The sequence below is a fragment of the Pogoniulus pusillus genome, chromosome 14, assembly GCF_015220805.1.
Source record: "Pogoniulus pusillus isolate bPogPus1 chromosome 14, bPogPus1.pri, whole genome shotgun sequence".
Taxonomy (NCBI): domain Eukaryota; kingdom Metazoa; phylum Chordata; class Aves; order Piciformes; family Lybiidae; genus Pogoniulus; species Pogoniulus pusillus.
The window spans coordinates 26022905-26092666 of NC_087277.1; the positions used below are offsets into that span (position 1 = coordinate 26022905).

Here is a 69762-nt window from a genome sequence, read left to right on the forward strand (position 1 = left end):
GGGTTACTGAGTGCAGTCAAGACACCAGGAACATTTTGTAGTGGGAAGAAAATCACAGAAATCACAGAATGCCAGAGGTTGGAAGGCACCTCCAAAGATCATTGGGTCCAATCCTCCTGCCAGAGCAGGGTCACCCAGGGGAGGTCACACAGGAACACATGCAGGTTGGCTTTGAAAGGCTCCAGAGAAGAACACACCTCAGCATATCCAGCCAGCCTATTCCAGTGCTCCATCACCCTCACAGTAAAGAAATTTCTCCTCATGCTAAGTTGGAACTTTCTGTGTTCTAGCCTATATCCATTATTCCTTGTCCTATTACCAGGTGACACTGCAAAGAGCCTGTCTCCTTCCTGTGGACAGCCAATCCTCAGATATTTGTAGACACTGATAAGATCCTTTCTCATCTTTCTCCAGACTAAACAGCCCCAGGTCTCTCAGTCTTTCTTCATGGAAGAGATATTCAAGTCCCTTAATCATCCTCATAGCACTTCATTGAGGTCTCTCCAGTAGATCCCTGTTCTTCTTGAACTGAGAAGCCCAAAACTCAACACTCCAGGTGTGGTCTTGCCAGGGCAGAATGGAGGAGAAGAACCTCCCTAGACCTGCTAAACACACTTAGCTCTCAATTCTCACATGAAAAGGTAATTCTAAATTGGATTGAAGACTAAAGGAATCAACAGTGCTTGGTTTTAACTTCAAAGTTAATTTCTATTTGAGGGAAGAAATTTGCAACACATAAATAAGGAGCATCATTAATCTGTGCCTGTATTCCTAAACAAAGTCATGTCACAAAGCCATCTTGAAAAGCAGTAACTTTAGCACCATAGCTCTGTGGTAAAGGGTTGGACTTGATGATCTGTGAGGTCTTTTCCAACCCTGATGATACTGTGATACTGTGATACAGGAAGGTTTTAGTCATAGAATCACAGAATGGTTCAGGTTAGCAGGGCCCTTAAAAGACCATTTAGTTCCAATGCCCTGCCATGGGTAGGGACACCACCCATGGTGCAGGCTGCTCAAGGCCTCATGCAACCTGTCCTTCAACACCTCTGGGGAAGGGGCATCCACAACCTCCCTGAGCAACCTGTTCCAGCATCTCACCACCCTCATGGGAAAGAATAACAAAAACTAAGAATTCTTCTCTTGTTCTCTTGCTCAGTTGTTCCAAGTAAACTGACACCATACAGACTGTGCTGTGGTTGACTCTAATAGCTGTTACTCTCCTAAATTAGACTGCAACACTTGAGACTTAACAAGATAAATAAAACTAGGAGCACAGCACGTGGACTGAGAAGTTCACTTCCCTGCCCCATTCAGCTCCTTGTCCACCTTATCGTGTAAAGCAACAGATTTAGGCTGGCATCGCAAAATGCCTTCCCCTGGGAGAGGTAAACCAAGGATGAGTGCAAAGGCAGAGAGTCCCTGCTGCAGCTGAACAGTGCCAAAACACAGACAGCAGCAACTCATTCATCACAGTTAGTACCAGTAGTGCCTTATTTCATAGAATCAGCCAGGTTGGAAGAGACCTCCAAGCTCATCCAGTCCAACCTAGCACCCAGCCCTAGCCAGTCAACCAGACCATGGCACTAAGTGCCTCAGCCAGGCTTTGCTTCAACACTTCCAGGGACGGTGACTCCACCACCTCCCTGGGCAGCCCATTCCAATGCCAATCACTCTCTCTGCCAACAACTTCCTCCTAACATCCAACCTATGCCTCCCCTGGCACAACTTGAGACTGTGTCCCCTTGCTGCTTGCCCCCACCTGGCTACAGCCTCCCTTCAGCTCTGCAACCTTTATTCGAGACGCATTGCACTCAGGGAAATACAAGATACCAAATCAAATGGGAGTTTGCTGATACTGTATCTGCAGTTCACTCTGAAACACCAGGAGAAAAAAAAAAACAAACCACAAAACCTCCCCCTGCCCCCCCTGCCCCCAGAAAGACCCCTTCCATATGGTTCTTCTTGTGACTAAGTGCTTCTTTTTCCTCTCTCCAAAGACATTCTGAGGGTTGACTTACTTGCCTTCGCTCTATCACACGCCATCTGCAAACCAGCAACGAAGTGGCCACTCCATTTCTTGCAGAGAAAACATGCTCTGACAAAAGAGAACAATTTACTTCCTGTGTTGTGTGTTTAAGCTTTGCAAGGCATTATCTTACCACTTTCTTCTGCTGATGAAAGCTAAAGGAGTTTTTAAAATGTACTTCATTTCACCTATTTACATCCCATGTAAAACTGTGAGTTTGAAAATACTTCTCCGCTCTCATGTTCAATGCAGCAGCTGAATGCAGTGGCACAGTGAAACTTCATGGTGAATCCTTTCCTCTCTCCAACCTCCAGACCAGAAAGGGATTTCCTGTTTTGCAGAGCAGAGCTGTGATCCTTTCAGATGCACCAACTGCTTCGTGGTGGAGAGCATCAGGTATCTCTTCAGCAGCTTGTGCCTCCTCAGATGATGTAAAAGAACAAGCCAGCAGGATTTTGCCCACTGGTTACTGATAGAGAAGAACCTGGAAGCTTTTTTTCTGCCAAAATCAGCAGTTCAGAGAAAAAATTGAAGCATCAAACACAGGACTAGCTTATAAGATAAAAGGCACATCATGGAACAGCTGGAGCATTCAAAATCTCCTCTTCAAGACTGCGCAGCAACACTGCCCTTTCTCAGTGTTTGGCTGCCTGAGAAGGGCACAACTCACTGTAGGGCACATATAACTCTAAGGAGCACAGACATCTGCACAGTTTAAACCCATAAAAGTCTCCAGAACCACAAAAACTCTGGACTTTTACAGATGCAGTTTCACAATGTATGACCCAAATACACCAGCAACGCGCTCAGCACAGCCATGAATGTGCTGCTTCAGCACACAAGTGCTTGCTCTGAGGAGCCACAAATCAACAGCAACACAGGTTTAAAAATTTTCCATGTTGAAATTTATTCAGAGCTCAGGGGTTAAGCGTGGCAAGGTTCCAATTGTCCAATAAAAGCATACCCAGCTCACTGTCGGAGGGGATCGCACAGACTCCCTCTGCCGCCCTCCTCTCCCCAGTCCGGTGGGTTTGCAAAGAGCCTGCTCCAGGGCACCACTGCACTTGCTGAGCCACTCCAGGATACACCCAGGTGAAAGGAAAACCAACTAAACCAGCTGCTTTACCTCACTGCTGGAGCACAGAGTCAGAAAATGCACAGTATTGGAACAGGAGATTGATTTGGAAAGCTTAGAAGGGTGGGAAGGAAGGAAGAAAGGAAAAGCAATGTTTTTTAAACAATTGACCTTTTATTTTAACTTGCATTTTAAACTACTTTTAAACTTCAATCCATTGACCTCATCACTACCAAAAACTTCAGAATCACTTACAGTTGGAGCTAAAACTCAGACAGCAGAGACTAAAATACCCAGGTCAGTATTCCTGGACTTGTTGGGGCAGCCCTGCTGGCTCTAAGCACAGCATGGCAGGGTGTCCCTGCTTGCCTGTAGCTTCTCAGGGCTCAGCAGTGAGTTACTCACAGCACTGACCCCAGGGCTCCAACAACTCCCTGCAATGTAGAGTAGCTCCATCATGCCAAAGCAGCCTAGTGCTAAACTTGTGCCCAAGCAGGTGTTGTGTTAATGCCAGTTCAGCTATCACCAAGCTGACACGTGGCAACCTGTCCCTCCAACATCACTCAAGGCCAGAGTGATGTTTCACATCAGATCAGCCCCCCTCCACGGGCAGCCTGTGCTGCTTACTGGCTTTGTGCAGAGGAACCTTTCCTAAGCTGCCTTTCTGTTGGCAAATGGCTGTAGGGGAGAGTTGCAGCCTTCTATCTTCACCTTGAGAGGTTCTGCCATCCATCAGTAGGATGTCTCCATGAAAGACCACCACCACTTCTTGATGCAAATAAAGCTGAAGCAATGGCAGCTGATGGAACACCAACTACATTGCTCTGGCACAACTGTTGTATGAGAAATGACATTTATTCTCATTTACTGGTGATTTTGGCAGCAGGGCTCTTCAGGCTGCAGCTGAACAACCCCCAAACTTTTGTGTCTCAAGTCTGAATTCTTCCTTTTATGGAAACTTGTTTGGAACCAAGAACTGGTAGAACAGGCACCCACCAGCAGCAACACCCAAGGGATGTTGTGTTGTGCTCTAGTATGATGGCAGTGGCTTGCCAATCCTTGTCCCCTAAACTATTTGTAAAAACATTGGAAATACCTAAGAAATTTATAAAACAGCTCCTTAAACATCCGCTTAATGCCCTTTCCTTCAGACAGAAAAGATCTCCATGGTTCTGAGTCTTTTCCAGTGGGTCCAAAGGAGAGGTGGAGGAAGAGGTGAAAGACAGGAGCACAGCCATCGTTTCAGCTGCTATGGTACAGCGCTGATGGCTGCTTCTTTAGAGATCAAACACAGCCTTTACAGAACAGTGGAGAGAAACCAGAACTGAAAGCAGGTAAAATATGCATCAATCAAGTGACAAGACATTAAGAACAGCCTTCTATGTTCTACAGACACACAGAGCTTCTAACAGTACTTTTTCCCCTTAAAAGCCACTGTCAGCAGGAGCACAGTCTTACTGCACAGATGAGTGACTGCAGCATTTGGAGTTACCAAGGGGGAAAACTTAGGTTATAAAACAAAAATATATCAAGTACCTTTTTACACAGCTCTATACTATGGTTTAAATAAAAAGCCTTAAGCCTTCTCTTAAATCATAGAATGGTTTGGGTTGGAAGGGACCTTAAGGATCATCTAGTTCTAACCCCCTGCCATAGGCAGGGACACCTCCCACTAGACCAGGTTACTCAAGTCCCCAGCACAACCCAAATGGAGTATTGCTATCAGAATACAAACCTCAAGGAGGACACTTCTCACCTCGTTAGTGCGGCTATGCTAAAGAACAGTTACCTTACAAAGGAGATTAAGTTCAGATGTTTAGAAACATGAACAGTAAGAGGTTAGAAACTCTAAACAGCTACTAGTATTTCACTACAGTTAACCTTGGAGAAAGCATTCAACTCAACTCCAGAGTCTGCTATGGTCATGGTACCAGAAGGAAGTTCTACCACACCTAAAGGATACGGCATAGCCATCTACTAATTGGCAGATTTGTTTATTTGTCTCAGTTTGTGAAAAGGTCCTTAATTTGTGTCAGAAGCAAAACAAACTCCAGCTGAAGGATTGCTATCTGCAGCAGGGGTGAGAGCAGCTGCCCCACCACTGAACTTCAACAGTTCTCAACAGCACACACACAACATGCTATCTGAAAAAGGTTACTCACTGAAATACATGTATTAAATACTGAAAAAAAAGTTACATTTTTTGTTGGTTTTTTTTTGTTTGGGTTTTTTTTTTTTAGTTATAATTTATTTTATTTAACAATCTAAGAAGTTTGCAGCCATCAGAAGTTCCAGTGCAATTTCAGGTGCAATGGGGAATTCAGGAATCTCCGTAGAGCTGTTGGTGTAGCGAACCTTGTAGGTGAAATACATGCAGACTTTGGATAGGACATGGGATGGGATCTCTCTGAAATTCACCTCATTTGTTTCGTTTTCTGCAAACTGTCCTGGAGAAAAACAGAAGCAACCAAAAGTCAGCATCAAAACTTGTTGCAAAATGGAATGCTTGACCTTCCTGATGCAACGCGCTGCACATGGACTTGCCCCGTCCTGTATTGCTGGGCACTAGGTGCTGTGGTGGAAAGCAGGATGTGCTACATCTGTAATCCTCAAGGATGCTAAGAACCCCTGCACTACAAAACATTAGCTTTGGCCACAGCCTATTCACAATGTTCCGAACAACAACGCCAGAAATTTAGGGCTAATTCTGATGCTTGCTCTCCAACTGTGTAGTGTGCTCTGCTCTAAGAGTCATAGTAACCACGTTAAAAAGAGCAGAGGTATCCACTGACATTCCCATCTGTCTGAGGCAGGAAGATCCTGTGCTTTACAGGTGTTCCCTGTCTGCACACACATGCTCACCAGTGGCCCTTGCTGTGAACCCACTAGCTTTGAATTTCTGTGTCAGGAAGTTTTGCTAATTTACTAAGCTGTGAGAAGAGGCAGGCAGGAGTGGCAGGGGAACTCCATTTGTCCTGGAGGAAAGGTTCTCCATAGCACCACTTCAGCCCTGGCAGATACTGAAGAATGCCTTGCTGATCTTAAAGGTCTTTTCCAGTCTAAACAATTCTATGATTCCAAAAATAACCAGCTGCCACCTCCCTATGGCAGACTGATGTCTAGCCACTTCCCAAGCAAATGACAGTGACCACCCTAACCCCTCTTGTCACTTTTCAATTCTGAGCATGCAGTAGCTCAGTTGGTTTGGATTGCCTGGTTGTGTTCCCTCCCAAGCCTATGCACACCATTCACTGGGTGGAGGAAAGAGTAGCAGACATGGCAAGCCCTGACACTGTGTCTGCACAGTGCACGTTCAGCAATGGCTGAAACATGGCATGTGATCAGCACTGGTTTGGTCACAAATGAGAGAATCACAGAATGATTTGGACTGGAAGGGACCTTAATGATCACTTAGTTCTATACCCCTGCCATGGGCAGGGAAACCTCCCAATAGCTCAGGTTGCTCAAGGCCCCACCTAACCTGACTTGGAACACTTAAAGGCTTGGAGCCTCCACTTCTCTGAGCAACCTGTTCCAGTGCCTCACCACCCATGCAGGGAAAAACTTCTTCCTAATGTCCAATCTAAATGGAATTTCTTCCAGTCTGAAGGCATCACCCCTTGTCCTGTCACTCCATGCCTCTGTAAAAAGTTCCCACCCAGATCTCCTGCAGCTCCCTTCCAATAGATGAAACAACTAGCTAAACAACTGCCTGCTGATGGGCAGTAGCAATGACACAGTAAGGTCATGGACTGTCCAAAAGCAGACCAGTTCAGTTCCATGGCTGGTGGCACAGAGGTGGATAGCATCACTGGAAAGGGGAACTGAGCAGGAGCTGGAAATTTACCATTCATTCCAATTTTCACACTTCGCAGTATATAAATTCAAACTGTCCAAAATTGAAAGCCAAGGACATGATGGTATTGCACCTCTGATACCTACCTGGCCCACTCAGCATGGCTTTTATTGTTCCTGATGTTAATGCATGCTCTCTTTTTACAATGAACTCATGGCCATCAGAGGAGATCAGCTTCACGTACATCGCATCTGGGCCCTCACACCCACCATATGTCTTCTCCTCTCCATCTGGAATGGAAATCAGATTGACAATTTCAGAACACTATGACTGATGGACATCACTAAGAAGACAAACTGCAGGCTCTTCTATGACTGTTTACAGAGCAAAGAACCCAACACAACCAGGAATGGATAGGATCATTATGTAGCTGCAGCTGACTTCTCAGAGCCACTCAGCAGTCTGGTTTAAAGCAGGAATTTTTGCCACAGAGACATTGTGGGCTTTTTTTTACTAACATCTCTCTCCTTTCCTCATCACCACATTTTGACATCATTTCTAAACTCTATGAAGAGATGAAAATTCCCTTTAGAATTTCTCAAGGGAATTGACTGCATCACTGCTTCCCTCCTATGGCTGCTGCCATTGTTTTCTGAGTAGTGCAGCCTCAAAGCTGCCTCGATAGTTCTCTAACATTTACAAACATAGTACTGCTTTGTGCAGCACAGCTAAAAACAGCAGCAGGCAGCACTCCTGTGCTCAATAAATGACATAAAAGAAGAAGATTCCACCTCTCCCATTGCCCAGCCAGACTCAGAGCTACAACACAACCTAGTTGCACACCTGGGTGCGAACTTTTAGTGGAAAACCGAGGAAGAGCTAAACACTAAACCCCAAAATCTTAGGGGCTTCTCCTCATGGCAGTTTTGATGGTACTTATTCTTGTTTGCCTTCTGCCTCACTATCACTATATACCCACTCTACCTTCTCTCTCTAGAAGCCTTTATCTCCCTTCCCTTTTCACTCAGTAATTTATTCTCTGCTAGCAGAGCTCTCTTTACAAGCTCCAAACATGGCTATTGCCACCACTGTGCTGTCCACTCTGTGCCATCTTAAAAGCTTCCCCATCTTGCACCTCTTTTGTCTCCTCACACTAGGAATTTAAGGCCTGCTTTCATACAGGCTGCTTTCTAAGTGACTAAGATAGCAAGAATTCCTACAATTCCATTAAAGCAATACAGGAATTTGACATTGCACAGCAAATTTAATCTTCAGAACAGTCTTGATCTTGACAGAAAGTTAAAAAAATTAAGTCTTGGATGCTCTTTCAGCTTGGAAGGCATACCAGAAGATCTGTACACTTCTAGAACAGCAATATATTGACAGGATTTAATGATCATATGCTGGAAGATGAACCAGATATTGACTACACACATGACATGTGATTGTTAGCATTGTTTCTTTTCTGGCAAAACAAGGACATGATATTACTGACTAAATTCCTTCCATTGGATCCAGTGTTACAGCAATGTAACATTCACCCAATCAAGCTGTTGGTGAATTTGAAGTTAAAAATCAAATTACCACCCAGTTACTGCCAGATTTCACAGAGCACTGCCAGTGCCAAACATGCTAAAACACATTCAGAGCCTGATTGCTTGCATTGCACTTGCAGAGGCAGATATGGCAGTTTCACATAGTCACACAATGGAATTCACCAGGAAACACTCCTCAGTAGGATCCCTGAGCTAGAATTTGACAGGTCGACCTCATTTTACAAACAAACATTTAAACCAGCACACAGCAATGCTTTCTTGTGCACTATCCACATGTTGAGTGCTATAAAATTATCCTGGTTTAGCACATGCTGGCACTGTACATAAGAAGTAAGTGAAATGTATTGTTAGATGCACTCTGAATAAGCCCTGCCAAGAATTTCACTCGAAGAAACCCTCCCAAAAATATTTGTAGGGGGCCTCATTAGCTTTTGAGGCTAACATAAAGTGACAAGGTCAAAATTTTAAGTCTTAAAGTCCACTTCCTTTACCAATGCAGGAAAGAAAATGCTTCACATAAACATGACTCCTCTAAGATGATGAACTTACCCATTCTCTTCTTATAAAAATAAAAATCTTTCTTTTAAACAGCAGCTTCTGCAATTGGAGCGTCTGAAAAAAACAGAAGGGGAAACGTTTTCAGTCAGCAGCACAATTTCTGAGGTCACCTTTAGTTGTTATCTGTGTTACCTGAAAGAGTCTTGAGAAAAGTCTATGCTGGTACACAGCATGCAGGCTTGATCAGCATTAGATTCTGAGACCCAGCTTTGCTGTCCAGAGATCCTTACCACATTGGAGAACCTCTACATTTTAGCTTGCTTTGAAAATAAGCTGTTTCTCCAAGCTTTTGGAGAAGTCTCCAAGTAAAACCAGAGTCACTGGAAGAGTCTTATGACTTCTACCACTGCAGACACCATTCATGCCATGGTACTGAGGAGGTAAAGAAACCAAGTTTTGCCACACTGCAAAAAGCACTAAAGAGTCTGACCAGCTTGTCTTCAAAAAAACCCCAACAAAACAGCAGTCGGGGAAGAGTTTGCATGTTGGGAACAAGGAGTGCTTGTCCCATCATTCAGAGGGACCCTGACAAGCTGGAGAAAGAGGATAACAACCAACTATGAAGCTCAGAGGGAAACAAAACCTTGGGAAGAGTTACCCCAGGCACCAGCACTGGTTAGAGACTGACCATCTAGAAAGCAGCTTTGCAGAAGGAGACCTGAGGTTGCTGGTAGCCACCAGCACGCTGGGCTGGATCAGGAGAAGCATTGCCAGCAGTTTGAGGCAAGTGATCCTGCCCCTCTGTTTAGCACTAGTAGAACACATCTGGAGAGCTGGGTCCAGCTCTGGACTCCCCAGAACATACCAGTCCTGCAAAGGGCCACAAATGACCAAGGGAGTGCAGCAGCTGCCCTATGAGAAGCTGAGAGAACTGGGATTGTTTAGGCTGAAGAAGGCTTAGGGATCAGTCCGATCAGTGTGCACTAAATATCTGGTCTCCATTTTGTCTTTCCTGTAAGAGACTGAGGCTTCCTGACACAGCCACCAATCTCACCTAGATAATCTACTTCAGACATTTCAGGCAGGTATTCCCATAGTAAGGAACCAGGAGCTTCCACTGCTTAGAAACAGACACCCAGCTTGCTGCACACCTATTTCATCACATGACTGAATCCAAAGAGAGAGACAGACGCACTTGTTTACAACACATATCTGCTGTGTCCAGATACAACAGCCATTCCTTTATGCTGAACTGCATCTCTGCTGCATAAAACTTTGGAAGAGAAATTCCACCCACCTACTGGCTTAAAATCTCTTTCACAACAGCTCCTCTCCAAACATTAACCCAACACAAATCAATCAGCTACTGCTGTGCGCCCACAGGTTCCCCAGGATGGCACAAGAAGTTCTGGGTCATTTCCCAGCCAGTATCCAGGGTCAGGGGCAGCACAGGCTGGGAAGAATTTTGACAAAACAGCACCAGCAGAGGGATAAACTAGGACTACTCACCAGACAGGGACCCCGGAGCAGGAGCTGTGACAAAACAGAACAAGAGACCACTGCCCTCACCCCTCCCTCCCGTGTTTCTGGTAGATGCTTAGCAAAAACGTGTCAGCAAGTTGAGGAGGGAGCTGCAAGGTTTCACAGAGATCTCTTCAGAAAATCCAGCTCTTTGCTGCTGGTGACAGCATAGATGCAATACAGTCTGAGCATCTCCTGATGCTCCCAAGAGGACAGGCTGGTACCCTTACTAACTCAAACCACACAGCATAGCCAGCAGCTGCTGTCTGTGGAGTGTTGAGCAAAAAACATCTTCCCCTAAGTTTGCCTTTCAAAATTATCCTGACTTTACATAAACAAAGTATTTTCCTTCCCTGCTGCCATGAAGAACACCTTCACATGTACTCTTTCAGGTGAAGAGTTCCTCAATACAAGGCACTTTCAGGAATGCCCCCTAGGAGTTAAACTGTGTACCCTCTTTTAGAGACACCTTGGCACCAAGTGTTAAAGGCCTTCCTCATTTTAAGTAATTCCAGGAATTCATCCAAGGAAATGGCAATTGAGTGCTGGAATAGTTATGGCACAAAGCTGATGGGATCTTCACAGCAACAGGTTTTGTAAATAGAAATCCAGCAGCTCATTGGAGGATATCTGTAGCTCAGGAACGGAAGGAATACCTCCTAACATCTGAAAGGGCCTCCAGGAGAGCTGGAGAGAGACTTTTGGCAAAGGCATGGATCGACAGGATAATGGGCAATGTCTTCAGACTGGAAGAGCTCCATTTATATTGGACACTATAAAGAAATTCTTTCCAGTCAGGGTGGTGAGGCACTGGAACAGGTTGCCCAGAGAAGCTGTGGAAGCTCCAAGCCTGGAAGTGCTCAGAGCCAGGATGAACAGTGCCTTGATGAGCCTTCTTTGGTAGAAGGTGTTCCAGCAGGGAGGTGGAACTAAGTGAACTGTAAGGAACTTTCCAACCCAAACCATTTGATGACTTAAATTTGTATAGGAGCATCACTTGTGCAACCTCTTTGTCCAACCACAAAACTTCCCTACATCCCAAAAGAGCCATAAACCCACTTATGATTTATAAATAATAATATCCAATCTCCACAAGTGACAGAAGTGCTAGTGATTGACAGAAGTGTGCCTTGGTTTCCAACTAAAAAACAATGCCACTAAGTAGAGGAAGAAAGACAGGGTGGTAAGTGGGAAGGCAAATGCATCAACACCTTGTTGGGGCAAAACATGTAAGGAGGCCCAAGAGAATCACATAAGAGTTTAGCTGGAAAATATCTCTAAGATCATTGAGGTCAACCACTCATGAAGTTCAATAAGGACAAGTGCAGAGTCCTACATTTGGAGGGAAATAACACCAGGCACCAGTACAGACTAAGGGTCATCCTGCTGGAAAGCAGCTCCGTGGAGGAAGACCTTTCATGCAGTCAAAGCACAGCCACTCTGTGGTCAGCTATCAACTGACACAGCTCTGCAGGGGCAACACTAGAAAAGTGGGGGAGGGTGAAAGAGTTAAAGGCATAGATGAAGGATTTCTTTGCAACAGAGGTAGGGAAATACAAACAGATTATTGCAGATGAGCAACAAATTTTCTGGAACACCACAGATAATTCTGAATTCCATGTTTGAGAAAAAGAAGTTCTTATTACAAAAACTACAGAAAGGAGCTACTGATAGGACCAAAGAGCCTGTTGCATGCAGTAAAAATGAGTCTTGCTTACTCAGCTTACCAAAATACAACTGGAATGAAGATAAATATTACAATTCATTACAAGGGTAAACATCAAAGAGGGAGAAGTATGCCAACATTATTCCTCTAAGTCCAACAGAGGAACATAAACTAAAAAAAGAATCAACTTTACAGAGCTATTCCATAATCCATGTTAGGTTCTGGATATAGAACAGAACTAACCCTCTGCTGCCAAAACAAGTCATAGAAAGGCTGCCTGCTTTTAAGGAAAGCACAGCCTGCAGTCCTCAGCATGGAAGCAAGGGACCCAGTTTGGTTTCATTCCGTTTCCATTCTGGTGTAACAATGTGTCATTAAACCATGGGAATAAAAAAAGCCAGGAAGAGAACTGTGAACATGATCAGCAGTACAGATTTACTGCTGACAACACATGGACAGCAAACAGCACAAGAAATATCAGGGAGTTACTGCACCAGGGAAGAAAAGAACACCAAGAAACCTGAAGACCCTAAAAAAGCAATAATATCCATAAGCACCTAGTGGTTCCTCATCTAAATCTCCAAGTATTCAGTGTGTGATGGAACTCTGTGAAGATCTGAGCACACTGCAGTTTAAAGTTACTTTGTAAAAAACATCTCTTCCCCAATGATGACATTCAAGGTACCAGAGACATCATTAACAGTAATAAACTGCTGATGGGCAAACCACTCCATCAGGAACAGAATTACATTCTCTCTCCTTGGGCACAAGCCACAGCCTCTTTTGTTAGTCAGCTTTCTTCAGTTCACAGAAAACTAAGTGGGAAGAGCAGAAGGAATACACTGTAAAAGTGACAAAGCAAGAATGCAACATTTGGTTTTTTTAATTTTGTGATAGAAAACTTAAGAGTCACAGAGTCCTTTTAGTTGGAAAAGCCCTTTCAGATCATCCAATCCAAACATTCTGTAACTCTGCCAAGGCTGGTGCTAAACCATGTCCCTCAACACCACATCTCCGTCTCTTCGAAACACCTCCTGGGATAGTGATTCCACCACCTCCCTTGGCAGCCTGTTCCTGTGGTCAAGAAGCCTTTAAGGGAAGATGTTTCTTCTCATAGCCAACCTAAACCTCCCCTGGTGCAACTTGAAGCAATCTTGATTTGTTATTTAATACCTCTCAAACCCAGAAACAAAAGAAATTCCTTTTCAATGTGCATTAGAGAGAGCAAGGGTGGAGAAATGCCTGCCACACATTGTTGCTTGTGTGGATAGCAAAAAGAGTGTGGAAGGAAATCTTCTGCACAGAGAAGTATTTTTGAATTGACATCTGAATGCCCTTATGCATTAAATAGGTTAGAAACAAGGAAAGTCAAGTCAAAGAATTATGGAATGGTTTGGGTTGGAGGGTACCTTGAGGATCATTTAGCTAGCTGCTCCAAGACTACACCAACCACAGAAACACAGAATATTTTGGACCTTTAAAGCTCATCTAAATCCACGCAGTAGTAGGGAAGTGAACAATCCAAATTTTCTGAACTCTCAACTACTTGCCTCTTTTGTCATGTATTTCTGACTGTTTCAGCCTCCTGTAAAGCACTGTGGACTTTTGTTGAAGTACGTTCCTGATTCCATTTCCCTTTCAAGAAGCTTATGTAGCATTACCAATCAGGTGGCTCATCTCTCTGCCTTTAATCTCCAAAAAGCAGATATATTTGGTATTATTGTTCTCCTGCCTCGACTCCTTAACAACAACAACAAAAAAAAGATGAGCAAAGCCTGCTTTTGTTAAGAAAGATTACATAAAAAGGACATGCCACTTTTTAATCACTGAGGGAGAATAAAATACAACTAAGCCCAGCAGATTTGGCACAGAAACTTTCCAAGCAGTCTGAAAACGAAGTTCTTGCTGCAGAAACGATCAAAATCTTGATAGAGGACTGAAAATGTTCACAAGTTGTGAGGATGTTTATGCCTATAAGGTAGATTATAGCTAAACTCCATGAGGCAAGTGGTCTTGTTGGTGTACTTCAGCCTCTGATTCTCCTCCTTACAGGTTTTTGAAGCAGTACTGTGGTTCAGCGAGTTTAGTCTGATCCCTCTCCTGCTTCCCTTCACCATCAAATGCAAGGCAAAAAAAAAAAAGCATAGCATATCTATAATCCTCCCACCTCACTCCCAAAGATGCCTTCCCACTTCTCAAGCTTCCCAGAATTTCCAAAGTATCACATACTTGTCTGTCTTTTATGTCAATGAGACCAGATATTTGAAGGACACAGAACTATTTGGGCTGGAAAGAACCTTTCAGATAATTGAGTCCACTCATTAACCCAGCACTGCCAGGTCACTACTAAAGCATGACTCTCAGCACCACATCTACACAGCTTTTCAATCCCTCCAGGAATTGTGACTCCCCCTGAGCATCCTGTTCCAGGCCTTGATAACCCTTTAGAGGAAGAGATTTTTCCACATGTGCAACCTAAACCTCCCCTTTAAGCCATTTCTTCTTCTCCTACCACATCTTCCTTGGGAGAAGAAACTGACCCCCACCTTGCTCTGACTTCCTCAGCCTCTTCTTCTCCATACTAGACAAATCCAGTTCCCTTGGTTTCTTCCCACAAAACCCTTCACCAGCTTTGCTGCCCTTCTCTGGGCACAACCCAGTGCCATACAGCAGCTCCAGGAGCCACAGCACAGCCTGGAATGGGCCAGCCAAGGTCAGGAGTTTATGCTGGCTTTCCTGACATGTGCAGATCCCAGGTTCTGCCCAAGAAGTTGGACTGTTTCATAGGACATCACGACAGTGCTGGGCAGCAAGTTTGCCATCCACAGGCTTCAAAGTCACAAGCAGAACACTGCAGAGAGCAGAGCCAGGACCAGGGGCTACAAGGCTGATTCCTGGAGGTCTGGCCATCCCAGATCCCTGTTATGGATCATTCTTAGGGTCACCACAGCTCTGCTGCAAGTAGCACCTCCTCCTTACACAAGCACTTCTGCCACAGAGCAGCCTCCCACAGCACTGCTCTAGGTCCTTCTGCATTTAAATGGCTTTTAAATCCCTCCAGGGATGGTGATTCCACCACTTCCCTGGGCAATCTGCTCCAGGGCTTTACAACTCTAAGTGAAGACATTTTTCCTACTCTCCAACCTAGCCCTCTCCTGCTGTAGTACACTGCTGTAACTGAACACAAACAACGGCTGCATGGATGCCCAGAACCCCAGATAAATCAAACCTGTACAAACACTTCAAGATCTTTGATTCCAACTGTAGGAAGCTTATTAAGAACTCAGATTTTACTCTAAGGAAACTCAAATAGCTTCTAACTCTTCTGCTGTGCAACAGAGACAACTTCTGTATGATTCAGCTGCTGCCACTTCTGCATTCTACACCATTAACCTGTGGAAAACACAGGGTAAATAATACAAATGTCACCACAATTTCTAGGTTAGATTAGAAGCTAAAGTGACATTTTCTGGGTGTCATCTGTATATTAGTGAGAGTTCATCAGTAACATAGCCTCCTCATGCTCATCCTCAATTCTAATCCTGCTCAATCCTCAATTCTAGTCCTGCTCTTGATCCTTATTTAAAAACATCACTCGGTAGTTTAGTGTTCAGTGTGCATTTAAAAAAACCCAAAACACTAGAATAGAGAGTGAAGCATATTTAGAAAAGACAGGAGTGGAACCTGGTACAGCATGAATTCAGAGCTTCACTGTGGATTCACAATTCCATACGCAGGGGCATTAAGGTTCTACCCTTGGGGGCACACTGCAGTGTGGCAGGAAGCTGTGCTACAGGTGTGTGCTGGCTGGAATAAACAGGTGAGGTAGGATATGGGATAAGGAACCTCAGAGAGCTCACAGAAGCTAGCCCATTACCATCCAAGCTAACTTCTTCCTTCAGTAACTCCCAAGAACACAGTAACACCTCTCTGCCCTTTATTTTGTCCTTAACCTACTGTTATGCAAACTACACCATAATGAAGAGAATTTAAATCCTGACAGGCCCATACTTTTATTAACAAAATTGAAGGGTTTCTTGTGATAAACACTGGAAATTACAAAAGCATAGTAAAACATATGGATATAGAATCATAGAATCAACCAGGTTGGAAGAGACCTCCAAGATCATCCAGTCCAACCTAGCACCCAGCCCTAACCAATCAACTAGACCATGGCACTAAGTGCCTCAGCCAGTCTTTTCTTGAAGACCCCCAGGGACGGTGCCTCCACCACCTCCCTGGGCAGCCCATTCCAATGCCAATCACTCTCTCTGTGAAGAACTTCATCCTAATATCCAGCCTATACCTACCCTGGCACAACTTGAGACTGTGTCCCCTTGTTCTATTGCTGGTTGCCTGGGAGAAGAGGCCACCCCCCACCTGGCTACAATGCCCCTTCAGGTAGTTGTAGACAGTAATAAGATCACTCCTGAGCCTCCTCTTCTCCAGGCTAAACAGGCCCAGCTCCCTCAACCTCTCCTCATAGGATTTGTGCTCCAGGCCCCTCACCAGCTTTGTTGCCCTTCTCTGGACATGTTCCAGCACCTCAACATTTTTCTTGAATTGAGGGGCCCAGAACTGGACACAGTACTCAAAGTGTGGCCTGACCAGTGCTGAGTATAGGGGAAGAATAACCTTCCTTGTCCTACTGGCCACACTGTTCCTGATCCAGGCCAGGATGCCATTGGCTCTCTTGGCCACCTGGGCCAAGTATACTTCAGGTATACTTTATACCTGAAGTACAATTCTGAAAGATGTTCACTTATGGCCACAAATGGGTAAGGGACAGAAGCACAAACAGATCAGAAAAAGAAACAGAAGGTTGAGACAGAAGAAGGTACCTCAGAAGGTGCCTCCTCACTGTACCAAGTCAAGTCTTCACATTAAGGCTACATGAAGCTACCTTATTTGTTCATCCATCACCCATTCTAACACAGGAACAAAAAGGAACTCTCACATGACCGTTCTTCTGACATGACAAGAAAAAAAGTAAATGCTGGAATGCTGAAAGTTTCTAGTTATTATCTTGAAGCTCCCAGTATTAGTGGGAAATGTCAGTGAAATTTTTATTGACATATATTAATCACATTAGAAGGCTGATCTCAAGGTCTAAGGTGTGAGCTACATGTGCAAAGATGGCAGCCAATGTACTACAGGAAAAACTAATTACCAGTCTCCCCTTCTTTGGTTGAGAAGTGTTATTTCTCTCTCAGTGGTGTTGTACAGCAAAAGGAGTGAAGTGGAGCACGTAAGGGACTAATCAGGAATATTTTTTTCTTACTACAAAGGTGTCCCACTTGATTACTTAATGTTTTTCTGGCTTGCTTCCAAATTGAACTTCTGGAAGTAATCTTTATCAAGCCCACGTAAACAAACAGCCCATGACTAAGTCTCCTCGCAGCACAAGTCTTAACTCATGGTCGCCAGTAGTAAACACCTTAACAAAGCTTCTGCGCGTAGCATTGCACAGTGGAAGATTACACTGCCCATTAAAGTTAACTGCTAGCATCACCACCACGTTTTCGTACATATAGCTGATGTCATCAACACTTTACTAATGCTCAGGTCCTCTTGTATTACGACAGAATCTCCCTCGAAAGAACACATGGTACTCAAAAGCCTGTTTTTCTTACTATGCCTCCGTGTATCACCTTCTTCCCTCAACCTTGCTATGCTTATACTCCTCACCCTGGTACAAGAACCCCTGGGGGTGCATCCTAAATTCTTTCGTGCTTCGTTTCCCCCCCCTCTCTCTTAGGAGTGGACGTCATTCTCGGCGGAAAAAAAGTTTAGCAGGGGCCATTAAATGAGAACATCTCTTTGCTCCCGCTCGCAGAGACGAGAAACGCGCCCTTCACCGCCGTCCTGGCGGGGAACCCCGACCGGCACGGCAACCCCTGACAGCTCCCTGCGCTCCTCCGGCCGCTGCAAGCCGGTTCTCTCCGAGGCCTCACTCCCATCCTCCGCCTTCGGGAGCGGGGCGACAGCAGCGCGGAGGGCGAGGCCCGTTCCCCTCCGACAGGGCAGGCCCCGGGGACTCCCCCTTTCCCATTCTCCGCCTCGCCCCCTTGGACGCCAGCGGCGCCGGCAGCGGGGCCGGGCCTGGTCCGGCGTCCCCTCCCCCCGCAGAAGCAGCCCCCGCGGCCCCGCCGCCACTCACGGGTGAGAGCCGCTCCCTCCGCCCCGCTCGCAGGGCCCCGCCGCGTCGGGCCAGCTGCCGCCGAGAGCTTCCGGCGAGCTCACAGGGCGCTTCCGGCTCAGCCCCCGGAGCGCCACGGGTCCCGGCGTGCCTTGCGCGGGCGCCGCGGTGCATGCTGGGACGCGTAGTTCGGGGGCAGGGCGGCAGCCGTCGGAGCGCCGTGTCCGCAGCGGCGCCGCGGTGCATGCTGGGACGCGTAGTTCGGGGGCAGGGCGGCAGCCGGCGGAGCGCCGTGTCCGCAGCGGCGCCGCGGTGCATGCTGGGACGCGTAGTTCGGGGGCAGGGAGGCGGCAGTCGAAGCGCCGTGTCCGCGGCGGCGCCGGGGCGCATCGAGATGGGGCTTTACCGAGACACCGGCTCTGCTTGCGGGCTCACAGGGGTCCCGAGGCAGGCCAAGTCCCAGCCGCGCTGTGCTGCCTGGAGGATGGGTTCTTCCTCGCGGTGTGCGGTGAGCCCACCTCACACACACCGAGCCCGGATACAGAGCTGACCACGTCCCCACAACACTGGCTCACCACCTGAACTTCGCGGCCCCTATTTATAGAGGCAAAGGGGTTAGCTACGCCTAAAGTTAATTAGACATTGGTTAGTTTTTGTCTTGCATCATCTTAAAGATACAGCTTCTTTGAAATCCAAAAGGCATGCTCAGAGGGTGGGTGCTTTGGGTAGGAGCTGTCTAGCTAGGAGGTGTTGTGAGGGGCCTGGAACACAAACCCTACGAGGAGAGGCTGAGGGAGCTGGGGTTGTTTAGCCTAGAGAAGAGGAGGCTCAGGGGTGACCTCATTGCTGTCTACAACCACCTGAAGGGAGGCTGTAGCCAGGTGGGGGGTGGCCTCTTCTCCCAGGCAATCAGCAACAGAACAAGGGGACACAGTCTGGAGTTGTGCTGGGGAAAGTATAAGCTGGATGTGAGGAGGAAGTTCTTCACAGAAAGAGTGATTGACATTGGAATGGGCTGCCCAGGGAGGTGGTGGAGGCAGCGTCCCTGGAGGTGTTCAAGAAAAGCCTGGCTGAGGCACTTAGTGCCACGGTCTGGTTGACTGGATAGGGCTGGGTGTTAGATTGGACTGGATGATATTGGAGGTCTCTTCCAACCTGGTTGATTCTATGATTCTATGATAACAAGGGTAGTTCACAGAAAAGCTACCTGTAATATCTTAAATTTTCTTGCCAGAGCCCTGACTGATTACTCATTACTTCAGGGAGGTCCCCAAAATAACACTCTCCTCCAGTTAAGAGCTCCTCATTACATCCTCGGTGGGTGGTTTCTTAACAACTTTGATGGAAACTCCCAGCACAAAGAGTCACAGAATGTTAGGAGTTGGAAGGGACTTTGAAAGATCATCCAGCCCAACCCCCCTGCCAGAGCAGAGTCAGCTAGAGCAGGTCACACAGGAATGTATGCAAGTGGGTTTTGAATGTCTCCAGAGAAGGAGACTCCACAACCTGTCTGGTCAGCCTGTTGCAGGGCTCTGTCACTTTCACAGTGAGAAAGTTCTTCCTAATGCTCACATGGAGACGCCTACATTCCATCAGTATTTCAGGTACTACTCATCAGGGACATAATTTCTCTCAAGGCAGACATTGGCTATTCTGAGTTACACCTTTACACCATAAAGTCCTCAATCAGTGTCCTCCTCAGAGGATCAATGCAGTACATTTAGCCCTAACTTAAACAGCATCATGATAACTTAGATATTTAATCCACACTGTTCCTTATTACAGGCCAGGATGCCATTGGCTCTCTTGGCCTCCTGGGCACACTGCTGGCTCATCTTCAGCTACTTATCTACCAGTGCCCCCAGGTCCCTTTCTTCCTGGCTGCTCTCCAGCCACTCTGTCCCCAGCCTGTAGCGCTGCCTGGGGTTGTTGCACTTGGCCTTGTTAAATCTCATCCCCGTGGCCTCTGCCCACCCATCCAGCCTGTCCAGGTCCCTCTGCAGGGCTCTCCTACCTTGCAACAGCTCAACACCTGCTCCTAGGTTGGTGTCATCTGCAAACTTAGTGATGCTGGACTCAATCCCCTCGTCCTGATCATCAATAAAGATGATGAACATGTCATTTGTTTAACAGTTTCACCACTACAGGTTAATGGTTGACCTGCTGGAAAGCAGCTCTGTGGAGAAGGACCAGAGAGTGCTGGTGGATGACAATGTGCCAGCAATGTGCCCTCATGGCCAAGAAGGCAAATGGTCTCTTGGGGTGCATTAAGAAGAGTGTGGCTAGCAGGTCAAGAGAAGTGGCCCTCTACTCTGCCCCAGTAAGGTCTCACCTGGACCCAGTTCTGGGGTCCCCAGCTCAAGAGAGACAGGGAGGGAGGACTTTTCACACAAAGAGTGATCAGGCATTGGAATGGGCTGCCCAGGGAGGTGATTGAGTCACCAACCCTGGATGTGTTTAGAAGTCGTTTGGATGTAGCACTTGAGAATATGGTTTAGAGTGACCCTTGTAGAGGCAGGGTTATGGGTTGGACTTGGTGATCCTGAAGGTCTTTTTCCAACCGGAATGTTTCTGTGATTCTGTCTGACTGGAGGGAGTCCAAAAGAGGCTCCAAAGATGCAGAGGGATCTAGAGGAGGAAGGGTTGAGAGCCCTGGGGCTGTTTAGCCTGGAGAAGAGCAGCCTGAGACAGGATCTTCTCAATACTGAGCAAGAGCTAAAGAGTGGGGGGCACGAGGATGGGGCTGGGTTCTTTTCAGCGGCGCCAGGGCAAGGGGCAACAAGGCAAGAACTACAATCTAGGAGGTTTCACTTAAGCATAAGGAAGAACTTTGCTGTGAAGGTTCCGGAGCCCTGGAGCAAGCTGTTCAGGGAGATTGTGGAGTCTCCTTCTCGGGACGCTTTCAAAACCCGCTTGGACAGTGCGATCCTGGGCGCGCCAGCAGGGCGGCTGGACGGGATGAGCTCCGGAGGTCCCTTCCAGTTCTACCACGCTGAGATTCTGGGCTAACAGTGGGACGCGCATTCTAACGGTGCCTGCACCCATCGGCACTGCCGGCAGCATCGTTCTCAGAACCCCCCTCCGCCGGCGGGGCCGAGGTGTTTGACGGGCAGGCGGAGAGCCGGCGGCTCCGCGCAGCGGGCAGGCCGGGCCGGACGCTTCCTGCCGGGAACGAAGCGCGGAGCTGCGGCGCAGTGTCACAGCAGCACCGCCCCGCTCCTTCCTTCCGCCGTGTGCTGCGGTCCGACATGCTGCTGCCGCTGCTGCGGGCTGCCGGCTGCCGGCGTGTGGCCGGGCCAGCCACCGCCGCCTGGCTGCGGGGCTCCGCTCTCCGCGGCTTCCCCAGCGCCTGCCGCCGCGGGGCGGCTTTGGCGGCCGCCTCGGGACCCCAGCAGGTTGCGGAGGGGGAAATGGGGCAGTGAGGGGACGCGGCTCGGCTCCTCAGGGCGGGGAAAGGGCGGCAGTCCTCGGATTCGTGCCTTTTCTCTAGCGAAAAATGCGGGCGCGGGGAGGGAGCGGAGGTTCTCTGCGCATCCCGGAGGCGGAACGGAGCGCCCGCAGGCGCAGGGGCCCGGGGGTGGCTCCGTGCAGGAGCGGGTGCTGAATGACTGCAAAGCTTGTCGGTGGGGTCGCCAATATGTCGTGTCGATTGTTAAAACAGCCACGCACTGCATCGGTTTGTGGCCTGCTTTATAGTGTGACTTAACTTTAGTTTAGATTTGAGGCGCTGGGAATAGGTTCAGGGCAAGGAGGAACTCTGTGTTCTGATGTTGCCTGACTCTCTGCTGCTTTCATCTTTCAGGTTACAGCTTTCCAAGGAATAGCCGTTCGCAGCCTCTGCACATCTTCCCCTCATGATCACCCAGAGCACGGAAGATTAGTTTATAAGGGGAATTTGGCAAAGGCAGTGTTAGGTATGGTACTCAAAGTCATATGTATTGCCATTCCTTTAATTGAGCAGTATTTAAGGGCTTTAAAATGCAGCATTAGGAAGATGAATGTTTTTTCCCCCACCTCTGCTAATACCTGGATACTCTATAACAACAACAACAACAAAATCTGTAGTGGTGGTGCTTGGTTTCTGCTTCTACACTTGGGTGTGAATGACGTTGTGGAGGTGCTGGGTGCTTCTGTGACTCCTCAGCATCTTCCTCTGGTGACTTAAGGAGTGTGGGTGCTGCGTAGGACTGGCTGCTCTCATTCAAGATGCGTGCCAGTTGGTGCTGGAGTACTTGTTAGCACTGAATAACCTGTGTTTTCCAAGTTATGGTGAGGAACCAAGCAAGCTTATTTGTTGTGCAGACTGAGTGTCAGCATTAGTTGGTGATGAAAAGAGACATTCCTGGACATATTGCTGATGATTTCCATTGTGTGTGTCTGTGGCTGGAGTCCAGTTTCTTTGGAAATTAGTTTCCTATCTTCATAAGTGTCTGTGATAGTAGCTGACTTCATAGAAACAAGGCCAGCTACCAGCTTTGATAAACCCAACATGAGCATATAAACAAGCTAGAACAGTGGTAAAAATTATAGAATCATAGGATGGGTTAGGTTGGAACCTTAAAGGTCATCTAGTTCCAACTCTTCTGCTGTGGGCAGGGATGTTTTCTACTAGACCAGGTAGCTCAGGGCCCCATCCATCCTGGATTTCAACAATTCCAGGCTTAGAGCCTCCACAGACTTCTCTGGGAAACCTGTACCACTGCTTCTCCACCCTCACAGAGAGCAATTTCTTCATAATGTCTCACCTAAATGGAGCTTCTTCCATTGTGAAGCCATTGTACTTTGTCCTATGACTCTATGCCTTTGTCAAAAGCATCTTTCAAGCTCTCTAGTATCCCTCTTCAAATACTGTAAGTCTGCCCAGAGCCTTGTCAAGGCTGAGCAACCCCAGAGTGAACTTTCAATAGTTTCTTTGTGAGATTAAAACATTTAAAAGAGAAGTAGATTTTCAGTACCTGCAGCTGTTTGTGTAATGTCAGCAACAGACAGTAGCAGAAGTAGCAGAGGAGGTGATGGGGAAAGTTTTACTCCTAAGTCTTAACCTTCTTTTTGTTCTTTTGCTTTATGTAGGTGTGAAGTTTTTCTCTTACTCCACCAGCATATTCAACCTGTTCATGATGCCCTACATCATGCTCAAAACTGGGATTGGGTTTGATAGCCTGCTGATAGAAGCTGCCTTTTATGGGCTGATAGGGTTTTTCACCTTTGTGACCCCAGTGACTCTGCATGTCCTTACCAAAGGCTACGTGGTTCGGCTCTATTACAAAGATGATGTGGACACCTACACAGCCATCACCTACAATGTCATCTTGGCAGAAAAAGCAACTGTTTTCCATCAGAAAGATGTAAAGATTCCAGACATCACCAAGATGTTTACAACGTTTTATGCTAAGACAAAGTCAATGCTTGTGAATCCATCACTTTTCCCCAATCCTCAGGATTACAACCACCTCATGGGCTATGACAAATCCTTGTACTTTAACTTAGAGCAGGGAAAGGAAGCTGGAGAAAGGAAGTGATCTGAAGGTCATGAATGTCGGTGTCACCCTTGATGGTGCAGTGCTATATATGTAAATGTAAAAGTCTATTACCCTTTCTTAAGTATAGGAGTTTCCCCAGTGCAGTCTGGAATGTAGAACAAAGCAGCATTTCTTCTAAACTTGTAAACAGTGTGGAAGGTTGATCAGAGTTAATGGCACCAAGCACAGTAAAAGAAAAAGCTCTTAGCTCTGTGTTGTGCTTGTTATTTCTTGTTAACTGTCCAAAAGAACTGTGAAATGCATGGGCTGTGAGCAGTCTCACCATCTCCTCTTTGAAAAGTAACCACTCCTGTAACAAGAGTCATCAATATTCATTACCTGTCAAGTGCATAGTTAAGATTTTAGGCCTGAAAGATTAATTGTCTGTAACCCCAAAAAGATCTGGCTTTCTTGTCAGTGCTGCTGGTGGCATAATGGGACTGGTGCTGGCTTTCACTTCCTGTTCTGAGAGTATTGGGAGCCAGGAGGAGTCTGCAGAAAGCCAGACAGGTATTGTTGCTAGGTCCTGCTCCAGTCTCCTGGAGGCCTGCAGGCCTGTGGAGAAGACAGGGAGAATGGCTGCCTTGCAATAATCTAGCTACTCACAGCTACTAAATGTTTTTTTAGGCCAGAGTCACTCTCCAGGCAGCCCATTCCCTAGAGAGCAAGAAGCTTCTCTGTTGAGTGGGAGAAAGCACCTTAGCATGAGATTTGCTCTGTGGCTATCCTGCTGAAAACAGATGCTGCATTTGAACTCACTTAAATACTGGTGGTTAAAATGGATCCTGTCAGCAGCTGTGTGAGGTGGGGAAGCAAAAGGGAATCTCAAAGGGTACTGTTTAGATCTTGTGCTTTTAAAAGACTCTTGATTTTCAGCACTGCAAATACAACCACCTTTAACTCCAGTGAAAAGAAGGAGTAGATTTTGTGTGTGTGTGTTTAACTGGATTGGCTAACTGCACTCTGAGCATGCAGAAATTGCAGCTTAAATGTTTTTAGCCCAAGGAGAGGATTGTTATAGACTGACAGGTGTTTGTTTTCCAATCATAAAGGGCCTAAATTTTTGGAGGCTTAAAAATTGGTCAATTAAAGAAAAGATGAAATTCAGATTTATCTTTTTCTATTAGCAGTGTTCTTTGTAGTGAGGAAATCTGATGTGTGCTACCAATATTAAATCATCCTTAGGCTGCAAATAAAGAGAAAATAATTCTAGCTAACTTTCTTAGATATTTCTTAAGTTCCAGCATCAAAAATACATTTAAGGGCCTAAATGTCTTCCAGATCCCACTAAAACATCAGAGCTTTTAAATGTTGGCATTTTGACTGCTGGAACTGCTGTCAGTGTAGTTGGTGAAGGGTTAAGAAGCCAAACATCTCTTCCAGATGGTTTTGAGTGACTCCTTTTGTTGGCACAGTTAATCTGGCTCTGGTTAGCCAGGACCAGTTCACAGGTAACTACAATACATTTAAAAATGATTTCCATGAATGATACTGAGCTGCAAGGCCAATAACAAGCAATTCTGCTCACCTAGTTGTAGGACCTGTCTGTACTGAAATGCTGTAATTAAAAATGAGCTTTGTCTGATGTGTTCACTTGCTTCTTTTTCTTCCTGTGGATGAAGTTAACATCTTTCAACGCAAACCCAGGGAGAACAGGAAACAAGAGTTTCACAGAATCATAGGCTGGTTTGGATTGGAAGGGACCTTAAAGACCATCTAGTTCCAACCTCCTGCCATGGTCAGGGACACCTCCAACTAGAGCAGGTTGATCAAGGTCCCATCCAACCTGACTTTCAATGCTTCTAGGCTTGGAGCATCCACAACTTCCCTAGGCAACCTGTTCCAGTGCCTTGTCGCCCTAATGGGGATGAATTTCTTCCTAGTGTCTGATTAGGATTCACCTTCTTCCAGTTTGAGGCCATTAACACTTGTCCTGTCACTCCATGCCTTTGTCAAAAGTCCCTCTCCAGCTCTCCTGTAGCCCCCTTCAAGTACTGGAAGGCTGCCCTAAGGTCTCCCCACAGCCTTCTCCAGGCTGAGCAGCCCCAACTCTTAGCCTGTCCTTATATAAGAGGTGCTCCAGCCCTCTGATGATTTTCATGGCTCTGGATCTTCTATAAGGGGTTTGCAAAAGGAGGTAAAGGAAAGGCCTCCAAATTAGGTACTCTCTGAGCAATACCAACTTCAACCTTATTTTCTTCTGATTGCAGAAACCTTGCAGTATTAAATCTGAGGTGGGGTGATCAAGCAACAGTAGAGAGATCTCCATCTTCTAGGGGTCAGAGCTGGCACTGAACAACACTAAACAAGTGCCAGAGACTCTTTATGAACCCCTCTGCTTCCCTAAGGGAAGAGAAAGGGACTAAGGGACAGAGACTGATGGGGAGCAAAGAAACTAAACCAGCTTTAATGAAAACAATTGAACCAAATAGATACAAATAGGTACAGTAGAGTAGGATTGCAAAAGGGAGGGGTTGAATTGTCACAAATCTCTAGTGAAGTAACCCCAGGATGTTGCTCTTTCCATTTCTCTCCTTTTCAACTTCTGGGTCAGAGTGTGCAAGGAAAAGATTATAGGAAAGCAAGAGTATTTAGTAAAAACTAAATATGCAGAAGTTTATATCCTTCTTCTGCAGTGACCTTCACACTGACTTGAAAGGGGCAGGGCAGACCCCTCCCCCCTCTGGTGCACCAGTTTGGAGTTGCAGTGAGCATCGCAAGAAATCAGCTCTATAAATAACATCAAAGGCTACAAGTGTCTAAAACTGAATTTACTGAAAAGGTCTATAAATAAGTGAGGCTTGATTTAAGGAGAGTTTGAACAAACACAGTAACTGTAGACTTCATAGTCCTGGGCATAAGTGATATTTTCACAGTATCACAGTATCACAGTATCATCAGGGTTGGAAGAGACCTCACAGATCATCAAGTCCAACCCTTTACCACAGAGCTCAAGGCCAGACCATGGCACCAAGTGCCACGTCCAGTCCTGCCTTGAACAGCTCCAGGGACGGCGACTCCACCACCTCCCCGGGCAGCCCATTCCAGTGTCCAATGACTCTCTCAGGGAAGAACTTTCTCCTCAACTCAAGCCTAAATTTCCCCTGGCACAGCCTGAGGCTGTGTCCTCTCGTTCTGGTGCTGGCCACCTGAGAGAAGAGAGCAACCTCCTCCTGGCCACAACCACCCCTCAGGTAGTTGTAGACAGCAATAAGGTCTCCCCTGAGCCTCCTCTTCTCCAGGCTAACCAATCCCAGCTCCCTCAGCCTCTCCTCGTAGGGCTGTGCTCAAGGCCTCTCCCCAGCCTCGTCGCCCTTCTCTGGACATGCTCAAGCATCTCAATGTCCCTCCTAAACTGGGGGGCCCAGAACTGAACACAGCACTCAAGGTGTGGTCTAAGCAGTGCAGAGTACAGGGGCAGAATGACCTCCCTGCTCCTGCTGACCACACCATTCCTGATGCAGGCCAGGATGCCACTGGCTCTCTTGGCCACCTGGGCACACTGCTGGCTCATGTTCAGGTGGGTATCAATCAGCACCCCCAGATCCCTCTCTGTCTGGCTGCTCTCCAGCCACTCTGACCCCAGCCTGTATCTCTGCATGGGGTTGTTATGGCCAAAGTGCAGCACCCTGCACTTGGAGCTATTGAATGCCATCCCCTTGGCCTCTGCCCATCTGTCCAGGGGGTCAAGGTCCTGCTGCAGAGCCCTTCTGCCCTCCAACCCAGCCACATCTGCCCCCAGCTTGGTGTCATCTGCACACTTGCTGATGACTGACTCCATGCCCTCATCCAGATCATCTATGAAGATGTTAAAGAGGATGGGGCCCAGCACTGATCCCTGAGGGACACCATTAGTGTCAGCCGCCAGCTGGATGTGGCACCATTCACCACCACTCTCTGGGTCCAGCCCTCCAGCCAGTTCCTAACCCAGCACAGAGTGTTGCCATCCAAGCCATGGGCTGACAGCTTAGCCAGCAGCTAAGCCCCGATACCAGCAGCACTCATTGCTCCTATCTACCATGAGCCAGCCAGATCCTTGTAAAGTGGAGCCTGGTTCCAGGGATCTTTTTTCAAGCACTGGAATATTCTTGTGCTATAAGGAACGGGAGAGGAGATGGAGCTTTCCCCATGTGTCTGTCTGTCTAAGCCACCAGGGGGGACTCATTGCTCATCTCTATCGCTTACTGCCAGGAGTATCTGAAACAAACCACCTGCACTTGCACTCGGTCTAGCAAGCCAGCGAGTTCATCGGAGAGCTGACCTTCAGTTGCCTGGAAAGGGCTTTTCTGCAGCACCCTCCCAGTCTGCCCGTGTGCCATGTGCTAGGGCAGGGCTGGCCATCAGATGAGTGCCAGAGGCCCTCTGCTTCCCAGAGGGAAGAGAAAGGGAACAAGGAAGAGAGGCTGATGGGTTGGGAAAGAAACTAAACCAGCTTTAGTGAAAATAATAATAATGAAATAAACCATATGCAAATATATACAAATCCACTACCAAGCCTAACCCCCTAATGGCAATTAGTCACCATCTGCACTGATGCTGGGGGCTGGCACTGGAGAATTCCCATCAGCAGATAGGAACTGTATTCAGGAGCTGGATTCTGGAAATGGATTAAACCCCAACAGAGTCCTTCTTGGCCACTGGTCTTTGGAGAAGAGGCTTAAGCCTGGTGTACACTCAGCTTTCCAGACCACAAGCTTGGTCAGTTTAGGATCATCTGAACTGTCTGGTCCTCCCCATAGCTGTGGTCTTTCCCTCTGCAGCCCAGGGTGGCACACAACATGTGGCAGTGCCCTTGGTCTGCAGCCCAGCCCTGGGCAGGAGCTCTCCCTAACAGATTTTCACTGCTAGCAGCAGCCCTTGGCTGCACAAACTTGACCTGAGCTGCAGAAAGTGCTGGTCCTGGGTGGAGACTGAGCTGAAGAGGTATGGCCCTGACCAGAATCAGTTCTGATCTAGCTCAAACCAGGACACCATAGTCCATCATCCACTCAGTGCACTGCACAGCAGAGTGCAAGCCTGGCCACAGAGTGATGTGCTTTCAGCTGGGTCAGAAGCCATAGGATACAGCCAATGCCAGTTCACACCTGCTTCAACCTGACCTGTGGCACTTGCTGTTGGAGTAAAAGAACACTCAGTGGAGTGCCTGGCTTGGCCTCTTTCTAGCTAGACTCATTCCACATCAGCAGCCATGGCTTTGTGGTTGAGAGCAATCTTGACTACAAGCAGAAGGTTGCTGTTCTTTAGTGGCTGTTTCATCACTGTTCAGTGGCAGTCTGATAACTCAATTGGGCTTGGTTTTGTTTTGTTTTACCCCCAGCAATCACAACCTCCCCAATTTATTTCAATTTTGTTACTGTTTTTAAGCAAAATGTGGCCATTTGGAACCAGAACTCTGTTACTGCCACGATCACAAAGGTTTTCTATGTTTTACAGCATCCTGTTCAACAACAGAATGGAATCTGTGCATGATGCATGCACTCTGGAGACCTGTCAGGGAAGTTGTATAATTCTGAATTCCCATCTAAAAGCCAAATGTCTTGGTCTCTGCCAGGCCAGTGAGACTCTACTTGTGGCCTGTGGGAAGTTTTGGAAGTACTGAAGAGAACTCTCTACCCATTCTCTTGAAAGGAGCCTTGAGAAAAAGGCCTTGTGGGTGTCAGATGATGGCAAACTCAACATGAGCTGACAATGGTCTCTGACAGCCCAGAAGCCAACCACATCCTGGGCTATATCAAAAGGACAAGGGAGGTGATTCTGCCCCCATGCTCTGCTGAGACCCTACCTGGAACACTGTGTCCAATTCTGGTGCCTGCAGCACAAGAACATAGGACTGTTGAAGCAGGTTCAGAGTTGGCCGTGAAGATAATCAGAGGACTGGAGCACCTTGCCCATGGGCACAGGCTGGGAGAGTTGGGGCTGTTCAGCCTGGAGAAGAGAAAGCTGTGGGGAGTCCTTAGAGTGGCCTTCCAGGGGAAGGGACCTACAAGAAAGCTGGAGAGGGACTTTTGTCAAGGGCCTGTAGTGACAAGGTGAGGGGCAATGGCTTTGAGCTGGAAGAGGGCAGATTTAGACTGCAGATTAGGAAGAAATTCTTTCCAGTTAGGGTGGTGAGACACTGGAACAAGTTGCCCAGGGGGCTGTGGATGCCCTCTCCCTGGAGTTGTTCAAGGGTAGTTTGGATGAGACTTTGAGGTCCCTTCCAATCCCTAACATTCTGGATTTTGGAAGCACATAATCTCATGAAATTCCTCCAGAGTGCCAGCATGTCCCTAAGCATGGTGAGTTTTGCAATGCATTGATTGAAAGCTTGCAAGAGTTATTCACAGCTGTGTCAATCCAGCAGCATCACATAGAATTACAGAGCGTTAGGGGTTGGAAGGGACCTCAAAAGATCATCCAGTCCAACTCCCCTGCCAGAGCAGGATCACCTAGGGCAGGTCACTCAGGAACACATCCAGGCAGGTTTTGAACATCTTCAGAGAAGCAGACTCCACAACCACCTTGGGCAGCCTCCTCCAGGGCTCTGGCACCTTCACAGTGAAAAGTTCTTCATTATATTCCTGTGGAGCCTCCTCTGTTCCAGCTTGCCCCCATTGCCCCTTGTCCTATCACTAGACATCACTGAGCAGAGCCTGGCTCTGCTCTCCCTCCGCTGCCCTTCACATCTCTATAAACATGACTGAGGTCATGCCTCAGGCTCCTCTTCTCCAAGCTAAAGATTTCATCATCTGTGATTTTTTGGGCTTTTCTTTGTCAAGTACAGGAAACTTTGGAGCATTTGAAATTATACCTTAACAAATGTTATGTCTGATGAGTCAACTAAACTTGCCCTTTACGTGCTTCTGGTAACCATGATTTTTCTTCTCCTCACTTCCCCATTTAACACATTTCCCACATGTGGCTTGGGCTGTGTTGTCTGGAGAAAATGGAGCAAAGAAGGCATAAATTCTTTTGCTTGACAATGTCTTTTTCATGACATTGATTGTCATGAGAAATGACAGTGATGGCAGTGCAAGGAATTCAGATTGCAGAGAATTGGACAAAATCACACAGAATCACAGAATTCTAGAGACTGGAAGGGACTCTGGAGGTGGTCTAGTCCAACCCCCCTGCCAAAGCAGGTCCACTTAGAGAAGGTCACACAGGAACATGTCCAGCTTGGTTTGAACTGTCTACAGCTACCCGAAGGGAGGCTGTAGCCAGGTGGGGTTTGGTCTCTTCTGCCAGGCAAGCAGCAACAGAACAAGGGGACACAGTCTCAAGTTGTGCCAGGGGAAGTATAGGCTGGATGTTAGAAGGAAGTTCTTCAAAGAGAGAGTGATTGGCATTGGAATGGGCTGCCCAGGGAGGTGGTGGAGTCACCATCCCTGGAGATGTTCAAGCAAAGCCTGGCTGAGGCACTTAGTGCCATGGTCTAGTTGACTGGCTAGGGCTGGGTGCTAGGTAGGACTGGATGAGCTTGGAGGTCTCTTCCAACCTGGTTGATTCCCTGAAAAGAATATGTGAAGTCTTAGGAGAAATCCCTGTTTCTTCTCTCACAAATTCCCTTCTTTTCTCATTTGGTTTTCAGTCAGATGTGTTGGTTGGTAGTGAATCCTTAGCACAAACCTGAGGGGGAATCTTCTGTTATTGAAAGAGAATTTTAGCTCAGCATTTTTGGAAAAGTCTGTTCAATATTGTATTTTATCAACAGAATCCTTGAATCCAAGATATCCATTCATCAGGATGGAAGTGAAGCCACTAAGTACATAGCACAGCAAGTAGCAGTCAGAAGTAATTAAGGTCTATATAAGTACCCTGGGTATGTACCTGGTTTATGTACTGAGTTTTCATAGCGTACATAAGGAATTTACCCAGCACAAGTGATTAAAATCTTTAATTAGCATCCCTGCCTAATGCAGTTCTGGTGCCTCCAGTATAAGAGGGACATGGAACTGCTGGAACAGGCCAGAGCTGGATGCTAGGTTGGACTGGATGATCTTGGAGGTCTCTTCCAACCTGGTTGATTCTGTGATTCTGTGGAAACTCCATCAACTCCCTGGGCAGCCTGCTCCAGGGCTCCAACACCCTTAAATTAAAGAAGCTCCACGTGACTGAGGATGACTGTGCTGAATTTTTGTTCCTCTTTGCTCAAAACAACAGTTTGCTCTACCAAATACTGAGCCAAAGAAGTAACTATGTTTGGATTTCTTTTCTTTGTGTTAATCACCCCTGGAGCCAGTGAATTTCTTTGTACATCATCAGATCTGGACTTGTCATATACTTTTTGTGGTGAGTAAAATATAGTTTGTTCTTTTCTTGCTGGCTATTGCACAATCCCTGCTGTTGTCTGAAGGAGATGTGAACTTCCATTTCAATCTGTTTCTTTGATGAATGCAAGAGAATATATAAAGAACTTCAGCTGGAGCTGAACTTCAGCTTCATTTCTGGTATCCATTACCCTATTACAAGGGTTGTACTGCACAGGCATGAACATTACCAGCAGCTAAAAGAGAAATGTACTTCCAGGCATGTTTTGCTTCAGGAACCCCTAGAAGATAAGGAATTTAAGCATGTTTTGCAAGTGCTATATTGTATAAAATATTGACTCAATCAGTATATTACAGTGAAAGGCTTTGAGGTAGGTGTTCTCCCTAGCAGCAGCTGGTAGTATCAGTTGAAATGGCCTGAAGTTGCACCAGGGGAGGTTTAGGTTGGAGATCAGAATAATGTTCTTTACTGAAGGAGTAACAGGCTGCCCAGGGAGATGGTGGAGTCATCACTCCTGGAGGTATTCAAGAAATGTATGGTCATGGCACTTTGGGAGATGGTTTAATGGCCATAGTGGTGTTGGGCTGGTGGCTGGGCTCGATGATCTTAGAGGGCTTTTCCAATAACAGTGTTTCTCTGATTCTAAGTATATGGGGGAAGAAAGGAGCATACTCTGCCAGGCTGGAGGATAGTCAGGCTCTGGGACAATGCAGTATGACCCTTCTTACTGTGTCTGGTCACTGAGCTCTGTGTTGGCCACTGAGCTTTTTGGTTGCCCTGAAGCAGCTTGGCAGCTTGCTGGTGTTGAGCAAGCTCGAGTATGCCCATGCAGACTGAGTGGCTAGAGGGTGTGCTTTTGAGAAGGTGTTTTGGAAGGGAGGGCCCATGTCTGTAGAAAGCCTGTGTATTGCCTGTACCATAGCTACATAAGCTGATGCACATGGGGGGGATGTTTGCTTTGGGTACCTTGCTGTACGTTAAACATCTGGCAATGGCAGGACTTAAAGCTTGCAAGCCAAAGCTTTGAGACCACGGTGAGTCTTGTTTGTTTGCCCTTTTTCCTGTTGTAATTTCCTGTGTGTAGTCACCTCTGAGATGAGAAGCTGACTGCTGGTTACAGACAGCCAGGCAGTTTCCTTTTGCTTTCATCACCAAATGCCACAGAATTAGCCTGGAGAAGAGGAGGCTCAGGGCAGACCTTATTGCTGTCTACAACTACCTGAGGGGAGGTTGTGGCCAGGATGAGGTTGCTCTCTTCTCTCAGGTGGCCAGCACCAGAACGAGAGGACACAGCCTCAGGCTGCACCAGGGGAGATTTAGGCTGGAGGTGAGGAGAAAGTTCTTCACTGAGAGAGTCATTGGACACTGGAATGGGCTGCCCGGGGAGGTGGTGGAGTCGCCGTCCCTGGAGCTGTTCAAGGCAGGACTGGACGTGGCACTTGGTGCCATGGTCTAGCCTTGAGCTCTGTGGTAAAGGGTTGGACTTGATGATCTGTGAGGTCTCTTCCAACCCTAATAATACTGTGATACTGTGAGATTGCAGTGGGTTGGGGATTAGTCTCTTCTCCCTTGTAACAAGTGACAGGACAAGAGGTAATAGTCTGAAATTGTGCCAGGGGAAGTTTTGGTTGGGTATTAGGAAGATTTCTTTGCTGCAAGAGTGGCCAGGCATTGGAACAGGGTGCCCAGGGAGGTGGTAGAGTCACCATCCCTGGAGGTGTTCAAGAAATGTGTGACCATGGCACATTGAGACGTGGTTTAATGGCCATAGTGGTCTTGGGCTGGCAGCTAGACTTGATGATCTTAGAGGCCTTTCCCAACCAAAGCATTTCTGTGTTTCTATGAAATCACCCCACCATCCTGTTTGCTAGCTGGGTTAGCACTGGGAACATCCCTTTGCCTGGGAAGCACCCCCTGCACACCCTGCCTCCAGCCCCACCATGGCGAGCAGCAGGTGGCTTAGATAATCACAGACTCACAGAAATTCAGGGGCTGGAAGGGACCTCAAAAGCTCATCCAGTCCAACCCCCCTGCCAGAGCAGCGTCACCTAGACCAGATCACACAGGAATGCATCCAGGCAGGTTTTGAGTATCTCCAGAGAGGGAGACTCCACAACCCCACCCTGGGCAGCCTGTTCCAGTGTTCTGGCACCTTACAGGGAAAAAAAAATCCTCCTCACTTTGCATGAAACTTCCTATGCCTCAGCTTCCACCCATTGCCCCTTGTCCTGTCCTTGGGCATCATGGAGCAGAGCCTGGCTCCAGCCTCCTAGCACATCTTTATAAACACTGATGAGGTCATCTCTCAGTCTGTTTGGTTGGACTCGATCATCTGAAAGATCTTTTCCAACCCAAATGGCTCTGTCAGTCTGCTCCATGATTCTATACTTCACTTTGAGCACACCAGGGAGGGTAGAAGCAAGGTGAGCTGGGCAGATTTCTTTCCTAAAATCAAAACACAAGCACCTGCTGGAAATCCTTCCAAAGGCTGCCACTGAGTGACACTTAAAGAGTTAAAATATCAGCAAATGGGCACAAGATTCAATTAAACACAGGTTGTGTGCTGCTTTGTCATGCTGCACCTGACACTGTGTGTTGTACAGTGCTGTGTGGTTCTCTCACACAGCAAATCCATTCACAGGCTCATTTACAGTGCCCTGGAAAACATGCTGCTGTGTTAAACACATGGCAGCTGCTGTCCTCAGTCACAGAATCACAGTGCATTGGATTGGAAGAGACCCTCAAAGCTTATCTTGTCCATTCCCCCTACAGTGAGCAGAGACATCTCCAGCTAGACCAGGTTGCTCAGGGCCACCTCAAGTCTGGTCTCTAGGAACATCCTCCTCGACCCCCCATCCTTGGGCAGCCTGTTCCAGTATTTCACCACTCTCATTGTGCAGAACCTCCTCCTGATCTCCATTCTAAATCTACCCTGCTCGGGTTTTAAACCATTGCCCCTCATCCTATCACCACTGGCCCTTCTATGCAGTCCCTTCTCAGCCTTCCTGCAGAATCATAGAATCAACCAGGCTGGAAGAGACCTCCAAACTCATCCAGTCCAACCTAGCACCCAGCCCTGTCCTGTCAACCAGACCATGGCACTAAGTGCCCCATCCAGGCTTTTCTTGAACACCTCCAGGGACAGTGACTCCACCACCTCCCTGGGCAGCCCATTCCAATGGCAATGTAGGTCCCCTTCAGATGTTGAAGCTTATGTAGGTTCCATGGCTGGACAGTGACTCCACCACCTCCCTGGGCAGCCCATTCCAATGGCAATGTAGGTCCCCTTCAGATGTTGAAGCTTATATAGGTTCCATGGCTGGACAGTGACTCCACCACCTCCCTGGGCAGCCCATCCCAATGGCAATGTAGGTCCCCTTCAGATGTTGAAGCTTATGTAGATTCCATGGCTGACATCACTGGGGATATTTTCATCTGTCTTAATGCTAGTAACAAGTTTGTGTAACTCCAGAAGAGAAATAAAGGTACTTTTGCCTCTGAGTTTTGTGTGCAGAATATCATCCACCAAATAAATGGCTTTTTTTTTTTTGGGGGGGGTCACCTTAAATATGACATAATTTGTGCCTTCCAAGTATATAAATAATTCAAAATACACTTAAACCCACACATGTAGTGGCTAATATTTACTGTTGATATTTATATCAGACTATTTTCTGTCTACCTTATCTTATATGCATTTTCAAATGTCTTTATTATGAGTGTGCATGTATCTTTGTTTCTTTTCCTGGAGGAGCCTGTTCACACCTACCAGCATGGAATATTTTGGTTTTCCCCTAGATTCTACACCTCACATTTTCATGTTTAATGTGACACCTTGCACCATGGCAAACAAGCCCATCTGGAAGACTGCAGTTACCTGGATTCCACGTGAGTGCCTTTGGACTAGGCAGTTATATCCTGCAGTGTGCCTAGCAGCTACCATTTTCTTCATTTCACTGTCTTCACCAGGGAATGACATCACCTTTCTGAAGACCATCTTCAATGTCTGGTATGATGGAGCCAAAGCATTACACTGGAGACAAGTCCTGTGCAGCGGAGCTGATGATGTATACTCAATATGTGGAGCACTGAAAGGGGGTCAGTGTGGAGAAGATTTGCTGCCTGTCCCTTGCCTTGCAGGTGCCCTCCACAGCAGAGCCACACCCTGTCAGCTCTCTTTCACCACTAACCAGGTTTCTTAACAGACTAATTGGTCAGCCCAGAGACAGTTTTTTCCTCCCCATAATCGAGGTTGATTTGATGCTTTCAGGCAGGCAGCAGACTTTGGAGCAGGTTGTTCTGCAGTGCCAGAACCCCAATAAACAGAGAACTTCCAAATTCTGTGCTTTAACTTCCTTGTGCTGCAGCTTCCACCTCTATAAATAAGGATTACTAATATACTTCAACTCATTAGGAAGGCTGGGCAGACAAGAGACAAAGATGTCCCAGGGAGGACTTGGGGGATGCTAGGTGATGAGAAGCTCAATGTGAGTCAACAATGTGAGCATGCAGCCCACAAACAGAACCTGTCCTGGGCTGCATACCCAGCAGTGTGGGTAGCAGGTGGAGGGGAGAGTTCTGCCTCTCTGCTCTGGTGAGATCCCGCCTTGAATCCTGTGCCCAGCAAGGAAGCCCCCAACACAAGCCATAATAAGGTGGGTTCAGAGGAGGCCACAAAGGTGTTCAGAGCTGAAGCACCTCTCTTATGAAGACAGGCTGGGGCTGTTCAGCCTGCAGAAGAGAAAGCTGCAGAGACCTAGAAGCCTTCCAGTATTTGAAGGGGGCTTCAGGAGAGCCAGGAAGGGACTTTTTACAGAGTCATGGAGTAAGAGAATGAGGGGCAATGGCTTCAGACTGAAAGAAGCTCCATAAGGAGGAAATTCTTCCCCATGAGGGTAATGAGGCACTGGACCAGATTGCCCAGAGAAGTCGTGGAGGCTCCAAGCCTGGAAGCCAGGTTGGATGTGGCCTTGAGCAACCTGGTAGAATGTGTCCATGCCCACTGCAGGGAATTTGGAACTAGGTGATCTTTCAGGTCCCTTCCAATCCAACCCATTCTATGATTCCATGATTATGGCACTCTTCTCATTAGCATCTCTAAAATGGCTTGGAAAGGCTACCTTTGACCTGAAAGGAGCTAGAGGCACTACTGACATCCAGAAGAGTTTATTTCTATAAGTGTCAGGATGAGTTTCCAAAGCTATTATCCAGAGTGCTTTTTTCACTTGGGGAGAGCTGATCCTGTTGTAGGAGCTAACCAACATTAACATGGCAGAGGCTTGGACCCAGGGAATTCAGGCAGGATGTCAGCTGATGATGGCTCATAGGCAGGCCAGACATGCACAACCCATGCTCTCCTTTCTTTAAAACCCAGTATCAGCTCTCTCCAGCTGGCATTCAGCTGACCTACCATTAGAAGCTCAATTACTGAAGTTATCTCAGCAGGATGGGTCTGCAGGAGCTCTGTGCTAAGTTCCCATTTTCTAACCTGGTTTAGACAAGCAGGCAGCTCTAGGAGGAGGTACAGGTGAGGGCTTTGGCAGCAGAGAGGTGAATGGCACTGGCACTGCTGCTGGGAGGTGTGCCACGCTGCTTTGAAGCTGTCTAGGATGATTGGTTGATAACTTGGTGATTAACTAATCATTTCTATTACAATCACCTCTGTTTTACAGAAACAATTGAGGCAACATTCGACATCAAAGGGTCACGAATATCATTCCCAAAGGTATGTTTCAGCATTTCACCCGAGGAAACAATGATAGCAAAGTCACATGTGCTCAGTTTCTGAGAAGAGAGGTTCACCCAGACTGTAGACAGCTGCAGAAGGAAATGTCAGAACACTTCCTCATGCTTGAAGTGGTGACTCCAGGGTGGTAGCACCTCAGAAATGCTCAGCGTCCTCAGGTTGTTATTGCTCCTTTGTTTCACAAAGGAAAAAGCTAAAGTTCAGTTAATGTCACCTTAATAATCCCATCTTCTTTGGTAAATTAATGTGTTTCCTCTTACCTGTTTGAAGACACATTCTTTCTGTCTGTTTTGTTCTTTCTTTTCCCTTCCCTTCTCTTCAGGTGCTGCTCTGGTCCTCCCTGAAAGGGAGATTTGAAGAGGGATAACGATGCCCACAAGTAAAGACAATGCTTCAGTGTTAAAGCAGGAGCAGCACCTGTTCCTAGGCTGGCCCACTCTCCTCCAGCACCTGCTTATCAGCTGCATTAGCCTGCCAAGACCCTTAGTGTCCCTGCTAATCCCACAGCGTCACTAATTAGCTCCCACCAGTACAAAGTCTCCAGCCTCCCCTTAACTTGAAGTTCATGAGACACTCACAGTGTTGAACTCCATTCAGCCCAGCATCTCTTCTAGTCTCAGAGCTGGTAGTAGGGAGGAATGTCCTCTGTCCTAAGCAGACCTCCCGTAGCTGAGGTGCTTCTGGCAGACCTGACACTTAAGATAGGACTCAGTGAGAACCTGGAAACCTAATCAGAGCCTTTGCTGAAAACTGTAAGGCCCTGCAAGCCTCCTAGGCTTTAGTTTAGTCCTGGGAGCCCTTCAGCTCCCCAGTGCTCATCCCCCAGTTTGCTGTTGGCAGCCAGTCACTAGTGGTGTTCCCCAAGGATCAGTGCTGGGCCCAGTCCTATTCAACATCTTTATTGATGATCTGGATGAGGGGATTGAGTCCAGCATCAGTAAGGTTGCAGGTGACACCAAGCCTGGAGCACAGCCTGGAGGAGAGGCTGAGGGAGCTGGGGGTGTGTAGCCTGCAGCAGAAGAGGCTCAGGGCAGAGCTCATTGCTGTCTACAGCTACCTGAAGGGAGGTTGTAGCCAGGTGGGGTTGGTCTCTTCTCCCAGGCAACCAGCAACAGAACAAGGGGACACAGTCTCAAGATGTGCCAGGGGAGGTCTAGGCTGGATGTGATGAGGAAGTTGTTGGCAGAGAGAGTGATTGGCATTGGACTGGGCTGCAATTCCAAAGCAATTCCTTAGATAAGAACAGCAGCATCATGCACTAATTTCCTTTTCTTTTTGCCTTGCTCATTTTAGGGCAACTACAGCATTATTTTAGAAGGATTCTCTGATGACTCTGAGAAGGATATGGTCATGTGCTTAAATATCACCATGAGAGTCAAACAAGACACTTTCTGAAGGCAGCAAACATTTCCAACAATCCCAGGACACAGAGGTCACTTCTGCAAGCAACTGGAATCCAGACAGCAAAATAAGAAGCACACTAATTGTCCTGAGGTAGAATCCATCATGTACTGCCTAGAATGCTACCTGATGGATAGTCTTAGCCATTTATAGCCCTGCTGTAATGAGATGCTCAGGCAATGTGCTGAAAGTCTCTGTGAATCAGGCACCCTGATTAATCCAGAGTAGCTCTGAGTGAATGTCAGGCTGAGGACTGCATTTTGGTGCTGTGTCTTGAGTTATGAACAAGCCAAGTCCTTCTGGCTGTGCTGCATGCATCCAAGAAACTTTGAAGCTTGGAAGTGCAAGAACCAGAAGTTCACCACAACTCAATTTGAAAAGACCCAGCAGTTGACTCTGGGGACCTTGCTGTAAGTGCTGAAACAATAAAAGTTGTCTCTCCAAACACCCTGAGAAGTGGGTTTTGTGTTCCTGTTATATCCTCATTAGCATTGTAGAGTCACAGGATGGTTTGGGTTGGAAGGGACCTTAACAATCATTACAGTATGACAGTATCATCTGGGTTGGAAGCGACCTCACAGATCATCAAGTCCATTCTAGCTGCACCCCTCCTGCCATGGTCAGGGACATCACAGTATCCCAGTATCACCAAGGTTGGAAGAGACCTCACAGATCATCAAGTCCAACCCTTTACCACAGAGCTCAAGGCTAGACCATGGCACCAAGTGCCACGTCCAATCCTGCCTTGAACAGCCCCAGGGACGGCGACTCCACCACCTCCCCGGGCAGCCCATTCCAGTGTCCAATGACTCTCTCAGGGAAGAACTTTCTCCTCACCTCAAGCCTAAATTTCCCCTGGTGTAGCTTGAGGCTGTGTCCTCTTGTTCTGGTGCTGGCCCCCTGAGAGAAGAGAGCAATCTCCATGTCCAGGTTCCTTCAAGCCCGATCCAACCTGGTTTTCAACACTTCCAGGCTTTGAGCACCCACGAATTCTCTGGGCTACCTGTTCTAATCTTACTCCAAATCTTACTGAAGCTGAGAAGAGGACATGATCAGGGATATATATTTTTATATATGCCAGTCTTAGCATGGTCACAATGCAGATGATTTTCTTCAAGTGTAGATGAGAAGTCTGTGGTACAATAAAAACCCTGATATTTCCTTCCAGGTTAGTGTTGGTTCCTCTGCAAAGGCTTTATGCAAAAGTTCCTTGATTCCCAAAGCCAAGGCAGGATTTCTGTGAGTGAGCCAGGGAGCAGGAGGAGGAAATTCCTTCTTCTGGCCTGGTTGGAGGCACAACACTCTGCAAAATGATGGACACAGTCTCAAGCTGTGCCAGGGGAAGTATAGGCTGGATGTTAGGAGGAAGTTCTGCACAGAGAGATTGGCATTGGAATGGACTGCCCAGGGAGGTGGTGGAGTCACTGTCGCTGGAGGTGTTGAGGCAAAGCCTGGATGAGGTACTTAGTGCCATGGTCTGGTTGGTTGGCCAGGGCTGGGTGCTAGGTTGGACTGGATGAGCTTGGAAGTCTCTTCCAACCTGGCTGATTCTATGAAAGCAGCTGCTCCCTGTTTCACTGCTGCTCCAGTCAATCCTTGTGATAGTCCACCTCTTCACCCCAAAATCACACTGTTCTGGGGACAAAGTGTGGAATAAAATGACAAGCATAATTGCAGCTTGAGAACAGTAGAAGACAGTAAGAGAAAAAAAAGGTGTAGGTGGGGCAAACAGTTACATAAAATACACATCACAAAATGCAAGATGCCTGGAACATTTATAGGCAACAGAGTGCAGTGGCAGTGAGTCAGGCACCAATATTGAGTTTATTTGAAGGAGAGACTTTCTCCCAGCATTCTGCCAGTACAGCCAGGGTGACTGAGACATCAGCATTCTGGGAGGAGAACTACAATTCACCTTAGACTCAAGGCATTCAGCTATTCCTGTCATAGTAGAGCTGCTCTTTAAGCACTTGGAGTGCAGTGGTGCCCTGTGGAAGCAGCTTGCAATCAGGGCTGCTGCTTCCCAGCTGCATGCTGTGGTGGAAATACTTAGGAAATCAGTGAAATCATATTATCACAGTATCACAGTATCATCAGGGTTGGAAAAGACCTCACAGATCATCAAGTCCAACCCTTTACCACAGAGCTCAAGGCCAGACCATGGCACCAAGTGCCACGTCCAGTCCTGCCTTGAACAGCTCCAGGGACGGCGACTCCACCACCTCCCCGGGCAGCCCATTCCAGTGTCCAATGACTCTCTCAGGGAAGAACTTTCTCCTCACCTCCAGCCTAAATCTCCCCTGGTGCAGCCTGAGGCTGTGTCCTCTCGATCCTGGTCAGATCCAAAGCACCTGCTAAACCTCTAGTCCTAGGTGGCTGACCCAGACTCCTTTCATTCTGCAGTGAATTCGTTTGACACCTCCCAAGATCAACTCCTCCACCTCTCATCTTCATGGCTCTCCTCTGGGCCTACTGCAGCAGTTCAGTGGCACAGAATCATAGAACCATAGGGTGCTTTGGGGTGGAAGGGACCTCCACAAGGCATCTAATCCAACCCCCTCTGCAGTAAGCAGGGGCATCCTCAGCTAGACCCCTAACTAGATCACATCCTGGTGTTGAGAATTCCATATCTGGACACCAGCACTGCAGGTGAGGTGTCACCAGAGCAGAGCAAAGGAGCAGAATCCCTTCTCTCCATCTGCTGGCCACACTTCTTGTTGTCAATGACCAACAAGTGTCCATGTCACACATCAGCACCCCCAAGTCCTTCCCTGCAGAGCTGCTCTCAATCTCATCATCCCCCAGCCTGAGCTGATACTGAGGATTAGCACAAGCCCTCGAGGTGCAGGACCTTGCACTTTGTCTTATTGAGTCTCATGAGATTCTCCCCAGCCCACCTCTCCAGCCTGTCCAGGGCCCTCTGGATGGCATCTTCAGACTGACCCCCACACCACTCAGCTTGCTATCATCTGCAAACCTCCTGAGGGTGCCTCAATCTCACTGTCTATATCAGTGATAGAGGAATTGAAGAGTACTGGTCCCAGTATGGACCCTTGAGGGGTACCACTTGTCACCCATCTCTGTCAGGACATGAAGCCATTGATATCTACCCTTTGGATGCAACCATTCAACCAGTTCCTTATTCACTGAACAGCTCACCCATCAAATCCATGGCTCTCCAGTTTAGAGAGAAGGATATTGTGGGGGATTGTGTTAACATCTCTGTCAAAATTAGGCTTTCTGCTGAGGACAAGCAGAATTCATTCTTCTTTACTGAGGCAATCTCTGCTGTCATTTGTGTTTGAAGGCATTTGCAGCCTGAGGAATCATGCAGCAGGGCACAGGAAGGTACATGCCAGAGTCTAAGCATAGGGGTTTTGAATCATAGAATCAGTCAGGGTTGGAAGGGACCACAAGGATCAGCAAGTTCCAACCCCCCCTGCCATGTCCAGGGACACTCTACCCTAGATCAGGCTGCCCACAGCCTCATCCAACCTGGCCTTAAACACCTCCAGCCCTGGGACCTCAACCACCTCCCTGGGCAACCCATTCCAGCCTCTCACCACTCTCATGCTCAACAACTTCCTCCTCACCTCCAGGCTGAATCTCCCCACCTCCAGCTTTGCTCCATTCCCCCCAGTCCTGTCACTCCCTCATATCCTAAAAAGTCCCTCCCCAGCTTTTCTGTAGGCTCCCTTCAGGTCCTGGAAGGCCACAAGAAGGTCACCTCACAGCCTCCTCGTCTGCAGACTGCACAGCCCCAACTCTTTCAGTCTGTCCTCATAGCAGAGCTGCTGCAGCCCTCTGAGCATCCCTGTGGCCCTTCTCTGGACACACTCCAGCATCTCCACATCCCTCTTGTAATGGGGGCTCCAGAGCTGGATGCAGGACTCCAGGTGGGGTCTCAGCAGAGCGGAGCAGAGGAGGAGAATCACCTCCCTTGCCCTGCTGGCCACACTTCTCCTGATGCAGCCCAGGCTCTGCTTGGCTTTCTGGGCTGCAAGTGCACACTGCTGGCTCCTGTTGAGCTTCTCATCTACCAGCAACCCTAAGTCCCTCTTCTCAGGGCTGCTCTTCAGCCACTCACTGCCCAGCATGTTTTTGTGCTTGGGATTGCCTCGACCCAGATGCAGTACTGCTACTTAGGGATTGAAGAGGTTTTGCCTCTTGGGATATCACATTACTTCCATCAAATGCAGTGCAAGAGATGCAGATGCTCCTTTCCACAGGAATACTGCACTGCTTTCAGCTTTCCACCCTAACACAAATCTCTCCTAAAGACCAGTTCTCTACCTTGATCACTCCAAGAGTGCCTCCCTTCAAAGGTCTGCCATCTCCTGCAGGTCTCTCCACACACTAACACATTTCTCCACCTATTCCTCACCTACAAGACCTCCCACAACACAGAGAGGGTTTTGCTGTTCAGGTGACTCAGTGTCACTCAATTCCACGCACAGGCTGAGGTTTTGAAGATGGTTGTGTCGAGTGATTGACCAGAGGCTGATTCACTGCCTTCCTATGAGAGGGAAGCTAAATGAAGTTGGTAACTTATGTAGTGGTCACTTGTCTTCCCTCTGCTGCAGCAGGCAGAACTTTGCTCTCTCTGGCTCTTGAGTGGAACTGTCTGCAAAGCCATAGGTATATGTGGAGTTAAAAACATGTTAGAGGCCCTAGAAAATCAAATCCTGTGAATCTTGGAATAGCCAGAGCTGGAAAGTCTTTGCAGTGGTACAATTTGCTGGGATTCTGATTCCTGCTCAGCACTTGCAGCTGATTCACTCTCAGGTCAGGGTTTTTGGGGAGCTGTTGTGCTGGAGGCAAAACTCAGATTTAATCATACAGTGCTGAAATTAGGAGAACACTTTTCTTGCTTGAAATTAGGTGTTGATTATCCTACTAATTGAAACTAGACTAATTAACTTGGAGGGTGATTGACATCACACAAACAGAGTCATAAGGAAAAAAAAGCAGTGGTGGTGATGGGAAGCCCTGAGGAAGCATGCAGCAGAAGGTGGTGAAGGATCACTTGCCCACAGAAGAATCATTGATCTGTGTGCTAATTGTGCCCAATCCTGCCCACGACTGCTCAGGCACCTCCACAGCTTGGTGCCAAACACCAAGGGAGCCAACTTGCTTGGCTGCAGTGATGTGTCCTGACACCAAGGTCAAAGATGCCCTGTGCTGGTCTGTTGGAGGTGTGCCTGAGCTGCTTCTGCAGCCACCACTTTGGGGGCACCAGTTAATGACCTCAGGGTCATTAACTCCTCTCTTTTCCACTACTCTGAAGGAGGAAGAGGGAGCTGTCTCATCCACTGGTATGGAAGTCATAGAATGATAGAAGCATAGAATCATGGAACAGTTTGGGTTAGAAGGGACCTTAAAGATCATCTACTTCCTTTGCCATGGGCAGGGACACCCTCCTCTAGACCAGGTTGCTCAAGGTCCTGTCCAGCCTGTCTTGGGACACATGCAGCTTGGGAGCCTCCACAACCTCTCTGAGCAGTCTGTTTCCTGAGAGTCAGCTGGAGAGCCACTAGATCTAGCAAGGGCTACCAGCAGCTCTGCCCATAGCTCCAGAGAGTCAGCTGGAGAGCCACTAGATCTAGCAAGGGCTATCAGTGCCTCTTCCCATAGCTCCAGAGAGTCAGCTGGAGAGCCACTAGATCTAGCAAGGGCTATCAGTGCTTCTGCCCATAGCTCCAGAGAGTCAGCTGGAGAGCCACTAGATCTAGCAAGGGCTACCAGCAGCTCTGCCCATAGCTCCAGAGAGTCAGCTGGAGAGCCACTAGATCTAGCAAGGGCTATCAGCAACTCTGCCCATAGCTCCAGAGAGTCTGCTGGAGAGCCACTAGATCTAGCAAGGGCTACCAGCAGCTCTGCCCATAGCTCCAGAGAGTCTGCTGGAGAGCCACTAGATCTAGCAAGGGCTACCAGCAGCTCTGCCCATAGCTCCAGAGAGTCAGCTGGAGAGCCACTAGATCTAGCAAGGGCTACCAGCAGCTCTGCCCATAGCTCCAGAGAGTCAGCTGGAGAGCCACTAGATCTAGCAAGGGCTACCAGCAGCTCTGCCCATAGCTCCAGAGAGTCAGCTGGAGAGCCACTAGATCTAGCAAGGGCTACCAGCAGCTCTGCCCATAGCTCCAGAGAGTCAGCTGGAGAGCCACTAGATCTAGCAAGGGCTACCAGCAGCTCTGCCCATAGCTCCAGAGAGTCAGCTGGAGAGCCACTAGATCTAGCAAGGGCTACCAGCACCCATGCCCATAGTTCAGCATCTGCCTGCAGGTAAGCCTGGCAAAGCTGACTGATCAGTAGAAGGGAAGCAGCCAGCTTCAGCTGCCTTGGAGCTATTCTTTCCCTCTCCATCAAGGCTGCTCTGAATATTAAAAGAAACTACTAACGACTCAACTGAAAAGCTGTGATTAACACAAGCTCCCAGCCAAGTCTACTTATGCTTTGAGACAGCAAGAGACCACAGCAAGCTACCCAAAGCCTCTCTGGCAAGAAGGGTCGAGCTGCTGAAGTCCTACAGTGGCTGCTGCAATACAGTTGGTTTCAAGTGCTAAGTGCCCCTGTGCTGCTGTTCTGCTGGGAGCTGAAAGACTTCTTTCCTTTCGTTTGTAATTCACAATTCAGCTTCACGGGAAGAGCATTTGCTTTTGGGTCGGGTTTTTCTTGTGCTGTGCTGCTCGGTTTGGTTTGTTTGGTTGCTTTCTTTCTGCTGTGGTTTTTGCCTGGAGCATTGCAGTCCATCTATCCTGCAATGGTATGTTCAGAGGGGGGGTATTTTTAGTTGTGGATTTGCCATTCTTTTGCAGGCCTAATATTAATTGTATGCATATTTTTCTTGCTTCTGCCACTATCTTCAGTTACTATCTCCATGCCAGCCACATGCTGCTTTGCATGCCTTTAGTTCTTTCTTTTCAGGTGTTGATCTGCTGGAGGGTAGGAGACTCCTGCAGAGGGACCTGAACAGGCTGGATGGGTGGGCAGAGGCCAATGGGATGAGGTCTAACGAGGCCAAGTGCAGGGTTCTACACTTTGGCCACAACAACCCCAAGCAGCACTACAGGCTGGGGACAGAGTGGCTGAGAGCAGCCAGGAAGAAAGGGACCTGGGGGTACTGATAAAGAGTAGCAGAAGATGAGGCAGCAGTGTGCCCAGGTGGGCAAGAGAGCCAATGGCATCCTGGCCTGCATCAGGAGCAGTGTGGCCAGCAGGACAAGGGAGGTTATTCTGCCCCTGTACTCAGCACTGGTCAGGCCACACCTTGAGTGCTGTGTCCAGTTCTGGGCCCCTCAATTCAAGAGAGATGTTGAGGTGCTGGGATGTGTCCAGAGAAGGGCAACAAAGCTGTGAGGGGCCTGGAGCACAAACCCTATGAGGAGAGGCTGAGGGAGCTGGGGGTGTGCAGCCTGCAGAAGAGGAGGCTCAGGGCAGACCTCATTGCTGTCTACAACTACCTGAAGGGAGGCTGTATCCAGGTAGGTGTTGGTCTCTTCTGCCAGGCAACCAGCAACAGAAGAAGGGGACACAGCCTCAAGTTGTGCCAGGGGAGGTCTAGGCTGGGTGTTAGGAGGAAGTTGTTGTCAGAGAGAGTGATTGGCATTGGAATGGGCTGCCCAAGGAGGTGGTGGAGTTACCACCACCCTGGAGGTGTTCAAGCAAAGCTTGGCTGAGGCACTTAGTGCCATGGTCTTGTTGATTGGCTAGGGCTGGGTGCTAGGTTGGACTGGATGATCTTGGAGATCTCTCTTTCAACCTGCTTGATTCTATGATTCTATGAAAGGGCAACATGCACAAAATGGAACCGAGGAGGTTTCACTTGAACTTAAGGAGAGAATTCTTTGCTGTGAATGTGCTGGAGTGCTGGAGCAGGCTGCCCAGAGACGTAGTGGAGTCTCCTTCTCTGGAGAGATTCCAAACCCACCTGTTTGTGATTCTGTGCAACCTGAGCTAGGTGATCCTGCTTTAGTGGGGAGGTTGGACTAGATGATCTCCAGAGGTCCCTTTCAACCCCCACCATGCTGGGAGCCTGTGATTTGGGTCAGGGCTGCAGCTACCCTTACAGCAGGAATACACAGAGTTTATGTGCTAGAGTTTATGGTGAGAAGAATTAGATGACAGGCTGTGAAAAGGAAACAGTGGTGATGTCTGCTGCACTCATGGGCTTGCTGAGATGGATAAAAACAAGAACACAAACATAGATAACACAGTTTGCTCTCTCTGGCTTTGGCTGCCTCCCTTCTCTCCCTATTCTGCTGTGTAACTAATCCCTCTGCTTCCTAATCCCCCTGGTTTATTCTCCAAACTCACCTTGAACATAAGACAAAGCCTGGGATAATGTAGAGAGGTGGAAAGGAGGTGGAAGGGTGGTTGGGAGCCCCTCCTGGGGACTCAGGTTTCTGGGAGGGCTGTTGTGTTTCTGTATTACTTTTTACCTTGTCTATTTCTGTCTATAGCTGTATATATACTGTAAATATCTGCTTGTATCTTGTGCTAAGCTGTAAATACAAAGCTCCACTCTAATTTCCAGCTCAGCTGAGTCTAGTCTGGATGACTTTCACAAGAGTTGGGGGGCAGGTAACACCCAAACCATCACAGTTTCTTAGGGTGGGAGCCACTTCTGTGCTGATAGGCTCTCATTAGAACTTTTTGTTTCCCTTCTCTTATCCACAAGGATGAAAGGTCACCTGCATCTTTTCTGGATTTCATATAAAGCAGACATGCAAAAGAATGCCAAACACCTCAAACCTGGAGAAAATTGGCACAAGTTATTTCACCTTGCAAGCTGCACCTTGTGTTAAGAGGTGTTAAGCAGCCACAGCTTAGAGTCTTAGAGCACTCAGAGTGCTGCAAACCCCAGTGATAATATGAGGCTAGTTCAGCTGACCATGCACACAAGAGATTCTTGGAACTGGCTTCTCTAGCTGGCTGTGTGGGTCGTGGTCTGTTCAAAACTGAAGGCAGCACACCTCTTCCCCTACTGCTTTGCAACTGCTTGGCCATTCCACGTGGTGAAAGCCATTACAAACCCACTAACTTTAGAGCTGGGAAGTCTTTGCCACAGTTGTGGCAAGGGCATTTGATGCAGTGGCAGTTTGCACAGGGCTTTTTAAGTGTTAAAAATGAATCTCAACTTAGGCTTCTGAAGAAAGTCCTACAGCAACAGGACTTTCCATTTCCTTGCTTTAAAACACAACACCTGCTTGCCAGCAGGCTGTGTAATTCATAGAATCATCCAGGTTGGAAGAGACCTCCAAGCTCATCCAGTCCAACCTAGCCCTGCCCAGTCAACCAGACCATGGCACTAAGTGCTTCAGCCAGGCTTTGCTTGAACTCCTCCAGGGATGGTGACTCCACCACCTCCCTGGGCAGCCCATTCCAATGCCAATCACTCTCTCTGGGAAGAGCTTCCTCCTAATTATTAGTAAGGAGAGTCACAGAGTGCATTGGGTTGGAAGACACTCTCAAAAACCATCTTGTTCAACCCCTGCAGTAAGCAGGGACACCTCCAGCTAAATCAGGTTGCTCAGGGCCCCATCAACTTTGATCTTAAATATTGCCAGGGATGGAACTTCCACCACCTCTCTGGGCAACCTGTCCCAGTATCCCTCTACACATTATGCAAAACTTCCTCTTGATTTCCAACTTAAATCTCCCCTGCTCCAGTTTCAAACTATTGCTCCTCATCCTATCACTCCAAGACCTTCTAAACATTCCCTCCCCAGCCTTCTTGTAGGTCCTCTTCAGATAGTGAAATTCAGCTATAAAGTCTCTCCAGAACCTTCTCTTCTCCAGGCTTATCTCCATTAAGTAGGAAAGGGATCTGCAGATGAGTTCATCTATGCCATGTACAGAGTAAGGTACCTGTAAATCACTGGGGATAGAGGATTTTAATTAACAGTGCTATTTATTTCTAATGAGAGTGAGCTCTGTTCAGCCTTGGATGATGAGAAAAACCTTTGCCAAGTCAACTGAGCCTTTCAGGTGAGAGCTGAAGTTTCTCCCTTTTCTTTCTCTGTCACTAGTTCTGGAGGTGCTGGTAGATTTTCCTGGGGCAATGCCTTGATCCAGAAAGACAGGACTGAAGTAAGGCTGCTTGCATCTGTGCCTGTGAGGCTTCACTTGAGGCACAGCTGTTCGAGTTCACACGTTTAAACATTTGCTCTTTCTCTCGTTTTAGCTCAAGAGAACGACTCTCACCCATGAAAGAGAAGATGTGGATTCAAACCTCCTCCCATTTTCTGCCGACTTCTGCTGCTGTAAGGTTTTCCAGCCGGTTCCTCCTTCCCTTTCCCACCGTTGTCCTTATCTAGGGAATTTTCAGCTGCTGAAGGAGACTACAAAGCTCAGGGCATGCCACGCATACCTTACATACTGTCCTGGGAGTCAGCTGCAGAGTCACCGTTTCTGTCTGTTGTCCAGTCAATGAAAATAGATTCTCAATCCTACAACTCCAAATCCCAACACGTGTCCTGGCTGCTTCTCCTCGCCTGTCCTTGCTTCACAGCAGCACAACGGAGGAGGGAGGGGGGCAGATTGACCATGAACAAGGCTATCCTGCCAGCTAGTTACTGGATTTCAGTGGAAAACCTCCTTTCCCTTCTGAAAAGAAGCCCTGCAGTCCTTTTGTGTTTGGCAAGAAAGCAGAGTGGCTGGAAGGGTGCTGGGAAAGCTGCCTCCCAGCTCTCTTACACTGAGGCTTTGCTCACCGGTAGGAGTCACTGCCTAGGAGGGACTCCAGCACAGCCTCCCAAACATTGCCAGTCAGTGGCTTTGGATCTCTCCAAGCAAGCATCAAATGTCTCCCTTCCCCAAGCAACAAATGTCTCCCTTCCCCTGAAGCTGTGGATTAATTAGACAGTTTCCCAAATATCACATCTTGCTGTTTGAGCCTCCTGGCTTCTGTGTGTGAGGCCACTCTGAAATGCAGAGTGGTTTCCTTGGGCACATTGGCATGTACAGGCATTCCTGTGCCACTGTCAGCCACTGCTGTGCCAGCACTACCCCAGTCAAGGGCTAAAGTGCCATGTGTGGGGAGCTTAAACTGAACAAGGAATTAGTGCCCTTGTCACCCAAGACTAGAGGTTGAATTTGAAAGTATGCTGAGCCCAGGACATATTTCATAGAATCATAGAATCAACCAGGTTGGAAGAGACCTCCAAGATCATCCAGTCCAACCTAGCACCCAGCCCTAGCCAGCCAACCAGACCATGGCACTAAGTGCCTCAGCCAGGCTTTGCTTCAACACCTCCAGGGATGGTGACTCCACCACCTCCCTGGGCAGCCCATTCCAATGCCAATCACTCTCTCTGCCAACAACTTCCTCCTGACATCCAGTCTAGACCTCCCCTGCCACAACTTGAGACTGTGTCCCCTTGTTCTGTTGCTGCTTGCCTGGCAGAAGAGACCAACCCCACCTGGCTACAGCCTCCCTTCAGGTAGTTGTAGACAGCAATGAGCTCTGCCCTGAGCCTCCTCTTCTGCAGGCTGCACACCCCCAGCTCCCTCAGCCTGTCCTCACAGGGCTGTGCTCCAGGCCCCTCACCAGCTTTGTTGCCCTTCTCTGGACACGTTCCTGTGCCTCAACATCTCTCCTCAATCAAGAGGCCCAGAACTGGACACAGCACTCAAGGTGTGGCCTGACCAGTACTGAGTACAGGGGCAGAATAACCTCCCTTGTCCTACTGGCCACACTGTTCAGAGAAGGGTGACAAAGCTGGTGAGGGGCCTGGAGCACAAACCCTATGAGGAGAGGCTGAGGGAGCTGGGGATGTGCAGCCTGCAGAAGAGGAGGCTCAGGGCAGAGCTCATTGCTGTCTGCAACTACCTGAAGGGAGGCTGTAGCCAGGCGGGGTTGGGCTCTTCTGCCAGGCAAGCAGCAACAGAACCAGGGGACACAGTCTCAAGTTGTTCTGGGAGAGGTCTAGGCTGGAGGTTAGGAGGAAGTTCTTCACAGAGAGAGTGATTGGCATTGGAATGGGCTGCCCAGGGAGGTGGTGGAGTCACCATCCCTGGAGGTGTTCAAGAAAAGCCTGGAAGAGGCACTTGGTGCCATGGTCTAGTTGACTGGCTAGGGCTGGGTGCTAGGTTGGACTGGATGAGCTTGGAGGTCTCTTCCAACCTGGTTGATTCTATGATTCTATGATTCTATGTCCATAGCACTGCAGCAAAGCCAGCTAAAGTCACCCTGCTTGCCCCTCAGGGTTCTCTGCCTAAGACAAGAGGAGAGAAAGCCATGGGTGGTGACCCTGCTTTCCAGCTCAAGTCCTGCAGTGGTGCCCTGGGGTCAGAAATGGGATATGTGCTCTGCCTGGGCAAAGACAGCACCTAGTGGAAAGCTGAGACTCTTTACTCCTTCGGCCTTCCCAGGTAGGAATGTGGGCTTGGATCTCACACTCGCTCCCTTCTTCTCCAACCAGGCAGCTCTTGCAGTGGTATTTGTCACGCCTCAGGGTAACAGAGCAACTTGTTTATCTGCTGTGAGCAGCCCTGCTGAGTCTCCAGAGGAGTGGAATTACATTCTGGATGGCAGGCAGCTTGGGCTGCAGCCACCTCCCTGGGCACTGGCTGAAGCGTGCCCTCGCTCTTACCCCCATCCGTGGTCACAGCGTTGGGAGCAGCAGCAGCAGAAAAGCCTGCAGAAGCTGTTGGCGTTTTCTCCCCTGGGTCATCTTGCTGCCTTCAGCTGGGTGACGTGGTGCTGCAAAGGCTGCAACCCTTAGCCTGGGCTCGTGTTGCTCTCCCTTTTTCTCCTGGTAAAGCTTGGGGTCGCTTTTGCTGGAGGACTGGGCAGGACAGCAGACCCTGCTGCTGCCGCCTGGCAGCAGGTCCCTGCCGTTAGTTCAGCAGGTACCTGGAAAGAAGAGGTCAGACACAGCGCCTGGGCTCCTCTGGGGCTGCAGCACTTGGCTCTGGCAGCCGGTGAAGAGGACTGCCCTGTTACCAGGGGTGATAATTGCTGGTGCAGCTCAGCCCAGGGGGCAGGCTGGGTGAGAAGCAGCTACGGAGAGCAGAGAGGAGCTGCGTGCCTGCAGCCAAGGCTGGATCCGGGGGGGGCTGGTTTGCACAACACCAGTTTGAGCTCTTTGGTTCAGCCAGGTTTAGGGACACGTGGCTGGGAGCAGGGTGAGTAAGGGCATTGGTAACCTCTCATGCCTGCTTTGTGGTGTTGCCATGGCCTTCAGGAGGTTACAGACTGCCTGATGCAACTCATGTCATCAGGGGAATCCTTTAGACAGAGGAAGGAAGGGGTTTTAATTAGGAGGAGAGAATTCCTTCAGGGTAAAAGCAGCTCTGTATTAGCCTCTCCCTTCTTGGGGCTGTTCAGTCTGGAGAAGAGGAGGCTCCCAGGTGACCTTCTTGTGGCCTTCCAGTATCTGAAGGCAGCCTACAAAAAAGCTGGGGAGAGACTTTTTAGGCTCTCAGTGAGTGACAGGACTGGGGGGATGGAGCAAAGCTGGAGGTGGGAAGGTTCAGAGTGGCTATGAGGAGGAAGTTGTTGAGCAGGAGAGTGGTGAGAGCCTGGAATGGGTTGCCCAGGGAGGTGGTTTAAGGGCAGGCTGGCTGAGACTGTGGCCAGCCTGATCTAGGGTGGGGTGTCCCTGGGCATGGCAGGAGGGTTGGAATTAGATGAACCTTGTGGTTCCTTCCAACCCTGACTGATTCTATGATTCTCATCACTGAGAAGGAGAAGATGTAGGTTACATATTTAATATCACAGTGTCACAGTATCATCAAGGTTGGAAGAGACCTCACAGATCATCAAGTCCAACCCTTTACCACAGAGCTCAAGGCTAGACCATGGCACCAAGTGCCACGTCCAACCCTGCCTTGAACAGCCCCAGGGACGGCGACTCCAATATGAACAGGAGAGAATAGATTGTGAGGTCTCCTTCCCTGGAGACTTTCAAGGCCTGTCTGGATGGGTTCCTCTGTGATCTGTGCTAGATTGTGTGGTCCTGCTCTGGCAGGGGGGTTGGACTCAATGACCTCCTTGGGTCCCTTCCAACCCCTAACATCCTGTGAGCCTGTGAGCCTGTGAATACACTCAAAAAACCAGATCAGCAGAAATATTTCTGGTGGCAAGTCCAAGTCAATTCCTTTCCAGGCATTTGCAAACCCAGGCCTCTTTCTCTCTTGCATGCACAAACCCCACCCGCCCTGCCCCCAGTGTGCCCTCACAAGTCCTGGGGCTTGCAGGGCTGAATCCTGGAAATGGCAATGCTGGGTGAGGACAGTTTCTTTCAGTCATAGCCTACTGTATAACAACTGCTGTGGACACTCCCTAAACTTTGTCCATCCTGGCTTCTTTTAAAGGGGGTGCTAAAAAAAGACAGGGCAGTGGAACAGGGAACATGATCTCCTATGTCACCCATCCCCTTGGAGATGGAGAGGGGGACCGGGGGCAGCCGAAGCGTAAACGGAGCTGCTTTGGGGTGCTCATGGTTAATGCACCTCTGATAACAGGGGTCGTTGAAGGAGGGAAGGAGAGCTGCAGAGCTGATAGGGCTGGAAACCCGATGACAATGGGTTTGTTCTGGCAGTGGTGTTCAAGAGCAATTTATCTGTGAGAAAATATGACACTTGTAAGGCAGCCAAGTCCTTTGCAAGCTGTGGTGCCAGCTGCAGAGGCTCGCCCGAGGCACCCCCTGTGCAATCTGAGCAAGTTACAAGGAAATCTCTATTGAAATAAAAAGGGGAAAAAAATAGTAGTTCATTAATATCAGGCACTCTGTGTCCTGCCAGAACGTTCTCTTTTGCTATCAAGGGTCTGATTCTTCAGAAGCAGAGCTTTTTCTGGTCCTTTTTCAGACTGCTGACTGACTCAGTGGAGGGAGGGTGTAGGAAGCACAAATCAGGCTCCTCCATGAAACAGCTCTGAAAGAGAGCCTCCTGCATCGTCCTGTGTTTCAAAGGCTCATTCATGGGCACATGGTGTGAGGTTCAGCCCCAAGCAGAATGAGATTCCTCTTGTCAACTGCAGACATCTGCAGTGTCTCCATCTGAGAGATCTGTCCACCCACCCTAAGGTGATGGATGGAGAGAAATCAGCAGCTACATGAGGCTGCCACTTCTGAAGTGGTTTGGATGTCAATGTACATCCAACATCACTGGTGTCTGTGGAGTTCCCTCTGCTTTTCCCTGGCAGTAGAGACACCTTTAGATGTCCACTCTAAAAGGAAATGAATCTCTGCTGGGAAGTCTCAGTCTCCTGGGAGTTGGTATTGGGATGAGAGTGCAGAGATATTTGATGTTAGGAAATCATAGAATATTAGGGGTTGGAAGTGACCTCTAGAGATCATCAAGTCCAAGCCCCCTGCCAGGCCAGATTCACCCAGAGCATGTTGCACAGTGCAGCATTCAGGCAGGATTTGAATGACTCCAGAGACTATGACTCCACCATGTCTTTGGGGCAGCTTGTGTCAGTATTCTACCACTCTCAAAGAGGTTCCTACTCATGTTCAGATGGGACTTCTCATGTTCAAGTTTGTGCCTGTTACCCCTTGTCTAGTCACTGGGGATTACTGAACAAAAAGCCTGCTCCCATCCTCTGAGCCCTTTAAGTATTGATCAGCATTGATGGGATCCACCCTCAGTCTTCTCTCCAGGCAAAAAAGCTCCAAGTCCCTCAGCCTTTCTTCATAATCATAGAATCATCCAGGTTGGAAGAGACCTCCAAGCTCATCCAGTCCAACCTAGCACCCAGCCCTAGCCAGTCAACTAGACCATGGCACTAAGTGCCTCAGCCAGGCTTTTCTGGATGACCTCCAAGTACAGTAACTCCACCACCTCCCTGGGCAGCCCATTCCAATGCCAATCACTCTCTCTGCCAACAACTTCCTCCTAACATCCAGCCTAGACCTCCCCTGGCACATCTTGAGACTGTGTCCCCTTGTTCTATTGCTGGTTGCCTGGCAGAAGAGGCCAACCCCACCTGGCTACAGCCTCCCTTCCCCTTCAGGTAGTTGTAGACAGCAATGAGGTCCCCCCTGAGCCTCCTCTGCTGCAGGCTGCACACCCCCAGCTCCCTCAGCCTCTCCTCACAGAGCTGTGTTCCAGGACCCTCACCAGCCTCATCAATGTTCCAGTCTCCTAATCAACTCCATAGCCTTTTGCTGTACCTTTGCAGGAAGTTCCCTGCTCTCCTCGCACTGGGGAGCCTGCTTCACTCATAGGCTTGCTGAGATATATAAGAACAAGAACACAAACACAGATAAGAGAGTCTCTCTCTGGGCTTTGGGCTGCACTTTTCTCTCTAACTTGCTGCCTGAATAATCTCTCTGCTTCCTAACCCCCCCGGCTGAACCTCCAAACTCACCTTGAGCATAAAGCAAAGTCTGGGGTAAGGTAGAGGGGTGGGAGAAGGTAGAAGGGTGGTTGGGAGCTCCTCCTGGAGACTCTGGTTTCTGGCAGAGCTGTTGTGTTTCTGTATTACTCTTTTACCTTGTCTATTTCTGTCTATAGCTGTACCTATTGCAAATACCTGCTTCTATCTTGTGCTCAGCTGTAAATACAAAGCTTCATTCATATTCCCAGAGCTGCTGAGTCTAGTCTGGGTGATTTTCTTAAAGGGGAGTGGGTGAGTAACAGCCAAATCATCACACCACCTTTAGGTGAGAGGGACAACTGAGCTTGTCTTTAAGCAGCTGCCTCACCTCCAGCAATCCCACACAGTATCACAGTATCATCAGGGTTGGAAGAGACCTCACAGACCATCAAGTCCAACCCTTTACCACAGAGCTCAAGGCTAGACCATGGCACCAAGTGCCACGTCCAACCTTGCCTTGAAGTGCCCCAGGGACGGTGACTCCACCACCTCCCCGGGCAGCCCATCCCAGTGCAGTGCACAGCCTGTGAGAGAGATGGAGTCAAATGCTCTAAGAGAATTGTTTGGGATTTTTCTGTCAACATGCCAGTGACCTTATTGTGAGGGGGAGGGAGCCAGCAGCCACTCCACTGTTAGCTCTCAGCGCTATAATTAGCTACACAGAGGTTTTGCAGGATCAATCATTCACCCATCGATCTCTTACAGCCATCATTTTGTAGTTGAAAGGTGCCTAAGAATTAATGGGCAAATGAGTTAGTTGGATGGTGTCCTGTGAGACCACAAAGAGATGAGGAAATGAGGTGCTGCACGGATTTTAGGTGACCTCCTTGTGACCAGAGCAGCCAGCAGCAGGGGACTGCACACTGCCCTCATCACCATTGATCACAGCCAGCCCTCTGCTCCCTTCAGGCACCCGCTGAGCTGTACAAATCTCCAGGCTTGACCTCCACCATGCTCTGCTTAAAGGCTTTTGGCAGGAGGACAGAAAGACCACGGATGACTTTCTGAGAGCTTCATTTGTCAGACAGGGAGAGAGGGCTGGGGATGCAGGGGGACAGTGTCTGCTGCTGAGCGCATAAATGGTCCAATGTGATGGTTTGGGTGTTCCCCGCCCCCCCCCACACTTTAGAAGTCACCCAGACTAGTCTCAGCCGGCTCTGGGAATATAAATGAAGCTATTTATTTACAGCTAGCACAAGATAGAAGCAGATATTTACAGTATATACAGTTAGAGACAGAAATAGACAAGGGAAAAGGTAATACAGAAACACAACTCCCCTCCCAGAAACCTGAGTCCCCAGGAAGGGCTCTCAACCACCCCTGCACCTTCCCCCTACCCCTCTCAACCTTACCCCAGTCCTAAAGAAGACTAGAGGTTCAGCCAAGAGGTTATGAAGCAAAGGTGGGTTAGGCCAAATGGAAAGTGAGGTTAGGGAGTAAGATGCAGCTCAGTCAGAAGCCCGAGGCAGAGTGAGACAAAATGGCAAGAGTGTTAGCTAATGTTTTCCTTTCTTCTTCAGCAAGACTCTGAGGGGAGCAGACATCAGCACTGTTTTCCTTTCACAGCCTATGATCTAGTTCTTCTCACCAAAACATTCTACCCTGCTTCAAGCCAGCACATCCAGATAAAGAACAAAAGGCAGGTGCTGAGTTAGGATGTGAGCAGTGTCTGTGGCACCTGCAAGCCAAGCAGCTTGGATAACTATCAGGATTTTGCAGTCTCCTCCTCCTCCTCTCTCCTTTGCTGACTCCCACCTGCAGCTTCATGAGGCACTCACACCGTTCACTATGACTGGAGCTCTAGCCCAGCTGCCACCCCTAAGTACAGAGCTGTCTGAACATGTGGATAGCCTGTGAAGAAGAGAGGGGATGCAGCCTACTGTCCCCTGCAAAGCTGATCCCAGTCCAGGCACAGCAGCTGCCACTGGTAACTCCAGAGCTGGGCTGTCTGAGGGCACCCCACGCCACTTGAAATGCTACTGACCTGGCTGCATGCTTGGTGAAAGCAGCTTCCATGCTACTGCCTCCATGCCAGCTCCTGTCTGCACTGATTTCACTAGCAAAGGGCCATGGTTGTATCCTGCACCAACTTTCTGTCACCAGACAACCTCTTGTTTGCCCAGACCCCTTTGCTTTCTAGGCTCAAACAAGTAGGAGGCTAAGTTGTTATGGAAAAGTAAATGTGGAGGTAGGAATTATGTAAGGGAAAAGAGCTGAACAGCAGACAGCTAAACTCCAGCTCTAATGGCTGTGTTTTGTGTCCTACCTTCCTTGCAAACACCTCTGGAAGCATTCCCACCCCATGCAAGCTGGGTTTGTACTGCAGGGAAGGCATGTGCACTGTGATGCTGTAAGCAAACATCTGCTGAACCAGGTCCACCAGAGAAGCTCACCCAACTTCTCAGAACCCTCCTACCTATGTTTTTGGCCTTTGGGTTTGTAGTGCCTGAGCAAAACACCTGCAAGACCTGCCCTGTGGCTCCAGTGTGGCAAGACTGAAGTCTTGCAATATTTTTGTTGTTTAAGTAATTCTGTAACCTGCTGCAAAGTAAAGAGGTGGTTTTTGTTGTTGTTGTTTGATTGGGTTTTTTTTTGGGGGGTGTGTGTGGCTTGATTTTGGCTTTGTTTGGGTTTTTTTAGACTGACTTCCATCACTTCAGATTGTGTCAGTGGTTGGTTTGAAAGATGCTTGTGCACATGCAAGTGGTTGGCTTCAGTGTATCAGTTTCAGTCAAGCTGATGTGACTTCTGCATGGAGATGCAGCCTGAATACGGAGGGAAGAGATTGCAGGGATGAGAGCTGACAACACTGTGCCATGGCTCCTCTCTCTTCCTCTTCCTCTTGCTTCTTTAGCACTACAGATTAGCAGCATGAGCATCAGATGTGTGGCATTCTGCACCTAGGCCTAGCAGAGCTGCTGTGATCATGCTTCCCCAGCTTTGCATAGGGGTCAGATGTCCACCCTGGGCTCCGTGGTGAAACTCTCTTTTGAAGGGAGATTGCAGCCAGCTGTGGAGAAAACTCCCTGCTTTTGTTTCAAGCATAAAGCCAATTTTACTGCTGCAACCATTTTGTGGTTGTTCTTTTTAAACTGAAATTTAAAGGGTGAAGCACAAGAAACACTCAGGAAGATCTGATGACATTTCTAAAGGCATTTCTCTTTTCCATGCTCCCTCATCTTGGATATTCTTGTAGTATTCAGGCATATTCTTTCTGTTTGAAAGGAGAAATACTCACTGAGGCAGGCAAAAGAAGAAAAAGTCCAAACTCATTTCATTGGCCACCCTCAGAGTATGGAGACTGGATTTGGTCATCACAAGAGCTTGCCCTAGCAACTTGATTCTTGGGCTACAAAAATGCATGCTGCACCAGATGCCTTCTCTCTAAAGCTACAGCTTTGGGAAGAAATTAAACCAAAATGTGGTAGAAGGAGGGGATAGATTCAGATGAAAATGTGCTCCCTTGCAGTGTGTAGCTCTAATGATATGCCATGGCAACAAAAAGTTTTCATTCAAGTTAAGCTACATATATTTTGATCTATTTTTTTTCCTCCCAGTGTCCTGGGTGACACTCTGCAGCATTTGCTTCTGTAAATCTACAGAGATCACAGAAGCACTCTGCACTGCTGAAACCTCACCTGGAGTACTGCAGGCAGTTCTGGAGCACCTATGATAAGAGGGATGTGGATGTGCTGGAAGGAGTCCAGAGAAGGGCCACGAGGATGCTCAGAGGGCTGGAGCTGCTCTGCTATGAGGACAGACTGAGAGAGTTGGGGCTGTGCAGTCTGGAGAGGAGAAGGCTCTCAAGTGACCTTCTTGTGGCCTTCCAGTGTCTGAAGGGGGCCTATATAAAAGCTGGGGAGGGTCTTTTTAGGATGTTGGGTAGTGATAGGACCAGGGGGAATGGATCAAGGAGCTAGAAATGGGTAGATTCAGAATGGATATTAGAAAGGACTTGTTCACCAGGAGAGTGGTGAGACCCCAGAGAGGGCTGCTGTGTTCCTGTATTACCTGTGACCTTGTCTATTTCTGTCTATAGCTGTATATACTGTAAATCTCTGCTTGTATATTGTGCTAGCTGTAAATATAAGCTTCATTCATATTTCCAGAGCCAGCTCAGTCTAGTCTGGGTGATTTCCAAAGTGTGTGTGGGAGGTGGGTAACACCCAAACCATCACATTGCCTTACGTTCAAGGTGAGGTTGGAGAATTGGCCAGGGTGGTTAGGAAGCAGCAGGATTAGTTACACAGACAGCAGGTCCTAACCTGCTGGAGGCAGCCAAAGCCAGAGAGCAACTCTGTTATCTGTATTCATGTTCTTGTTTTTATCCATCTCAGCAAGCCTATGAGTGCAGCAGACATCACCATTGTTTCCTTTTCACAGCCTGTCATCTAATTCCTCTCACTAAAATATCCCAGCTAGGCTCAAACTAGCACAAGTACAAATGGAGCTCTCACCCTGCAAGCTCAGTGAACCATGGAAAGAGAGCAAGTGACAGAAATGATGAAAACAAACTTAGCTTTCAAACAGGTTCCCTCATCACTGATCTAAGAAGCCACTGATGCATGCAGCGTTCAGCATCTTCCATTCTCCATCTTTCTGTACCTGGCTGATTTGTCTTACTTTTAAAATCCTCATTTCAAGGATCATCTTTTTGCACATACATTAGCATCCCATAGAGCTGGACCAGGAGGTCCAGGTCTGATGTTATTGCCAATTACAGTGATGTACCTAACCACCGTCCCTGGGGGTCTTCAAGAAAAGACTGGATGAGGCACTTAGTGCCATGGTCTAGTTGATTGGTTAGGGCTGGGTGCTAGGTTGGACTAGATGATCTTGGAGGTCTCTTCCAACCTGGTTGATTCTATGATTCTATGATTCTGTGTGGTGGTGCACATGTTCCCATGTGCCTGTTCTGGAACACCCATCTACCCCTTCTATCCTCAATCAGTTTATGGAGGTACTTGTGGAAACCATTCACAGAGAAGATAAGCAATGAGGTAATTTCACTGATGCATCCCTCCAAAGACCAGTGGGTTTTAAGGTGGGAAGTAGAAAGAGAGACATGGCACATATGAGCAGGAATGAAAAAGCTCATTGCTAACTAGCAAGAAAAGGCACAGTGATGGACAAACCTGGACATGCAGGCACGTGGCAGCAGCACTGTGCAGATCATTTGCTTCCCAACTTTAGTTTGTCCCTGTTGGAAGTAGCAATGGTGACAGCAGCAGCCAGAGGAGGCATTTGGCTCTTCAGGCAGTGCTTGGAGCTTGAGGTGCTCTGGCAGTCATGATGGACAAAACTGGACATGCAGGCACATGGCAGCAGCACTGTGCAGATCATTTGCTTCCCAACTTTGGTATATTGCTGTTGGAAGTAGCAATGGTGACAGCAGCAGCCAGAGGAGGCATTTGGCTTTGCAGGCAGTGTTTGGAGCTTGAGGTGCTCTGGCAGTCATGATGGGCAAAACTGGACATGCAGGCACGTGGCAGCAGCACTGTGCAGATCATTTGCTTCCCAACTTTAGTTTGTCCCTGTTGGAAGTAGCAATGGTGACAGCAGCAGCCAGAGGAGGCATTTGGCTCTTCAGGCAGTGCTTGGAGCTTGAGGTGCTCTGGCAGTCATGATGGACAAAACTGGACATGCAGGCACATGGCAGCAGCACTGTGCAGATCATTTGCTTCCCAACTTTGGTATATTGCTGTTGGAAGTAGCAATGGTGACAGCAGCAGCCAGAGGAGGCATTTGGCTTTGCAGGCAGTGTTTGGAGCTTGAGGTGCTCTGGCAGTCATGATGGACAAAACTGGACATGCAGGCACGTGGCAGCAGCACTGTGCAGATCATTTGCTTCCCAACTTTGTTTTGTCCCTGTTGGAAGTAGCAATTGTGACAGCAGCAGCCAGAGGAGGCATTTGGCTTTGCAGGCAGTGTTTGGAGCTTGAGGTGCTCTGGCAGTCATGATGGACAAAACTGGACATGCAGGCATGTGGCAGCAGCACTGTGCAGATCATTTGCTTCCGAACTTTGGTTTGTCCCTGTTGGAAGTAGCAATGGTGACAGCAGCAGCCAGAGGAGGCATTTGGCTTTGCAGGCAGTGTTTGGAGCTTGAGGTGCTCTGGCAGTCATCATGCATTTAGGTAAAGCTTGGTGTTTTGATTTTGGGACTAACACACAACATCTAAGCAAGGAGGGATGAAGGAGTAGAGAAGGGATAGGAGAAGTAGTTGTTACAGTGCTGGAAGCAGTTGAGGCACACAGAAGTGTTCTGGGTAGCTGTGGAGCTGCTACGCTGATGTTATGCTGTACCATGACAGCAGATACAGACTTCTGGGAATTCAGACAAAAAGCTTCAACCTCTGCACTGTGAACTGGAGAACATTTTGTGCAATGACACAACTTAGTTATTCCTGGTACAAGAATTATCCACCATTGTGACTTCCATCAAACAAAAGGGAATGTCATCTCCGTGCCTGCTTTCAGTGGGCAGTGACAACACGAACAGAGGAGCTCTTTTTTTAGCTGAGCCAACCAGCCTGGATAATGGCTGGGGAAAGAAATCCAGATTTCAGCATGGAGGAGACCTGGAATTCTATGACATGAGCAACCACCTTGAGAAAGAGAATTGGGAAGATCCATGTTGTGTTAGCCCTTCTGGGGGGTAGGCAGAAAGGGTGTAAGAAGCCCTGAGGAGCTCCCTGTTCTCGGTGCAAGTAGAAGTCACATTTCCAGTGACTTTTCCAGTGTGGTAGAGATGTTTGTTGCAACCATAAGGCTGATTTGATGGATCTGTCCAGGGAGGTTTTCTACCAAGTCACTGGAAAACAGCTGAGGACCTTACCCCTAGCAGAGACTTCAGGTCTCTTTGAAGAGAGGCTACAAAGGGGCTGCAGTCCCCTTCTAGTGTGAATTCTACTCTTTTTCTTTCCTAAACCTCACCTTTAGCCTCACCTAGATGATTGTGAGTATTACTCATGACTTCAGGGGATACAAAGGTTTGGAAGACATCCTGAAGGAAATCATTAAAGGGATGAAAGCAGATTCTAACAGGATGAAATTCAGAGTCAGAGACATGGACCCACTTAGATATCTGCCTTTGAGAACCTCTGCTAGGCAGGGCAGGATGCAGCCACTATTGCCTGCGTGGATTCCTCTGATACAAGGAGCACAAGAGAAATCATTTCAGCCAAAGAAAAGAGCTGAAGGACCAGCTAGAGGGGGACAACTGTGGCTTGTGTTGGAAGGGGCTCTGCCAAGACTGCAAAGAGGCCACAACTGCAGATCTGGCACCGTTTGTATGTGTTCCTTAATGACCTTGTCACAGAGACTATTTGTTTGCTAATGGAATTTGCTGACAACGTGGATTTGGGACAGAGAGGATTCCTACAAGGAAAAAACCCCAGGAATTACTGTGGTAAATAAATAAATGACAGAAATAGGATCTGATTTAACACCACAGAGTGCAGGCTGGTGTGTCTGGGCAAGAACAACTTTTCATTGCAATGTGAAGTTGGAAGCAAAGGCCACTTTGTGTAGATAATGTACACCTGCCTCAAAAGAGACTGTAGTGAGGTGGGGGTCAGCCTTTTAACAAGTGATAATAGAAGAGGAAATGGCCTCAGGTTGCAACAGAGGAGGTTTAGGAGGGATATTGAAATAAAGTTATTCCCTGGAATGGTTCTCAGGCACTGGAACAAACTGCTCAGGCAGGGAGTTGAATCTCCATCCCTGGAGGTGTTTCAAAGAGGCAGAGATGTGGTGCTGAGGTTTAGCACCAGCCCTGGTAGAGTTAGAGAATGCATGGACTGGATGAGCTGAAAGGCCTTTTCCAACCAAAATGAATCTATGAATATGAAAGGAGCTAATCTGCTGGAAATTACAGAGATTAAAAAAAAAGGTCCCAAGCATCTGAGGGAGCTGGGGGTGTGCAGCCTGGAGAAGAGGAGGCTCAGGGGGAACCTCATTGCTGTCTACAGCTACCTGAAGGAAGGCTGTAGACAGGTGAGGTTGGTCTCTTCTGCCAGGCAAGCAGCAACAGAAGAAGGGGACACAGTCTCAAGTTGTGCCAGGGGAGGTCTAGGCTGGATGTTAGGAAGAAGTTCTTCAGAGAGGGAGTGACTGGCATTGGAATGGGCTGCCCAGGGAGGTGGTGGAGTCACCATCCCTGGAGGGGTTTAAGAGGAGGCTGGATGAGGCACTTAGTGCCATGGTTTAGTTAATTAGAAGGGTTAGGTGCTAGGTTGGACTCAATGATCCTGGAGTTCATTTCCAACCTGGTTAATTCTGTGAAATAAACCAGAAAGAAGTGTCCTAAGAGAGAAATGAGGATTCAGACCTCCTACATGGAGTCATAGGGCCAGAAAATCCTCCCTTTCCTCCCCAGCAGCGTTGGACACGGACAGGCACAGAGCTGCAGTGACTGAAAAGCAGACTAAACTGTATAGAATAAAGGTCTGCCCATGAAATACCAAACGGTGGATCTGTTGCAATGCATCCCCTGCCAGTTCATGGCTGGGTTTGCTGCTGAAATCCCACCCAGCTGGAATGTCTCAGAAAGATCCAAGAGGGCTGCTATTCCCAACCACACAATCCCCTGGAATTTGCTGGCCAGGGTGGTGACAGCAGGGATGTCCTTGTGCCAAGCGCTCCAGCGCAGCGCCCGATTGCATCAACGAGCACAGTAACTGCGCTCCTCTGCGCTGTGCTGGACCCGCTCCATCCCCTTCACACAGCTGGAAACTTCTGTCAGCAGGCCAGTGGCCAGCACAAGGAGCATCTACCCTCGAGGGAGGAGTGGTGACAACACACAGCACGCCCAGCCTCGCACAAGTGTTCCCAGCAGAAGCTCGCTGGAACCGAGGCAGAACTGTTATAGACTCAGAGCGCATCTGCCCGAGGGACATCTCCAGGATCATCCGCTCCAGCCCTCGGCTCAGCACTGCACAGTGGGCAACAAACCATGTCCCTGAGCAACAGCTTGAGCACCCCCAGGCATGGTGACTCCAGCACTGCGCTGGGCAGACCATTCCAAAGTCTGGGAACCCTTTCAGTGAAGAAATATTTCCTGCAACCAGCCTGAACCTCCCCTGGTGCAGCTTGGAACCATTTCCTCCGGTCCTCTTTCCACCAACTCCTTCAGGGAGCTGTAGGGAGTGAGGAGGTCTCCCCTCCAGCCTCCTCTTCTGCAAACCAAATAACCCCAGCTCCTTCAGATGCCCCTCCTAGGCCATGTGCTCCATCCCCTCCTGAGACCTTCTAGGCCATGTGCTCCATCCCCTCCTGAGCCCTTCTAGGCCATGTGTTCCATCTCTTCTTGAGCCTTTCATAGAATCAACCAGGCTGGAAGAGACCTCCAAGATCATCCACTCCAACCTAGCACCCAGCCCTAGACCATGGCACTAAGTGCCTCATCCACTCTTTTCCTGAACACCTTCAGGGATGGTGACTCCACCATCTCCCTGGGCAGCCCATTCCAATGCCAATCACTCTCTCTGCCAACAACTTCCTCCTAACATCCAGCCTATACTTCCCCCAGCACAACTTGAGACTGTGTCCCCTTGTTCTGCTGCTGGTTGTCTGGGAGAATATCATAGAATATCATAGAATGCACCAGGTTGGAAGAGAGCTCCAAGATCATCCAGTCCAACCTATCCCTCAGCCCTAGCCAGTCAACTAGACCATAGCACCATGTGGTCCATCCCTTCTTGAGCCCTCCTAGGCCATGTTTCCATCCCTTCTTGAGCCTCTTCAAGGTTTCAGTGAAGCTGTAGGGTTTTAAATCCAGACAGCTTTCCTCCTCTTCACTAAAAAAACAAGCTGAGGTCATGAGTGAGGTGAGACCCCTCCAGACATCCTGCTGGTCTTAAAATAACTCTCCCTGTACCCTGAAGAAGGATGTTTATCTTCTCCAGATCCTGCTATGCACGGTGCTGGTGTAACCCAAAACATAAAGGTGTAGTCATCCCTTTCTTCACGTGCATCTGTGAGCATCTGCATGTCCAGCACTCAACAATGGGGTCTGATTTACAAAGCATTTACTACTAATTAAGCACAGAAACGATGCACTGGCAGCTGAATTCAGCAAGACAAGCAGCCATGGGAAAATGGTGGTAAGGAGAAATTCCTGTTTCAATGCTACAAGAAGGATATTGAGGTACTGGAGTGTGACTAGAGAAGGGCAACAAGGCTGCTGAAGGGTCTGGAGAACAGGGCTGCTGAGGAGCAGCTGAGGGAACTGGAGTTGCTTAGCCTGGAGAAGAGGAGGTTGAAGGGAGACTTCATTGCTCTCTACAACTGTCTGTAAGGAGGTTGGAGTGAGCTGGGGGTTGATAACAAGTGATAGGAGGTGAGGAAAGGGCCTCAAATTGCACCAGGGGAGTTTTAGATTGGATATAAGAAACTTCCTGACTGAAAGGGTTCTCAAGCACTAGAACAGCCTGGCCACAGATGTGGTGGAAGCATAAAATTTCAGGGGCTGGAAGGGACCTCAAAAGCTCATCCAGTCCAACCCCTCTGCCAGAGCAGGATCACCTAGACCAGGTCACACAGGAATGCATCCAGATGGGTATTGAATACCTCCAGAGAGACTCCACAAGCCCCCTGGGCAGCCTGTTCCAGTGTTCTGCCACCCTCACAGTGAAAAAATTCCTCCTCATGTGTAAATGAAACTTTCTATGTCTCAGCTTCTATCCCTGGAGCTGTTTCAAAGGGGCAGAGATGTGGTCTTGAGGGCCATGGTTTAGCTGCAGCCTTGGTAGAGAATGGTTGGACATAATGATCTTAAAGGGCTCTCCCAACCAAAATGGGGCTGCAATTCTAATACTGCTCAGCTTTCCTGGGTCAGCTGTAGGACTGTCCTTGTGACTGAAGGAGAATATGCACTGTGTGGCTCTGTCTTGTGACACTGCAGCCAGTTCTGGAGCCCCCATGACAAGAAGGATGAGGAAATGCTGGGGCATGTCCAGAGAAGGGCCATGAGGATGCTCAGAGGGCTGCAGCAGCTCTGCTGTGAGGACAGACTGAAAGAGTTGGGGCTGTTGAGTCTGGAGGAGAGGAGGCTACCAGGTGACCTTCTTACAGCCTTCCAGGATCTGAAAGGGGACTACAAAAAAGCTGGGGAGGGAGTTTTTAGGCTGTCAGAGAGTGACAGGACTGGGGGGAATGGAGCAAAGCTGGAGATGGGGAGAGTCAGACTGGATGTGAGGAGGAAGTTGTTCGTCATGAGAGTGGTGAGAGGCTGGAATGGGTTGCTCAGGAAGGTGGTTGAGGCCCCATGGCTGGAGGTGGTTAAGGTCAGGCTGGATGAGGCTGTGGGCAGCCTGCTCTAGGGTAGGGTGTCCCTGCTCATGGCAGGGGGTTTGGAACTGGCTGCTCCTTGTGGTCCCTTCCAACCCTGCCTGATTCTATGATTCTCTGCAAGGAGAAGGGAAGTTATCATAGCACTGAACTGGCTCTGCTATGGAAGAGTCTGATGTTTGGCTGGCACGGGTTATGAGCTGAGGTACTTTATACAAGTAGTCTCCTCAGCACAGAATTTTTCACATCTCTATTTTGGCAGAAAAAGCTGAAGCAAGTTGACCTGCATGAAAAATGCCACACGGGAGAAGCACTGGAAATACTTCTAACCTCGGCTGTTATTATCAGCTCCCGTGAACTAACAGCCACACAGATAGCTTCACAGCTCAGGATGGGTCATTGCTATTCTGATTAAGGTAGATGTTAAAATACACTGCTACAAGAGAGAGAGAGAGAGAGCACAATTAATTACTAGCTCAAAGGCTTTGGGGATGATTCTCTTACGTAGCCCACTGGCACAGATTTGTTGGATGATTCTTGAAGCCTTTCAAGGACTCTGTGTTAGTGTTTCAGCTTATAAGAAAAGCCTGGCTGAGGCACTTAGTGCCATGGTCTGGTTGATTGGCTAGGGCTGGGTGGTAGTTTGGACTGGCTGAGCTTGGAGGTCTCTTCCAACCTGGTTGATTCTGTGGTTCTATTTTCAGGGAGATGTGTTGCACACAAATGCTGCAGGACAGCATTTACAAGTTACTGCCTTGGCTTGGGTGCTGTTGCTGTTATTTCTTACAGCTAGGCTGATCTGGAAGTGAAAAGGAAAATAATCATAGAATCATCAACCAGGTTGGAAGAGACCTCCAAGATCATCCAGTCCAATCTAGCACCCAGCCCTAGCCAATCAACTAGACCATGGCTCTAAGTGCCTCTTCCAGGCTTTGCTTCAACACCTCCAGGGACGGTGCCTCCACCACCTCCCTGGGCAGCCCATTCCAATGCCAATCACTCTCTCTGCCAACAACTTCCTCCTAACATCCAGCCTAGACCTCCCCTGGCACAACTTGAGACTGTGTCCCCTTCTTCTGTTGCTGGTTGCCTGGCAGCAGAGCCCAACCCCACCTGGCTACAGCCTCCCTTCAGGGAGTTGTAGACAGCAATGAGCTCTGCCCTGAGCCTCCTCTTCTGCAGGCTGCACACCCCCAGCTCCCTCAGCCTCTCCTCATAGGGTTTGTGTTCCAGGCCCTTCACCAGCTTTGTTGCTCTTCTCTGGACATGCTCCAATTATAAACACTTTGAAATGACAGTTTTTCTTCTAAGGCTTGTTCACTGCTTTTTGTTTCCTTTTCCTTTTGTGTTTCAGAGTTAAAAGAAACCAATGAAATAAAGAAAGTTTAAAGACTTGACCAGAATGGATGAGAAGACAGGTAGTGATTTCACTTCAACTATTACACTTCACTCCAGGACCAAAGGGTAAAAACTGGTAGTGGGAAATGTCTCTATTGACTAAAATGATTAGCTCTGAAGGATTTATTTGCCTCAGTTGTTCACCATGTTAGGTGGAAGGCTGACTGTGTGTGATGGCTGCAGTAAATACAGCACACTCCATCCACTGCTGTGTAGCAACACTCCCTTTCCTAGCCTCTAGCTAAGAGGTCACTAAGCAAAACATGCAGCTACCTCAGACTTAGCTGTTTTCGAGGAGCAAATTCAGCCCTCTGAGTTTTCCCAAGCAACAAAGGAGATGTTTCTGTTCTAAGGGAAGCAGCAGCCCAGCAGGAACGCATCTGAAAGCTTGCGGCGTGGGAACGGTTGCCTTTTGCTGGCACTCAGTGGGGACAAACCTCGTGTGGCAGAGCTGCAATGCTGTGTGCTGGTTGCTTGCTGTGTGCTACCACTCACAGCTGTGCTGCATGACAACAGGGGAATTCTCCTCCCTTTACACTTCGTAAAAGGAAGCATCCTTCCTTCCCATCTGGGAGGCTGCTCGTGGCATGATCAGTTCCTGCCTTACCACAGAATCACAGAATGCTTTAGGTTGAAAGAGATCTCAAAGATCATCTAGTTCCAAACCCCCACCATAGGCAGGGACATCTCCCACTAGAACAGGTTGCTCAATGTCTTGTCTAAGCTAGTCTTGAGCCCCTTCAGGAAGGGAGCATCTACAACCTTCCTGGGCAACCTGTGCCAGTGTCTCACCATCTTCACTGTAAAGAACTTCTTCCTAACATCCACTTTGGATCTCCCCTCTGCCAGTTTAACCCCCTTACCCCTCATTCTGTCATTAGAAGACCTTGTAAATAGTCCCTCTCCAGCCTTCCTGTAGGCCCCCTTCAGTCTTCTCTTCTCCAGACTGCAGAGCCCCAACTCTTGTAGCCTGTCCTCATAGCAGAGCTGCTGCAGCCCTCTCAGCATCTTGGTGGCCTACTCTGAACTGGCTCCAACAGTTCCATGTCCTTCTTGTGTTGGAGGCTCCAGAACTGCACACAGGACTCCAGGTGGGGTATGAGGAGAGCAGAGCCAAGGGGCAGAATCTCTTCTCTTGCCCTGCTGGCCACACTGCTCTTGCTGCAGCCCAGCACAGGGTTGCTGTCTGGGCTGCACTCACACTGCAGGCTCATGTAGAGCTTTTCATCACCCCAGACCCCCAGGTCCTTTTCCTCAGGGCTGCTCTCCAGCCACTCACTGCACACCCTGGATTTGTGCTTGGGATTGCACCCACCCAGGTGCAGGACCTTACACTTGGTCTTGTTGAATATCATGAGGTTGGCCTGGGCACACCTCTCCAGATCCCTCTGGATGGATCCCTGCCCTCTAGCAAGTCAACTATACCACACAGCTTGGTGCCATCTACAAACTTGCTGAGGGTAAACTGGCTTTCAATAAAACCACCACACATCAACCAAGCAGAGAGTTAAGCGAGGCTATAAAAGGAGGAGTATCTGAGGGTTTA

General features: G+C 48.4%; 3 protein-coding genes and 1 long non-coding RNA gene across 6 annotated transcripts; 2 read left to right on the plus strand and 2 right to left on the minus strand.

Moving 5' to 3' along the window:
* Positions 1–2911: 2911 nt before the first annotated feature.
* Positions 2912–18589, minus strand: ELOC (elongin C). Its single transcript, XM_064154653.1, has 4 exons — positions 18302–18589; positions 9006–9068; positions 7047–7190; positions 2912–5551 (listed from the first exon to the last, which is right to left on the minus strand). Exons 2-4 carry the CDS (start codon positions 9007–9009, stop codon positions 5361–5363), a joined length of 339 nt encoding a protein of 112 aa, XP_064010723.1. The 5' UTR covers positions 9010–9068; positions 18302–18589; the 3' UTR covers positions 2912–5360.
* Positions 18590–21496: 2907 nt separating this feature from the next.
* On the plus strand, positions 21497–24006 carry TMEM70 (transmembrane protein 70). The gene is made up of 3 exons (XM_064154654.1): positions 21497–21675; positions 22083–22194; positions 23351–24006. The coding sequence occupies exons 1-3, from the start codon at positions 21529–21531 to the stop codon at positions 23797–23799; spliced, it is 708 nt and encodes a 235-aa protein (XP_064010724.1). The 5' UTR covers positions 21497–21528; the 3' UTR covers positions 23800–24006.
* A 7964-nt stretch (positions 24007–31970) lies between these two features.
* On the plus strand, positions 31971–39632 carry LY96 (lymphocyte antigen 96). 2 transcript variants are annotated; one of them, XM_064153986.1, is made up of 5 exons: positions 31971–32070; positions 35848–35937; positions 36019–36147; positions 37722–37774; positions 39089–39632. In XM_064153986.1, exons 1-5 carry the CDS (start codon positions 31977–31979, stop codon positions 39188–39190), a joined length of 468 nt encoding a protein of 155 aa, XP_064010056.1. In that variant the 5' UTR covers positions 31971–31976; the 3' UTR covers positions 39191–39632. The 2 variants fall into 2 exon arrangements, with proteins under 2 accessions (XP_064010056.1, XP_064010055.1); XM_064153985.1 differs by lacking the exon at positions 35848–35937 and having other exon boundaries at positions 31974–32070.
* On the minus strand, positions 32044–37962 carry LOC135181107 (uncharacterized). 2 transcript variants are annotated; one of them, XR_010304727.1, is made up of 3 exons: positions 37821–37962; positions 35927–36137; positions 32044–32329 (listed from the first exon to the last, which is right to left on the minus strand). It is a non-coding gene; the product is annotated as an uncharacterized LOC135181107 (long non-coding RNA). The 2 variants fall into 2 exon arrangements; XR_010304728.1 differs by lacking the exon at positions 35927–36137.
* Positions 39633–69762: the final 30130 nt, after the last annotated feature.

Coding starts and splice junctions, on each gene's coding strand:
- ELOC (XM_064154653.1), bottom strand. Junction 5,552..7,046: donor AGCCATGCTGAGTGGGCCAG/GTAGGTATCAGA, acceptor GTTTTTCTCCAG/GACAGTTTGCAGAAAACGAA.
- TMEM70 (XM_064154654.1), top strand. CDS start 21,529: ATGCTGCTGCCGCTGCTGCGGGCTGCCGGCTGCCGGCGTGTGGCCGGG. Junction 21,676..22,082: donor CCGCCTCGGGACCCCAGCAG/GTTGCGGAGGGG, acceptor TTCATCTTTCAG/GTTACAGCTTTCCAAGGAAT. Junction 22,195..23,350: donor TTTGGCAAAGGCAGTGTTAG/GTATGGTACTCA, acceptor TGCTTTATGTAG/GTGTGAAGTTTTTCTCTTAC.
- LY96 (XM_064153986.1), top strand. CDS start 31,977: ATGTTTGGATTTCTTTTCTTTGTGTTAATCACCCCTGGAGCCAGTGAA. Junction 35,938..36,018: donor TGCAGTTACCTGGATTCCAC/GTGAGTGCCTTT, acceptor TGTCTTCACCAG/GGAATGACATCACCTTTCTG. Junction 36,148..37,721: donor ATGTGGAGCACTGAAAGGGG/GTCAGTGTGGAG, acceptor TCTGTTTTACAG/AAACAATTGAGGCAACATTC.